At 38.2% G+C, this 72,089-nt stretch overlaps 4 protein-coding genes across 4 annotated transcripts; all 4 read left to right on the top strand.

Annotated features, from left to right (window-relative positions):
• The first annotated feature begins 29,013 nt into the window (after positions 1-29,013).
• On the top strand, positions 29,014-32,922 carry LOC131057907 (pentatricopeptide repeat-containing protein At2g03880, mitochondrial). Its single transcript, XM_057992037.2, has one exon. It carries the CDS (start codon positions 29,162-29,164, stop codon positions 31,973-31,975), a length of 2,814 nt encoding a protein of 937 aa, XP_057848020.2. The 5' UTR covers positions 29,014-29,161; the 3' UTR covers positions 31,976-32,922.
• A 4,350-nt stretch (positions 32,923-37,272) lies between these two features.
• On the top strand, positions 37,273-37,866 carry LOC131058137 (pentatricopeptide repeat-containing protein At3g29230). Its single transcript, XM_057992130.1, has one exon. The coding sequence runs from the start codon at positions 37,273-37,275 to the stop codon at positions 37,864-37,866; it is 594 nt and encodes a 197-aa protein (XP_057848113.1).
• Positions 37,867-38,115: 249 nt separating this feature from the next.
• On the top strand, positions 38,116-39,979 carry LOC131057896 (pentatricopeptide repeat-containing protein At2g33760-like). Its single transcript, XM_057992028.1, has 2 exons — positions 38,116-38,464; positions 38,556-39,979. The coding sequence occupies exons 1-2, from the start codon at positions 38,116-38,118 to the stop codon at positions 38,567-38,569; spliced, it is 363 nt and encodes a 120-aa protein (XP_057848011.1). The 3' UTR covers positions 38,570-39,979.
• A 15,888-nt stretch (positions 39,980-55,867) lies between these two features.
• On the top strand, positions 55,868-60,090 carry LOC131057883 (pentatricopeptide repeat-containing protein At3g26782, mitochondrial-like). The gene is made up of 3 exons (XM_057992023.2): positions 55,868-58,907; positions 59,104-59,402; positions 59,611-60,090. The coding sequence occupies exon 1, from the start codon at positions 56,175-56,177 to the stop codon at positions 58,836-58,838; it is 2,664 nt and encodes an 887-aa protein (XP_057848006.1). The 5' UTR covers positions 55,868-56,174; the 3' UTR covers positions 58,839-58,907; positions 59,104-59,402; positions 59,611-60,090.
• The last annotated feature ends 11,999 nt before the right edge of the window (positions 60,091-72,089 follow it).

The following is a 72,089-nucleotide window of genomic DNA, read 5'->3' on the forward strand; positions in this document are numbered from 1 at the left end:
TCTTCTTCAGAATAGATGTTATTCTCTCCTCTTTCTTCAAGAAATAATTTACAATATAGAGCAACAACAATTCTTACAATTTCAATGTTACAAACTAACTTGAAATGTGCAAATGAACAAATTACAAACAAATAAAGAAGCAAAGTTTCTATAAAGGCCCAAAGTCCTATGTTGCTTCTCTGGGGTAGGAAAGAGTACTTAATCTCAAAGTCTTAAAACTCATCGTTGGCCTATCAACCTTTTCACAAATACTTTTGTAACCCACGGTATGCACCATGATAACAAAGTAAAGCACAAAGTCTCTATCTTGATATCATGTTACAACTTTGATGATCTTTTTTTGAAAATAATAAAATGAAGCTCAAAGTCTTCAAATTACCACCTCCTTATCAATATGACAAAACAAAGCACAAAGTCTTTGAAATGTTATCTTATTATAATTCAGCTAACTATTATCTTGATAATACCAATATGAAGCTCAAAGTCTTCATAATGATATCACATTCACTGATTCCTAATTCTATTAACAAGAGCTGAAATATGACACAAAATTCACAAACCAATAATTATTTCTACTCTTTAACAATATTTCTTCAACAACACCTTTACTTGAGCAAAATAAGAATTTACAATAAGAATGACATAAGAACACTCTCACCATAAACCACAAATGAATCCAACACAAAGTTTGGATGTCAAAGCTTTCTTCTTATTTCATCAAGTTTGTCAAATCACAATAGAAACACAAAGTTTCACTTTTGCTCCACTTCGACAAAGATTTGGCATATAGATTAGTGATTCTAGATCCAAAAAGATAGATCCTTATTACAATAAAAATCCTCATATATATAGAGGAGAGGTGTAGCATGAAACTAGGAAAGTTACAACTAATTTGTGACCAAGTCAAAGGTAGAGTTTGATTTGACTTAGGACATGTGCAAGTTCTAGATGCAAAAACTTGAATAAAAAATGACACTTGACAATACACAATGACACTTGAGGTGTCAATTAAGATTACAAAATGACACTAGGCTAGAGATGCATAAAAATGACTAAGTGTTTAGGGCCTTGTCTTATTCATAATTGTCTCCATTTTTCTTCAAGAAACCTTCATATTGTTGCAAGGTAGCTTGTATTTCAGAGTTATCTAGTCTCAATGTGCTAAATTTGGCATCTGGAGTGGAGTTGCATAAATGGATTTGAAGAATTCCTAGAGTTGGACAAAAAAGACCAAAGATGTGGTTCATGAAGTGCATTTTAGACTTATAAGTTAGATTTGCATTTGGAAGGGTCAATAATCATATAGGTGCATATCAAACTTACAAGATCGAAATGCACTTATGCAAAAACAAAGGAAAAAAACTATCTTTGCTGCGAATCAAGGTTATAACCTTGATTTACACCTAAGAAAGAATCATGGTGCAAGTCAAGGTCACAACCCTGATTTGCATCAACACTTAGCAAAGTGAAAAGGAAATGGTGTATGTCAGGGTTACAGTCCCAACATGTATCGTTTTGAGAGGACTTGGTGTAGGTCGGGGTTATGGGCCCAATCTACACCAGAATGAGTGAACTTGGTGCAAGTTAGGGTTATAACCCCGTCTTGCACTAGCAAGGGAGAAATTGGTGTAAGTCGAGGTTGTAACTCCGACTTGCACCAAAAATGAGACTTGGTTATGAAGTGGCGTAAATCGGGGTTACAAATCCGATTTGCACCAAACTAAAATTTTTGAAGGAGAAGTATGATTCGGGTTTGTAACCCTAATTTACACCAAAACACAAAAACTAACGTAAAAGACCCAAAAAAGGACTAGAACCTTCAAATCAAGAATAGAGGGTCCTAAATCATGCATGAGGGAGAATAAAGACTACCTCGAAAAGCGTTCTTAGAGCACATGGACTACAATTTGGACAAAATTTGTAAGGGTTATCCTATTTTTTTGACATAGCCAAAAACAAGGACAACAACCACATTAATAAATTAATGGGGATGGTTAGAAATATCAACAATAACACTTAAGTAGAGACAAAAGAACCTTGTAGGATTTTGTTTGGTGAATAATTCAAAAACCCATTACCAAAACTTTTCTTTCCTTAAAATAAAACACTAATGGCAAAATTATTTACCAAATTTTGGGGTTGATGAAAATTCAAATGGTGTAGTTATCAGATGATGACTTTAATGTTGTGCTATACCTGAATAGAGATGAGAATAATGGTTTTTAAATTTGATATAGTCAAATGTCCATTGGAGTGAAATTAAGGGGGCTTCCTCCCAAATATCATGATCAATTACCTCTCTCATTATTTATAATTAAGATAAGATTTTCTCTATTCTCGAATTAAGGAAGTCGGCCATTTTTCCTACGCACTGTTGACCTACCTCAAAGGAAGAGGTGGGCTTGGCAAAGATGTTAGCTTCTCTATTAACTTTAATAATCTCACACACTTGGATCTTTACAAGAAGGCATCAAATATCAACCACTTGAAGAAGGTACATATATTAACTATTGCATGTTTAGACTTCTAATTCTTCTGGTTTTTACTAGAAAGAAGGGGAGAATCTTAATTTTGGGGGACTGTTTTGATATCATTCTAATGAGAATCATAAAGCAATAATTAAAAAATCAACAAAAATGTTCAACATTACATAGAAAAAAAAAACATTTTTTGAAAGACAATTCCACCAAAGAGATTTAGTTTCAGTACTTTACATAATTAAATAAAAAATTAAAAGTAATATGAAATAAATTATTATTAATAAATGTATGATTTTCTATCACGATAATAATTTTGAACTTTTAATATACCATTGTATGCTTTGACAACATTGTCTATGAAACATATCTCTTTTATAAAAAATGACTTAAGTTTAAGAAAAATAAATTTTATTTAATTATTTCCATTTAAGTATGACTTCCATCTCAAATGATTTAAATTACTTTTTAACATAGATATTACCTAAATTCACCTTATGAAATCTTGCATCATTTTTTTTTTTTATAATAAAGTGACAATCTACATATATGTTGATTTTTTTTTTGGTAAAATAATGTTTTTGATAATAAAGCAGCCAAAACAAGGGGGTTGACCCGGAATACACAACAAGCCTCAGAGAGAGCATAACCAACACACACATAGATGCCAAACGACAGTCAGCCAATCCCTATCTTAATCATCAAAAACATAAACCACCTGCAGCTATAAAATAACCCAAGATTGATAACAATCCCATCCATATAGCAACTTAAATAGAAGATAACCAAAAAGAAACTAACCTTAAACCATCTATCCTTAGAGGTAAGCATATTGTTCAGACTATAATAACTAAAGAAAGTAAAGAGAGTCTTAACAAGCCTCATAGGGCTGATAAGGAAATTAAACATAACAAGGATCTAGTCGATCCTGAAATGAAAACTAAAACAAAAAAGGAAAGCAACACCCATTAATCATTTTTCCAGCTCCCATGTGTTGGGAGAGTAGCAACTCGGTCCAATCTTCAGCAAGGAATTCAAACATTTCCTTCGTGGTGTCACCTTCCAACCCACCCTAGTTCACTTTTTCCTAGTGCAGTAGGCACATTGTAGTGGTCGAGGAGTGCATGACTTTAATGGAAAATTTTGCAATTTTGCTGACATGGGAATCCAGATAGTCCAGCTTCTTCTTCAAACCGTTCAGGTCCTCAGAGATAGCTTTACAACCCGCACAATGCACCACCTCCTCCTTCTCACCACCTTCAACAACAATCTGATCGCCCTCAGACTTCCTCCCATCCTCCTCAAAGATCTGATTATGAGGGGGGGAAGTGGCAGATGAAGGGGAGGTGTTCTTATTATCTTCCTTTACGGTCTCAGAGTCAGGGGCATTGGTATCTAGCTTAGAAGACTCTGAGCCCTCTGTGGCCTCCATATCATCCTCAACCTTATCACTTTCTTCCTTCTCAGAATCTTCCTCACCATCTTTGGCATAGTTCTTCCTCACAACAATTTGTTTCATACAGGGTTTACCAGCAAATTTGTTGGACCTCCGAGGGGTCACACCATCTTCCGTGTCAAACTCAACTAATAGGATCTTGGGTTCTTTCCTGGGTTTTTTGGAGGTAGCTTTGATAGCAAAAGGATTACATTTGTTTTTCTCAATTTTAGGGGAAATGAGAGGGGCATGGTCAGGGGATTGACATGGTGTATTAGGATTTTTTGAGGTCTTTTTATTTCCTTTTTTAGTACCAACATGGGGGCCATGGTAGGAGGGAGAGGGCTGGACAAAGATGGGTTTAGGTGAACATGCAACCTGGTGGAAATTATAGAGTCGAAACATTAAACCCTGGTGAAGAATGGTGAAATTGTTGTCCTGACTCATGCAATGACGAACCTCTTTAACAGTGGATTCCAAAGCATGAAGTAAAAAGAACGGAAAGGAAATAGTATAATGGTTACGAAAATAATTGAGCAATAGGAAGTGGTAGTAATAAAAAACCCCAAATCTTCCCTCAAGGGTAAAATATTTCATGATAATTTTACACACTTGGTCCCATGGATAAGGTAGGTATTCTCTGTTGAAACCCCCATGCAGGTTAACTGGCTCTTCACCCTTTTTGTAGAATCTGTTCATACTGGTCTCATACGTGACCCTACTGGTTTTCTTCCACTTCCTTCCCTCAGTAGATAGTCTCATAGCTTGGGCAATGGCATCTTTGTTAATTTCAAATGAAATATCCCCCATAACAACTCTCTTGTCTTTCCAACTGTTGACAAACTGCATGGAGAGGTTTTCATCAAACCCAGTCATGGCTTCCATGAATGAGATAATGCCCCCTTCCTTGACATACATCCAAACACATGGGTCATTGCGGAAGCAGTCATCAACAATGTCTAGCTCAACCCAGACTAAATCCCCCCATATCGGCTTCTTCTAGAGTGATGTTGGTAAGCAACGAGGAACTGGTAATGGTTATGCAGAGGGAGAAACCTGAGTGAAAGGTAAGAATGATCGACAAAATTTTAGCCAAAGGGTGGCGAAAACTACAATAATTATCTTTTATGGTGCTTCCCAAGGCATGCATCCGCCAGCTCCGATAAGCATGCAAAAGGACACCTCTTAACTCGTCCACCAACTTGCAAAGATCTTTATTATGGAAAAATATCAAGTTCCAGTTATAGCAATAAGTGTTGTACTTGCTATGGTCTATCAAGTTAATGATTAAAAGTTGAAGTTGCAATCCTTTGGTAACACAATTATAGCTGGCCGGACACGTCATTGCCAGATCATAGTGGTGGAGAAAATGGGGACCACCAATAGCCACCTTGGCATAACCTGCCCAATTCAAATTTGAATTTCCCTCCTGCATCTTGACATTGCAGAAGGGCCAAAACGTCCACCCGTAAGATAGGACATAGCGAATCATTGGTTAGTAATGAAATTTTGATCTCTCTCTATAAGGGATTTTTGTCTGTTAGAAAGTGATTCTAGGTGTCTCTAGCACCTCATACCTTTCATCTCAAGGCTTGTCGTAGCTAGGGAGTCTGCCACCGAATTTCCCTCTCTATAAATATGTTGAATTTGAAATTCCTCTAGCCAAACAATCATAGACCATATGTCCTTGAGTATGCTGCTAATCATCCAGCTAATCCCAGAAACACCTTTAGTCGCCTCAATAATCAACTTAGAATCCCCTTCAATGATTAGTCTTTTAGCATTAATATTGAAAGCTAATTTAAGCCCCTAGAAGAGCACTAAGGCTTCAGCCATGTTGCTCGAGGCAGAGCCAAAATTCTTAGCATAGGCCAGAATTAGGTTGCCCAAGCTATCCCTTATAATTCCACCTCCCGTCGCAACTCCACTACGAGCGGCACCATCAAAGTTAAGTTTGAGCCATGAGGGGGATGGGGTCGACCATTTAGTGTTGAGCCTCTCCATTTATAGTTGTCATATCAGAGGAAGTCATCAAGTATATTCCATGTCCTAACCCAATTGCAATCCATCTCCAAAGGGGCAGATTGTGGTTTTTTCCATGTATAGACCAAAGCGTTCTCCTTAAGGAGCTTTTCTGTTATGCCAACTACCATGTCAACAGAGATATTAGTATCCTAGAAGATCCAGTTGTTCCTTTCCTTCCAGATATTCCAAAATATATGAGGAGGGATGAGTTTCCAAAAATATCTAATTAGAGGGTGAGCAGAGGGGCACTTCCAATTGATGATAAATGGCTGCAAGTCTTCTAAGAAGGTCCATTTAATGTTGAATTTATGTAAGACTTTGTGCCAGACCATAGAAGCAAAGGGGCAATGAATAAAGAGATGATTTATGCTTTCCTCAAGACAATTACACAGAACACATTGATTGCCTAACAGGAAGCCTCTCATTTTAAGGTTATCAATGGCTAGGATCTTCCCATGCAGAGTCGTCCACCAGAAAAAGTTTATTTTAGGGATAAGATGAGAATTCCAAACTTCCCTCCAGCTATAGCAGTCATTCGCAGGAGCAAACAGGAGATTATAGGTCGACTTAACACTGAAAGACCTGAAGGGATTCTTAGCCCAAACAAACTTATCAACATGAGGGAATCGGGGAATCCTGACCTCCTCAAGAAGAGATTGTAATTGCCCCGCCAAATGGCCCCAATGAGTATTATCTACCAAACCATCAGCAAGCCTCAACCAACAGTGAGAGGGGGATATGTAATTCATCACTAGAGGACCAAGAAAGTCCTTGAGGGTTCCCATGAGGCAACTGAAGCAGGAAGAGGCTAGAGGTCTATCGCCAATCCAGTTTTCCTTCCAGAATCTAATCTTCTCACCATTGCCTTACTACCATTTTAGACCTCCCTTAAGGAGCTTCTAGTTTTTGACAATGTTGTTCCATATTTTTGATCCAGGAGGGAGCTCATGAGAAGATAGAAGGGAAGAGAAGGGGGTGCGATTGAATTACTTCCCGCATAATCTTGCACCAGTCAGCTCTATCCTTCACAGGATTCCATCCAATTTTAGTCAGCAAAGCCTTGTTCAGGTCTGAAATTTTTCTGATCCCTAGGCCTCCCATGTTTTTAGGTTTGCACACCACCTCCCAATTGACTAGGTCGAGTCTAGACTTTTCCTCCATCCTCGTCCACAGAGAAATTCTTTGGATTTTCTCAAGTTTCTTAGCAATAGCAATGAAGATCTTAAATAGCGATAGAAAATAGACCGGGACACCTTGAAGAGAGGCCGACAGAACCTGGAGTTTGCTAGCGCTACTCAGGGTTTTTCCAGTTCAGCCAACAAGTTTCCTTTGCATTCTTTCTAAGATAAACTCCCAGAATTGGAGGGTGACCTCCTTAATCATGAGGGGAAGTCCCAAGTAGGAATCGGGAAGATTAGCAGCACAACATCCAAGAATTTGAATAAGTTTACCTTGGAGATTCCTATCTGTGTTGAAAAAATAAACTTTGCTCTTATTATAATTAATAAGTTGTACTGAGGCCAAGACGTAATCCTCCAACAAGTGTTTCCATTCTTTAGCTTCAGTAAAAGACGACTGGCCAAACGGGAAGGTGTCATCAACAAATTGTTGCATAACCATCGGGGGAAGGGTAGAAGCCGCTTTCACCCCCGAGATTCTTCTATTCCTGATCAAGTGGGAGAAGTTACTGCTCAAAACTTCTGTCACCATAATAAACAAATAAGGTGAGAGAGGGTCCCCCTGCCTTAGGCCCTTCCCAGCCTTGAAGAATCCCCAAGGGGTGTTGTTGACAATCACTGAGTAGTGAACACTTTCCACCGCCACCTTGATAACAATGAGGAATCCTCCCCGAAATCCCATCTTGGATAGTACAACATACAGGAAATTCCAGTTAACTTTATCATAAGCCTTGGAGATGTCAAGTTTAAGAGCCATGTCTGAGTTGTGACTCTTCTCCATGGAGTGGATGACCTCATGGGTAGTTATGACTGCATTGAGGATCTGCCTGCCCGGAATAAAACCCCTTTGAGAGGGGCTAATACATCTATCAAGAAGGGGTTTGATTCTGTTGACAACAACTTTAGAGAAGATCTTGTAAATCGAATTACACAGGCTGATAGGGCGATAATCAATTATAAACTTAGGATCTGGAACTTTGGGAACCAATACCATAAAAGTATTATTTAATTTCTTCAGAAGGTTCCCAGTGCGAATGAAGTCCCTAGTAGCTTTGATTAAGTCATAATTCACAGTTTCCCAGAACACCTGAAAGAATGCCGGAGGGAAGTCGTCGCATCCTGGGGCCTTAAAGGAAGCCATCATAAAAACTACCACTTTAACTTCATCTTCAGACACTTGGCACATCAACAACTCATTGTTAGCATCATTCAAGACTTGAGGGATAAGATTGAGAAGCTTATCACTAACCTCAGTAGGTTCGCTCGCCCTGTCATTAGTGTAAGCATTAGTATAGAAAAGAGAAGCCCATTGCCCAATCTCGTTATTCCCCACCAATTCTTCATTTCTGTCATTGAAAATGGAATGGATAGTGTATATGGTGAAAATGGATAACAATAATAATGATATTGAAAGGCTAAATGAATTCAACCACAAAACCCTAGCCTAACAACAACAAAGATCCACAATAAAATATGAAGATTACCTAAGACAATGCAAATCAAACGAAATCACAAAGATTATACCATCACATGTCCAATAGGGTTTTGATCTCCATTCTTCCTATCTCCATTGATCTTGCTTGATATATTTGCTCTCAGATTTTATGTGCACAAGAGCTCAACAAAGAACGGAATGTGGTTGCAAGTAAGATCGTAGTGTAGTCAAGTCCTTAAGATGATTCATTAGGGTTTGATAATGAAGGAAACCTTTCCTTATATAGAAGACACTATATGAAATGGAGGGATAAGATTGAGAGGTGTAAAAGGAGGTCGGCTATGATTAGACGATAGGTAAAAGAAATAATAAAATAATGAAAGGGGTAGGTAGTATATGAATTAAGAGATGAATGACATGTGTCATGGGTAGAAAAGGTTAATGAATTAATTAAATAAATAAAGATTTATTTAATTAATAGAAGAAGTGGGATCAATTAAATAAATAAGATATTTATTTAATTTAGGAAAAGGATAATTTAAATAAATAAATATGTTTATTTAAATGAGAAATAAGGCTAGAAGACAATAAATGAATTAATTAAATAAATAAAGATTTATTTAATTAATAGAAGAATTAAGCTTAGATAATTAAATAAATAAAATATTTATTTAATTAGACTGGACAATTTTGGGTGTCTACATTTTGCCCCTCTTTGAGACAATGCGGCTTGTCGCATTGTTTCAAAGAGGATAAGATGAACTGATACAAAGTTGCCCCAGGATGGGAATGATATGCCCCCTCGTGAGATTGGATGAAAATGCCTGAAAAGATTGCAGAAAATCTCTCGATAAGAAAGAGAGGCTAGAATGGACTGACTGGATAAAGTGACAGAGTCACGAAATAATGAAGACTGACTCGGGAGACGAGGGCTAGGGGTAGTCTATAAGATAGACCACAGGGGAGAATACATCCTCATTGTCATCTACACATCCACGAGAGCAGAGTGCAGAGCGAAAATAGAGCAGCAACAGTCAGTAGCGATGGCCTTCGTTCATAGATTCAACCGCATTCGCCGATTCTAGAGGCCAGCAGAGGCAAGAGAGTCGGTAAGTACTACCAAACCTCCTCGTACTTCGATGCATTTATTGTTGTCATTAATGCATGGTAGATAGGGCAATAAATGTGCTTAGAATAGGGTCCAAAAAATGTCCAGGCGCATCTGCGTTGGTGCCAGACGCGTCTATGCTCGCAAGGCGCGTCTGTGTTTGTGCCAGGCGCGTCTGTGATGGAAACCGCGTTTGTGCCAAATGCGGCCGCGTTTGTTATGTGTAGGCGCGTCTGTGCCAATAAGGCACGTCTATGTTGCCCAGGCGCGTCTATGCAGAGCATAGGCACGTCTGTGTTTTTCAGGCATGTCTGTGCAGTCTTTAAATGTGTTTATGTCAGGTAAGCGCGTTTGTGTCCAAATGTGAATTTGTGTCATCTAGGTCAAATCGACAATTCTGTGATGAACATACGTTGTCGATTGGATAAGCTGCTGAGAGGATACACTCAAGCAGGTCCTCTAGGGAAGACTAGGATAGATCAAGGCACTTTGTGATGAACAGTGAGTACCAAGATAGAGTACTTTGTGATGAACAGGGAGTACCAAAATATGAGCAGCACTTTGTGATGAACAGGGATTGCCAATGTGAGCAACACTTTGTGATGAACAGGGAGTGCCACACACGTAGTACTTTGTGATGAACAGGGAGTACCACTAGGATAGAAGCAACACTTTGTGATGAACAGTGAGTGTCACTAGGGTAGAATGTCATATGCATTTAGATAAAAAGTAGCATTTTGTGATAAACAGGGAATGCCACGATGACTGACATGATTGATTTGCTTGACTATAGGAGTATTTGCCTATGTTGGAGTCACGGGAGAGATTCTCATCGACTCAGAGGTTGCGACCTGAGTTGACAGCTAAGGACCGAGCTGCGATCGAAGCTATGGGTCTGAGACATGTTCTGTATGTGCCTGAGTTTCAGGTGAACATGAGACTGTTGACTGCACTGGTGGAGAGATGGCACTACGAGACATGTACATTTCATTTGCCGATGGGTGAGATGACAGTCACCCTAGAGGATGTATACAGGATCTTGAGGATACCAATCGATGGGGAGTTGATTCCCTACGATCGAGATGGAGACAAAGAGGCCCTGAGACGAGTGTTCCAGGACCTAGGAGTGGAGATGAGGGCAGGGCACGTGGCTTGGGATACTATGACAGCTACAGGGCTAGCGCTGCTAGCAGTGATAGGAGGAGTGATCAGTGGGTTCCTGTGTCCGGATAGGGCGACACGGGGGTTGGCTATGGGCTAGGGAGGTGCACTGGAGACACTGGTGACACAACACACCAGATATGCCTGGGGGCCGTGTGTGCTAGCACACCTCTACTATGAGCTACATCAGTTTGTATACCACGGATCAGTGGGATTGGGTTGCGGGGTGACATTGTTACAGGTGTGGGCCTATGAGCATCTGCCAGTGGTGAGACCTATACACTTCAGAGGTAGAGGTCATAGATGTAGTTTTGTTCACTTATACGACATGGTCACGTCGTAGCCACGGATTGGCAGGCTAGAGCACTGGAGGCGGGTAATTGATGACATTGACATGGTCATATGGAGGCCATACTTGGGATGCGAGCAGTGCAAGGATGATGCGGTAGAGCTTCCCTACACCTTCCAGAGTAGGTACCTAATTGGGCAGATGCCCTATGTGCTGGAGAGGCAACTAGTGGATAGGGTTGGCAGGCAGTTTTGCAGGATTCAACGAATGCCACGGGGTTCAGGCATGTATGCACGGACTGTGAGAGATCAGGCGCAGTTTGGGCCCCTATTATCATATGATCAGGCTGTTACACATCTGGTAGAGATGATGCCCCTACCCTGGGACATGTGGCCAGAGATTGAGGATGCTGGCATGGATGTCGAGTACACAACATACTTGGTCGAGCATCCATTCCCACGCTTGATGGATCCGGGAGAGCTATTAGATGGAGATGGTGGTGGGGATGATGATGATGATGATGGAGCTAATGGGGGCAAAGGCCGATGGAGGAGGAGGGGAGCAGTTGGAGAGAGGAGGGTTGCACCACGGAGGGAGGGTGGAGAGGATAGGCAAGCTCGGGTGGTGAGGGGTCATGGTGGATTGCCGCTACAGGTGCCAGCAGCACAGGGTCCCAGATAGGTGCAGGTACAGGGACAGATACAGGGACAGGTACCAGTACAGGCACAGGAACAGGGGCAGGCACCTGTACAGGGGGAGCCACAGGGGGTTGAGGCAGAGGAGGATGAGCTGACGGAGCTGAGGGAGATTTGCCAGGGACATGCAGATGAGATCCAGGAGTTGGAGAGGGAGAGGGATAGGCTCAGGAGGAGGCTCAGAGATACTGAGTGGGAGCGGGATCAGGCCATTCAGCGCTACACAGAGGCTGAGACAGCATTAAGGGCTGGGAGGCAGGCAACAGAGGACATAAGGGCCAGATATGCCTATGTTCTGCGGGTTGGGGAGGAGATTTCCTACTGGCGGGATCTCTATTATGGTGCAGTGCCAGCGGAGCAGCGAGCAAGGAGCTTCCATAGACCATCGCGGACAGCGACAGCTACAGAAGGGAGCCGGAGGAAACAGGCATCTAGTGGTGGGGTTATGGGTCCTCTACCACCACCAGATAGAGGGGATAGGAGGGATGATCCTGGGGCGGGTCCTTCAGGGGCTCAGATTCCATCGAGGCCAGGTAGCTCCGAGGGAGGGAGTTCATCATAGCCATAGAGGGCTCCCTATGTATCAGTATTGTACCATTTTTGTATGATGATGTAGACACCTTCGGGTGATTGTAGCCATATGATTGTTTGACATCATTGTATCATGACACTTTATATATATATATGAGATGATTCATCTTTGCGGTAGCTATATGTATGCGTACCTATGTGATGCTTCTATATGTTTTATGATGTATGTTTTTATGTGATGCTTATGATATGGATGCAAATATGTACATGAGGAAATGCAATATTTTTGTTCTTTTATGTTTTATATGTGTATGCATGATGCAAATGTGAGTGTATGCAATGCAGATGAATATGATAATGTGAATGTAAATTGTGCTAACAGGTGTTGTGTGCAGGATGTGATGCAGTTGTGATATCTATATGTATGTATGAAATGCTTATATGTGGTAATGCAGGTGCAACTACATGAAATGCAAATGTTTTTGGTGTGTCATTATACTCAGTCATGTGATAGCAGGTTACGCAGACTCGAGAAGGACGATGGAAGTCAATCAAGAAAGGGGAATGAAAGATAGAAGATATGAAAGTGAAAGAGCTTCTTGTGCTTTATCATCATTGAGCTTTATTATGGCAAAATACGCTATGACAATCGAGGCATATGTTCGACCCAGAAAGTCATTGTACCTATTTGCATGGAGATAAGATAGTCACAAACAAGGAATGCCCCAGTTCACACTAGACTCACAGTGTCCTCATATCCTTGGACAAGTCATAACATTACTAAAAGACAATCCACAGACAGCAAATACAAATAGGTGATGATACCCCATCCTCGCCTTTCTAGTCAAAGACATCCTGGAGATAGAATCTCTAGTCAGAGACATCCCCGAAAAGCTAAAAGACACGTCACTAAAAAAGATGAAATCAAAAGAAAACCAAGACTCGACACCAACATCCACTGTAGTCCTCAAGTTTAGTGTCTCTTGTCACTTGTATAAGTCTTATTTGATTGTGGTCACAATGTTTACTTTCACAAAAAGGATAGATAGCACGGAACCATATGTTGTCTGAGTCTATTGAAAGATTTAATTTGTTGAAGCCCATTGTTGCTGTTGTGTCTCATCTAAAACTGACTGAATCCATGAAACTGATACTTTATTGTAGAGAAGATGAAACTTTATTCTGGATTGGCGATGCAGATGTTGCTTTATTGCGGATTGTGCGCGGATAGACTGAAGGAAGCTGGAAGAAACTATACTCCTCGAAACATGTGATGTTCTCAGTTCCACACCCATCACTAGACGTAGGATTTGTCTTAGCCACAGATAGGATCTGATTTATTATGGATGGAAAGGGAGGTGAAAAGGGAGTTATTATGAATGGCTAACCAATCTTGGGTAGATCAATAACAAGCCATGATGGGAATGGGTAAGTTTATTATGGATGAATAGGTTGTGAGTGTGTGCAAAGTGAAATGATGAAAGAGAATCCTGAAGGAGGGAGGAGCAATGTCTCTACACATGGCGCTGGTGACCCATTTTTCACCATGGTACTTGCCCAGGGTGCCACCGAAGTGGTTTTCATTGTTGGACGAAATTATTTCTCTTTACTTTTTTTTTTTTTTGATTTTTTCAATGTTTTTTGTGTCACAAGGCGCCTGTTTGCCAGGTTTTCACCAAGTAACAATTTTTTTTGTTTTATAATTTTATTTTATTTTTTGAATTTTTTGATTTTTTTGTATTTGTGAATTTTTTGATTTTTTTTGTATTTTTGAATTTAGGATATTCCGAAGAGCTATGTGTAGAACCTGCGAAGGTGCATGCTGTTGATAGGATCCTCCAAATTTTAGGATCCTCCAAATTTAATTTGTTGAAGCCCATTGTTGTTGTTGTGTCTCATCTAAAACTGACTGAATCCATGAAACTGATACTTTATTGCGGAGAAGATGAAACTTTATTGCGGAATGGTGATGCAGATGTTGCTTTATTGCGGATTGTGCACGGATAGACTGAAGGAAGCTGGAAGAAACTGTACTCCTCGAAACATGTGATGTTCTCAGTTCCACACCCATCACTAGACGTAGGATTTGCCTTAGCCACAGATAGGATCTGAATCCATGAAACTGATACTTTATTGCGGAGAAGATGAAACTTTATTGCGGATTGGCGATGCAGATGTTGCTTTATTGTGGATTGTGCACGGATAGACTGAAGGAAGTTGGAAGAAACTGTACTCCTCGAAACATGTGATGTTCTCAGTTCCACACCCATCACAAAATCGATTAGAGTTGTGCCTCTCACACAAGTCACGAGAAAACAGATTGCTACATTCATCCTCAACTATATCATTTGTCGATACGGTATTCCTGTTTCCATTATCACTGATAACAGGCGTCCCTTCAAAAATTAGGATGTTCGTGAACTCTATGACCGCTTCCATATTTCCCATTGTTTCTCCACGCCATATTACCCCCAAGGTAATGGTCAAGCTGAGGCGTCTAATAAAACAATCCTTAAAATCTTAAAGAAGACAGTCGATGAGGCTGGCCGTAATTGGCATATCCAACTTAATCCTGCACTTTGGGCTTACCGCACAAGTGTCTGCACACCTATAGGAGCTACACCCTATTCACTTGTCTATGGCGCTGAAGCCATCTTGCCTTCATGGGAATGTCTCTACACATGGCATCGGTGACCCAGTTTTCACCATGGTACTTGCCCAGGGCGCCATCGAAGTGGTTTTCACTGTTGGACGAAATTATTTCTCTTTACTGTTTTCGATTTTTCAATGTTTTTTTTTTTTGTTTTTTGTTTTTATGTTTTATAATTTTTTTGTATTTTTGAATTTTTTTGAATTTTTTTGTATTTTTTGAATTAGGATACTCTGAAGAGCTATGTGTAAAACCTGCGAAGGTGCATGCTGTTGATAGGATCCTCCAAAGGTTCACCTTCTGTAGTTGAGAGCTGATATGCCCCAGATCCATATGCTACTATAATAATGTAAGGACCAAGCCAATTTGGTTCAAACTTGCCCTTCTTCTCTCTGTCTTGTTGATTTTTAGGGTTTTCTCTTAGAACCAAATCACCTACCTCAAATGTGCGAGGCTTGACCTTGCGATTGTAGCTGCAACTCATTCATTGTTGGTAAGCCTTGAGATGATTAAAAGCAGTTTGTCTTCGTTCATCTAGTAGTTCCAGTTCTTGTAAGCGAGAGACCCTATAGTCTTCATCATTGATGATGTTTTGCAAAGAGACCCATAAAGAGGGTAGCTCGACCTCAATAGGCAAGATGGCTTCAGCGCCATAGACAAGTGAATAGGGTGTAGCTCCTATAGGTGTGCAGACACTTGTGCGGTAAGCCCAAAGTGCAGGATTAAGTTGGATATGCCAATTACAGCTAGCCTCATCGACTGTCTTCTTTAGGATTTTAAGGATTGTTTTATTAGACGCCTCAGCTTGACCATTACCTTGGGGGTAATATGGCGTGGAGAAATGATGGGAAATATGGAAGCGGTCACAGAGTTCACGAACATCTTGATTTTTGAAGGGACGCCTGTTATCAGTGATAATGGAAATAGGAATACCGTATCGACAAATGATATAGTTGAGGATGAATGTAGCAATCTGTTTTCCCGTGACTTGTGTGAGAGGCACAACTCTAATCCATTTTGTGAAATACTCTGTGGCAGTGATAATGAATTTATGACCATTGGAAGAAGGAGGGTGAATCTTGCCTATGAGATCGAGTCCCCGCTGACAAAAGGGCCAAGGAGACGCAATTGGTTGAAGTTCTTGTGCTGGTGCGTGTATGAGGTCTCCATGAATTTGACATTGCTTACATTTCTTGACAAACTGATATGAGTCTTTTTCCATATTGGGCCAATAATATCCAGTCCTGATGAGTTTCTTGGCCAAGGTAGGACCACTAGCATGTGGACCACATATCCCTTCATGTACTTCACATAACGCAATCTAAGCTTCGTCACTTTCTAAACATCTAAGAAGAGTGCCATCTAGACCTCGCCGGTATAGGATATCAGCTAAAATGACATATCGAGAGGATTGGCGAATGAAAGTGCGACATTGGTTATTTGATAGATCAGGAGGTAGGGTATTGTCATGAAGGTATGTGAAGATGGAACCGTATAACTAGGACTCAGGACCGACGACACATATCATCTTTGTAGGAATAATCTCATATGAAGGAACCAAAAGGTTATCCACCAAGAACTCATAGCGGGTCTCATTTGGAGGTAGATCGATCAGTGAAGCAATTGTAGCCATGGCATTTGTGGCGCGATTCTATTCTCTTGGTATCTGCTCAAAATCTATCTTTGTGAAGTGTTGTTTCAGGTCATCCACCATTTGTTTGTAAGGCATTAATTTTTCATCTTTTGTTTGGTAATCATCAGTTGCTTGACGGATGACAAGTTGAGAGTCCTCAAAAACACGAAGTTTTTGGATCTTCCACTGAACTACGATTCGTAATCCTGTTGTTAATGCCTCATATTCCGCTATATTGTTAGTGCAAGGAAATGATAAGCGGTATGATTTTGGTATAGAATCCCTTGAGGGGTTATAAAGAGGATGCCAGCTCCTGCCCCATGCTATGTGTATGAGCCGTCAAAGTACAGTTGCCATGGCTTTGCATGTGACATTGTCAAAATAGATTCATCTGGAAATTCTGAACTTAGAGGAACATCATCAATCATGGGAGCGTCTGCTAATTGATCTGCGATGGCTTGTCCTTTTATTGTTTTTCTGTCCACATACTCGATGTCGAATTCACTCAGGATCATTACCCATTTGGCCAATCGCCCAGTAAGTGTTGCTTTATTGAGAAGGTATTTCAATGGGTCTATCCTTGCAACCAACTTGGTCTTATGAGTGAGCATGTAATGTCATAATTTCTACGAAGTAAAGACCACGGCGAAACATGCACGCTCAATTGGTGTGTAATTTAGCTCATATCCTACCAATGTGTGACTGATATAGTATACTGCTTTTTCCTTGCCCTCAACAATTTGTTGTGCTAAGAGTGCCCCCAATGCTGTTGGAGTAGCTAATATGTATAGTAACAGAGGTTGATTTGGAACTGGTGGCATCAGAACTGGCGAATTTAGAAGATAATCTTTGAGCGTCTGGAAAGCCTATTGACAGTTATCATCCCATTTGAATTTGATGTTTTTATGTAGCAGGTACTGAAAAGGATTACACTTATCTGCAAGTTGTGCTATGAATCTTCGTATGGACTGGAGTCTGCCTTGTAAGGATCGAAGTTGATTGATATTTCTTAGTGGTTGCATCTCCAAGATGGCCTTGACTTTTGCTGGATCAGCTTCAATTCCCCTTTTGGATACAATGAATCTTAGAAGCTTCCCGGCGGTTACTCCAAAGACACATTTCTTGGGGTTTAATCTTACTTTGTATTTTTCCAACCGATCAAAGACGACTGAAAGTATGTCCAAATGTGTATTTCTGTCTATTGATTTTTCCAAGAGGTTGTTGACATAATCTTCCACGGTTACGTGCATGAGATCATGAAAGATAGTAGTCATGGCTCTTTGATATGTAGCACCTGCATTTTTTAGCCCGAAGGGCATGACATTCCAGCAGAAAGTTCTCCAAGGACAAGTGAATGATGTTTTGTGTTGATCATCGGGCGCGATCCTTATTTGATTATAACCAGAGAATCCATCCATTAATGATAACATTTCATGACCTGCTGTGAGATCAAAAATCAAGTCAATATTTGGTAATGGGAAGTCATCCTTTGGACAAGCTTTGTTGATGTCTTTGAAATTTGTACATATTCTGATGCTGCGATCTGGTTTACTAATAGGCACTAAGTTAGAGATCCATTCGGGATAATCAATTGGGCGTATGAATCCGACATCCAATAATTTCTCAAGTTCTGCTTTGACTAGTAATGCCACTTGTGGATGCATTTTTCTTAATTTCTGTTTCACTGGCTTTGCCCCCGGTTTGGCTGTCAAATGATGCATTACCAAATCCAGATCTAATCCAGGCATATCAACATATGACCATGCAAATTTGATTTGTCATTCTTTGAAGAAACTTATGAATTTTGACCTTTCAGACTCTGTCAACGATTGAGCCAAGAATATGTTGTGTGGAACCTCTTCTGTACCAATGTGTGTTTTAATATTCTCCTCTACCAACATGGATGACTTTTCCTCATATGATGCTGGGAGAATGTCGAGCCTTCCATCTTCGGGTGCCTCGGAGAGGTTTTCACCCTCAGATACGTCATTTCTTTTTACTTGTTTGGGGTCAGACAGCGCCATGGTGTGGTTTTCGCCATAAGACCCTTGGTTTGTTCTTATTTTCACATTTTTGCGACTGGAAGGTCCGACACCCTAACCAAAATATGCCACGCTATTGAGTTCTATACTGTATCCCGCTTTATGGTCCCCAAGGGGGAGATCGTCTCGTATGCCAAGATAGTCAATAAAAGCTTCATCATTTTGGAATGTGTCAAACTGTGCAGGTCCTTCATGATCCCAATCAATAAGTTGGTGGTGAACAAGGGGAAGGCCTTCAATGTCTTCAAAGTTAGCGGGGCTAAGAGTGAAGATGCAATTATATTCGGGTATGTCAAGGTAATTATCGAGGTCATCGATGGCACTCTCCTCATCAGTCCCGATCGCAAGCAAATCCAAATTATCATCACTAGTAGTGCATTCTGGGACAGGTGTTCTCATCCTATGTGATTTCAACCTAGAACCTTGAGACAAGGACTGTGTGGAATCCTCATGGGTTATTTCTTGACCAACTCTGAACTTGTTATAAAATTCCTCTTCTTCTGTGGGTTCATCTGGCTCTCTGAATGTCTCGGTGAGCTCGTAGTCACTGGAGGACTTATCTGAACCCCATTCCCATTCGTTGGAGTCTGTGGAATAGTGATCCTCTTGTTGAATTTTGGCAGCTTTGATTTGTAAGGCTTCTTCTGTCCTTTGAGTGTGGATCTTGGAAGTCAGGAAACCAAGTCCTTTCGAGCGTTCCTTTTTAAATGTCAATTCAGGTTGTAAAGGTTCAATGATGCCTTCCTTTCATAACCCAAGAGGGCTTTTTCCATCATACCCAAATTTTTGTAGAATTTTGAAGCCTTTACCATATTTCTCACATGGTAGACTGATGTGATCTTGTGTGTCATCTTCAATGTCTTTGTAAAGCATTTTGTATAGATCTTCCTCTTCTAGTTCGCCCCATCTTTGAAAGGTAGTAGGGTCCCATTTAAGTACCATGATGGATACTTGCTTGTTAGGATGTGGTCTTCCATATTCTTTTGGGGAACTCATGACTTGTCGTAGGTACATGGTCTGATTTAAAGTGTATTCCCCCATGCCTTTGTCTTGAAACTTGCCTTTAAGCTCACCTTGTTTTGATGTCGAAGGTTTTAATGACTCGGGATCAATGTATGCTGAGGAAGGAACAACTTCACGATTACTGGGAATGATGGTCTCAGTTTTTGATCTTAGGTTATTGCAGTATATGAACAGATTAGGATCACCGTTAACTGTTACCTCCACTCCATTGTGAGGAAACTTAATGCATTGGTGATATGTGGATGGGACTGCCCTCATTTCATGAATCCAAGGACGTCCTAGCAATATGTTATAAGTGAGATCTAGATCCAGGACTTGACAAACCACATCCTTCATAACTGACCCAACTCTGAGAGGTAAGGTGACTGTGCCCTTGGATGAACGCTCTTCGTCATCATATGCCTTGATGGTGATTTGATTTGTAGAATTCACAACTTTATCAGAATATCCCAATTGTTTAGTTATGCTCAATGTACAAATGTTTAGACCAGCTCCTCCATCTATCAGGACTCATTTTATTCGATGTTTGTGTATGAAGGCTTCAACGTGTAGCGGTGCATTATGTGGCTGACTTATGGAGGCGTCATCAGCTTCTGTGAATGTAAGAGAGTGTGGAATGGAAAGGTATCCCACCATGGCTTGAAACTGGTCCACGTTCAAATCAGTAGGAACGGCAGTATCTCTCAAGATTTTTGTCAAGAATGGGTTTTTGAGCGGGGGATATGCGTAATAGCTCAAAGATGGAGATGAGCGCGGGTGTCTTCCCTAACTGTTCTACAAGGTCATACTCAGGTTTGGTTGATGAGGAGGCGGTGTTCTTGGTTGGAGCACCTTGCAAAGTGAATTTACCTCACCGGGTTGTAACATTACATTCAGAGGTAGGTTCGGAAGAAGATCCAACACCTTTTAGGACAATCCTGGGTCTCCGGGTAGAATTCTTAGATGTTTTATCCTTGATGATAATGGTAGAGACATAGTTGTCCATCGAGATGTGATTGATAGTTGAATCATAGTTATAAGATGCTCTAGTATAGTTGGTTTGGTCATCTGTGGCTTTGGCTTTTCCCCTGTCATGCTTTGGGAATGGTTCCTTAAACATCTCATGTTCTTGATTGGATGAGTGCCCTTCAATCTTAATGTCACCCCTATCAATGAGATCTTGTATGATGTTCTTCAGTCGATGACAATTTCCTGTCTTATGACCCTTGCTCTCATGAAATTCACAATATTCGTCATCATTCCACCAATTTGGTTTGACCTTTGGCTCATATGGAGGAAAATCTGGAATAGTGATTATCTTGTTTGCCACTAGCTTTTTGAAAACTGACTCAAGTGGTTCTCCCAATGGGGTGTACTTCCTTCATGATCTGGAAGTTGTTTGAGTATTCACTTGATTGTTTGTAGAACTTGATCCCGAAAAAATGAATTTGGGTTGCACTGTGTTGGCATCAACAACACCATCATTGACTATGTTCTTGTTTTTGTTCAAAAATCTCGGCCTGTCTTTTCCCTTAAAGTCATCTTTGTTTTCCTTGAATATCTTAATGACTCCTTGTTCAATTAGGACCTTTTCTGTCGCTAGGCCTTTTTCAATAACGTCCTTGAAGGTGGACAAACAAGCTTTCCTTAGATCATAGCCAATGTCTTTTTTAACATTTTGGGTGAACATTTCTACCACTTGTTTTTGTGGAATTTCACAAGAGCATCTGCTGGCTAGATTTCTCCATCTTTGTAAAAATGATGAAAAGGACTCTCCATCCTTTTGCTTGGTGTTGCACAAAGTAGTGACTGATATGTCTGTCTCTATATTGTAGGAGAAATGTTGAATAAATGCCTCTGCTACATCACCCCATGACTTAATACCAGGTGGAAGTTGGGAGAACCATTCCATAGCTTGATCTCCTAAGCTTTGTGGGAATAATCTCATCAAATATGTCTCTTCTGCTGCTACCTCAATGCAAGCTGTGAAAAAATGTCTTATGTGTGCCTTAGGATCCCCTTTTCCTCTATACTTATCAAACTTAGGCGTCATAAAGTGTGTAGGAAATGGAGGCATTGGAATTCTCTTGTCAAATGGATAAGGACATATGTCTCTCATCGTGTATGTTGGCTTTGGTGTATTTATGTCCTCCATTTTCTTTTGTAAGTCCCTGATTTGTTGCTCCAAATTGCTCTTAGGTGGAGATCGACTTCTTGGACCATACCCCATGCTTGAGGCACCAATTGGAGGAGAAGCATGTTGCATATATGGATGATATTGATCATACACATGTTCATATGGAGGAGGTCTATAGTGATGCTGCATATATGGACCACTTGGTATAGATTCATGTTGAGGAACGAAATATCTATTTTGTCCATTTATACCATACTCTACAGGCATGTCATGTTCTAATGTGTTGCCCCCAAATTTGACACGGGGTTTCCTTGTGTCCAAATTTTGAGCATTCCTTTGAATATCCAATTGCTTTGGTGGTTGATCCTTAGCATTGATATGTGATTGAGCATATTTCTCTACATGAGACTTCCATAATGGTTTGCGAAGGTGAGTATCATATGCTTGACCATGTGTATGTGGGACCTCTAGTTTTTGAAACAAAGATGATGGTGATTCAGGCACCATATGTGGTCCTCTATTGCCTCCACTATTAGGTCTCGTTTGATCCATGTTGGAGTGAGGTTGTTGCAAAGGTCGATTTTCCATTATTTGAGACATGTCAAAATCATGAGGTATCTTGGCTCCACTTTGTGCCATCATTTGTAAGAAGTATTGTCTATCCCTCCTCATTATTTCCTCAACCAATCGATTGAAATGGGGATTCATAATGGATTCTTCCACATCTGCTGAATGTACAGAAAAGTTATCCATATTGTCATTATGTGTAGCATTATTGTTTGTAGTGTCCATGTTCTCAACATTTGGAATGTTTCTATAGGTATCCATGTCAGGTAATGTAGTATGATCAGAATTGAAAAAGACATCATTGTCATACTCATAGACACTCATGTTTGCGGACTCTTGAGCCTCTTTAGTTTCTCTCCTAGATTTTTGAAGGCGGGTTTCAACCATGAACTAGATATTGACCAAGATGTGTGAGACTAGATGAAAATGGAAAAAGTACGGAAGACCAAGAGTTGGATGGAATGTAAATGAATCTGAGGTGTACTTGCAATATCCAAAATGTAAGACCAAGTATGTATGTAGTAGAGTAGGTGTGACTTCCAAAGAGAGGATAGTTTCTCTTGATGAGGTAAGTTGACCTTGACTCTAAGTAAGACCAAATGAGACCCAAAGGTAAGAAACCTTGATGAGGGACCACTTAGCAAAGTGTTGTTGTATGTAGTGTGTTGACAAAGTATAGTGAGGACAAGCAAGTGATCGTTTGATTCAAGTTTAGACAATTGTGAATGTAAAGTGAGATGTGAAGCAATGATGGACTTTGTGAGACCCAAAGACAGGTTGAATGCTAAATGAAACCCTGGAGAAATGACCTAGGAAGCTCAAGAATTCTGAAACTGACTGTGTTTGTTTGCTGGACTGTAATAGTTTTTCAATTCTGAACACAGACGCGCCTGTATACTTCACAGATGCATTTTCCTGACACAGACGTGGCTCTATTCAACACAGACGCGCTTCTAAGATTTTTTTGCAGTGTAATGTTGATTCTGTAAATACAGACACGTTTCTGCCCTTCACATACGTGGTTATACAACACAGATGCTACTATGTCAGACACAGACGCGTTTCTGCAAAATTTGTGCAATCTTTTCCAATCTGTGAAGTCATTTTGTTGTAACCAAATCTGACTGTTTGACTGTTTTTCGTGACAAGAGGACACAGTGTTGATGAAAACCTAATGTTTGCAAGTGTCTAGACTCCAAAATGACTCCAATAAAAAGTGTGTTGTTTGATGTAAAATTGTTTTGCATACACTTGAAGACACAAAAGACACAATGTTTTGTTGTTTGGTTTTGAATGTTTTGAATGTTTAAAATAAGTCAAGCATAATTCTTATGGCTGGCCAAGACAATAGTTGTTGATCCCACATGGGGTTTTACCCCCGAGGCTACGCTATTCAGAGCGGATATTTAGATGCTTGACCTCACTGGCTCCACCCTTGGCACTCACTTCTCGGGTCAACCAAGCATCAGTCCCCACGAAAACTCCCCGTGGTGAACTTTGTATCTCTACTAAGAACCGTATGTGTGTGGGCCGCTACCAGAGGTCCGACCTCCTGCCCCAACAACTAGAAGGATTTGGGCTTCTAAAACAAAAAAGGCGCTAGTAAGGGCATCTGCTCATGTGGCCATACATGCGGCACTTTCAGCTCTGTAAATACAGAAGGCTCCCAGCCGGTAGGGGTTACGCCCTACAACTGATCAAATAAATTTGATCAAACGGATTTATGGGGAGAAATATTGTCAGTATGAACTAATTAGCACATGTTATCCATAGTTTTCACCATGAATACAGTTGTTTATAGTGGTTCGGAAGAGGTGGGTTTTCCTCGCTACCACTTGGGTCGCTCTCTTCTCACTAGTAGTCTTAATGACCACACGAGAAGACAAGCCCTCTAAAGATTAAAAAAGAGCCTATTGCTCAAGACACAAAAGACAATGATTCAATTTTAGTGCACCAATTGAAGTGTTTGCTAGTCTATGAAAACAAGGCACACAATAAAAATCCAAAAACCCTTGCCAAGGACCTGCAACAAAGATTTATTAGTAGTTTGGATTGTTTCAAATAATCACCCCTTCCTGCAAGCATACAAGTTAGGTAAATTTTAAATCCAAAAGACTTTGTGAAAATAGGGGCCTTCAACCAAACGATTTTGCTTTCAAGACAAGCTGCACCAATTTCGTTAGCTAGATCTGAAAATGTTAGCTCAAAATAAACCAGATCTGAAACTTTAAATGCAAAATCCAAAAATTGAATCAATAAACCCAAAATTTGAAACCAGTGAACACAAACGCGATTACCTTCAACACAGATGCGACTTCTTGTCGCAGACGCAGTTCTGTGAGACACAGACGTGGCTCCAGAATGCAGACGCGACCTTTGGACACAGACGCGGCTAAAAACACCGTAGATGCGACTTAATAACACAAACGCGATTCTCGGAACCTGCAAAATAAAATACTGCCAATAACACAGACGTGATTCCACATGTCGCAGACGCGCCAGAAAATCAAAAACGCGATCTGAAAGTGCGCAGACGCGGGAATATCAAAATGCTGTCTAAAACATCAAATCTGCAACTTCAAAACACAAGATCTGCAACAAAAATGTTAAATACAAAAGGGACAAGAGTCCCACCGGGCGTGCCAAAATGTATATGGTGAAAATGGATAACAATAATAATGATATTGAAAGGCTAAATGAATTCAACCACAAAACCCTAGCCTAACAATAACAAAGATCCACCATAACATATGAAGATTACCTAAGACAATGCAAATCAAACAAAATCACAAAGATTATACCATCACATGTCCAATAGGGTTTTGATCTCCAATCTTCCTATCTCCATTGATCTTGCTTGATATATTTGCTCTCAGATTTTATGTGCACAAGAGCTCAACAAAGACCGGAATGTGGTTGCAAGTAAGATCGTAGTGTAGTCAAGTCCTTAAGATGATTCATTAGGGTTTGATAATGAAGGAAGCCTCTCCTTATATAGAAGACACTATATGAAATGGAGGGATAAGATTGAGAGGTGTAAAAGGAGGTCGGCTATGATTAGAAGGTAGGTAAAAGAAATAATAAAATAATGAAAGGGGTAGGTAGTGTATGAATTAAGAGATGAATGACATGTGTCATGGGTAGAAAAGGTTAATGAATTAATTAAATAAATAAAGATTTATTTAATTAATAGAAGAAGTGGGATCAATTAAATAAATAAGATATTTATTTAATTTAGGAAAAGGATAATTTAAATAAATAAATATGTTTATTTAAATGAGAAATAAGGCTAGAAGAGGATAAATGAATTAATTAAATAAATAAAGATTTATTTAATTAATAGAAGAATTAAGCTTAGATAATTAAATAAATAAAATATTTATTTAATTAGACTGGACAATTTTGGGTGTCTATAAATAGTGTTTCTCCTTTTGTGCTTTGAAGCAAACCTATGAAAGAAGGAGGTGTTCCTATCCCCCTTAGTTAACCATTGGATTCTAGATCTTTGCTTCCAATAGATCTCTTCAAGGTTCATGATTTCTTTCCTTTTTTGTCTCCAACATTCCTCCTCTTTGTGGATATCCATTGAGGTGATCCCCTTCACAATGGTTCTCTGGAGGTGGTCCAATTTGGTTTCAACCTCCTTCTTTCTCTTAAAGATATCACCAAAGGAAGATTTATTCCAGGCTCTAACCTCCCTTTTGATTTTCTCCAACTTTTTAGAGATTCTAAACATAGCAGAACCTTGATCAAGGGAATTCAACCAATTTTGTATACAGTGTTTGAAGTCTGGGTGAGAGTGCCACATAATCTCATACCTAAAGGGTATGGGGCCCGAGATCGACCTATCAACCCAAGAAAGGAGGATCGGGGAATGGTCAGAGATATTATGAGGGAGATTCAAGAGAGAGGAATTGTTGCCAAGGTCCCACTTAGTAGAGATCAGAAACATATCCAACCTGACCTGAATTAGATTAGAGCCTTTTATGTTGTTAGACCAGGTGAAAGGATTCCCTTGAAGGTCTAGATCAAATAGCTCATTTTTTCTAATGAAGTCAGCAAAGTCAAGCATGCTATCACTGTAATCAGTTAGACCACCTAACTTTTTGGAGGGAAAAAGAGGGGTGCTAAAGTCACCAACTAACATGAACATTGCCTTCTTATTATTAGCCATGAAGATAGAGATTTCCTCCCAGACCAAAGCCCGACCATTTCTAGTATTAGGAGCATATATGTTGAAAAATTACCATGAGAAGTTATTCATAGTGAGCCTGGTAGCAAGAAAGCTATGAGAAAGGCCAACAGCGTGCCCATCCAACTTGCTCCTATTCTAGAGAGTCGCAATTCCACCTGAAGCTCCTTCCACCTCTATAATAAAAGGAAGCACCAGGCCATATATTGTCCACAAGAGAAGCAAAATTTTGATAGGTCATTTTCACCTCCTGGATAAGAATAATATCAACCTTATTGGTTACTATGCATTGCTAAAGAGCATACTACTTCTGGGGGTTGTTTAAGCCCTTTTTGAGATGTCTCCAGAGTTAATTATCGTCAACTAGCAATTTCTTTGGCCATTACCTTAGTTCCGAGGGTCCTCTCAGAGGGTTTGGCTAGTTTAGAGTCATTTCCAACATCTGCCTTCTTATTTCCTCTAGTTTTTCTTTTTGGTTCTTGTCATTCCTCTTTCACATTATCCACAGGTGAAGACGGGGCAGATCGACTGCCTTAAGAGAGAAAGGTCACAATGATCTCCCTAGTAGATCTAGTAGCTGTAGAAGAGGAGGTAAGATCCAGACGTTCACTATGGGAGGTGTGGGGCCAACCCCTATACACCATATGCTCCTCTCGTTTTCCCCCATAGTATTGGGATTCAACTGTTTGAGCACATTCGAAGTAGTCTCATTGTACCCTTTCTTCTCTCTGAAGTACTCTTCAACTTTCAATCCTTCTTGTTCTACCTTCCTCTAGGAGATCTCTCCCTCTTCTAAGGTTGGGTCCAAGCAGCTCCCTGAGGAGGGAGGTGTCGCCTTGGGGTAAGGGGTCTTCATCATATTAAAAATACCTTCCAAGAAGGGGTAGCCCTCCTCAATAGAAACTTGAGAATCGTCCCTTTCCTTTGAGTCCTTGACCTGATCCCAATATTGGCAGTAACTGGAGGATTGGGGGGGGGGGATACATTCTAAGTCGCCTCCTCATTGACAATTCCCGGGGAGGACAACTTCTCCTTCTTTTTTTCCTCCGGAGGCGGAGGGGTCGGACAGTCAGCTATCACATGACCATGTTTTCCACACCTTTGACAATAAAGGGAGGTGTTTTCGCAGACAATAGCTTGCATCCATTTACCCCATTTAGATTTGAGAGCTATGAAGTTAGGGAGGGGGTTGTTAACAACCACATTCACACATAGGCGAGCATAAATGAGTTTGGACTTCTATATCCTCACATTGTCAGCAGCAACGAACTAACCAAAAGAGTTGCCAATCCATCTAAAAATGGTGTCGTCCCAAAATTCCAAAGGGAAGCCAAGGAATCTGATCCAGACCGGTGCAAGTCTGAGGAGGTATGCACTAGGGTCAAACCCCGACTTCCACTTAGAGAGGGCCAAACAGTGTTTGTTGTAAGACCATGAACCAACCAATGTAAATAAAGTCTTCTTCAATAGTGAATCTGAATAAAAAGAGCCCACCCGACATAGCAGAGACAAAGACACTACCTTTTAGTTTCCATCTCAAACTAACCCATCTTCTGACCATGTCTATTATGGGTCTGAAGGCCAAGAATCTCCCCACTAAGAAGAGGTGTAGGGAGGAGGCAATATTATCCATAATACCGTTGGGGAGACAAATCTCAGGACCATCCTCACCAGCGGTAACCTTTGGCAGCAGAATTGACGACCTCGACTTAGTATGTCCAACAAGAGCACCTTTCCATGTGCTCGCTTGAACCTCCCCAGGAAAAGGCCCTACACCATTAGTCTTGGGAACCTTGCTAAGAGAATCCAAGTTAGAAGTCTCATGTGGAATCTTCACATGGGAGGGAACCTCGTGCAAAGCCGTATTACAAGCCTCCACGATAGAATCACCAACCAAGGGAGCCCACCCAACACTCTGAGAGCGCAACACGAGTGCCAGATCCGAACACAGCTGCAAGTTAGCAAGGGGGGGTCAGGTTCCAAGGAGGATGGGCCCTCCCCTACCGAAACGACAACCATTGCAGAAATTCAAAATTGCGGTGAGCGGGAAAGTTGCAGAGCCAATTTCACAAATGAGATAACACTAAGATTGGAAATAATGTTTCATAAATGAAATATCTATATTTTTTATATTTGGATATTATCTCATTTCGATTATTAAAAATTTCCTTTCAAATTTATTATAGTAAAACTCATTATTATTATTTATGAAAATTATATACTTTCAAATTTGATATCTCTCGCTTGTATTGAATTTTTTTTTAAATATTATTTAAGGAATAAAATATCTGTATATATAATCTCATTTTCATTATTAAAAATTTTGCTTCAAACTTATTACAATAAATGTCATTTTCCTTAATGATACGCCTTAAATAATTTAAAATTTTATGCTTAAAATATTTTCAAATGCACATTTATTACTGTCGAATCTTTGGTCTTGCGGGTTGCCCGCTTTAAGTAGGTAGTAAGCAACGTTTTCACAGATTTCTTTCCATTTATTTTTTTGGTGGGGTTGATTCAGGTTTTGCAAATGGAGAAGTTTCGCAAAAAAAATCTCTACTCTAAATCTAACTCTAATTAAAGATACCCATAAACAATACAATGTCTGCCATTGCCAATCTCAATCTCAGGGCACTCTGTAAAGAGGGTCGTTTGAAGGAGGTTCTACACACTCTGCTTTCTACACCCAACAGTCCGCTAGAGCCTTCTACATATTTTCAACTACTCCAGACCTGCATTGATAAGAATGCACTTTCAGAGGGTAAGCAAATCCTCTCTCACATCAATAATGGTGGACATCCATTTGCAACAAACATTTCCTTACAGAATAAAGCCATCAACATGTATGACAAGTGCGGAAGTGTGGTAGATGCTCGCAAAACTTTTGACCAGATGACTGAACGAGATGTCTTCTCATGGAATATGATAATTGCAGCTCAAAGAAGACATGGGTTTTGTCAAGAAGTATTCACACTTTTGCGCCAAATGCAACAAACGGGTGTGGAACCCAATCAGTTTACCTTTGCCAGCGTCCTCCCCGCTTGTGCCAAATTGGGAGCTTTGGAACAGGGCATGGAAACCCATCAAAGAATAATTGAAAGTGGGTTTCTGTCGGATGTTGTAGTTTCAAATGCCCTGGTAGACATGTATGCAAAATGTGGAAACATACGCAAGGCACGCGAATTGTTCGACAAAATACCTCAACCGAATGTAGTTTCGTGGAATGCTATGGTTACTGGGTATGCACAAAATGGTCTTCTACATGAGGCTTCAAGGCTTTTTAGAGAAATGCCTCAGAAAAATGTAGCCTCTTGGAATACAATTCTTGTGGGATATGCTCAAATTGGTGATCTTGATGAGGCTTTAAGGCTTTTTCACGATATGCCTCAACCCAATGTGGTCTCATGGACTGCAATCATTTCGGGACATGCACAACACGGACTTGTTGAAAAAGCTTTAGAGTTTTTTGAGCAAATGCAGTTGGCTGGTGTAAAGCCGAACTCAGCAACATTTGCCAGCATCATTCCAACGTGCTCAAAGATGGGATCTTTGGAACTTGGTATGGAGATCCATCAAATAATAACGGAAAGAGGATTTTTGTCTGACACAATGGTTGCAAATGCCTTGATAGATATGTATGCAAAATGCGGAAGAGTACTTAAGGCACGCAAATTATTTGAGAAAATGATTAATCCAAATGTTATTTCATGGACTACAATGCTTACAGGGTATGTACAAAATGGGGTTCTTGACGAGGCTTTAAGGATTTTCAAGATAATGCCTGAACGAAACGAGGTTTCATGGAATGCTATGATTGTAGGATATGCTCAAAATGGTGTTATTGAGGAGGCTTTAAGGCTTTTCAAAGAAATGCCACAACCAAATGTGGTGTCATGGACTGCTATCATTGCTGGGTATGCACATGATGGGCTTGTTGAAAAAGCCTCAGATATTTTTAAGCAAATGCAAATGGCAGGTGTAAACCCAAATTCAGCTACCTTTACCAGCCTGCTACCAGCATGTGCCAAGATGGGAGCGTTGGAGCAGGGTATGGAACTCCATCAAAAAATAATTGAAGGCGGACTTTTGTCGGATGTTGTGCTTTTGACTGCATTGTTAGACATGTACGCCAAATGTGGAAGCATACAAAATGCAAGCAAATTGTTTGATAGAATGTCTTTTCGAGATGCAGTCTTATGGAATGCAATCATTTCAGGATGTGCACAAAATGGGCGTTTTGAGAAGGCCTTGGAGATTTTTAAGCGAATGGCATTGGCAGATGTAAAGCCAAACAAAACAACATTTGTGAGCATCCTGCCAGCTTGTGCTAAACTTGGAGCTTTGGAACAGGGTATGGAGATTCATCAAAAAATAATTGCAAGCGGATTTTTGTCAGATTTTGTACTTGCAAATGCACTCATAGACATGTATGCGAAATGTGGAAGTGTACAGAAGGCAGATGAACTATTTCATAATATGCAGCATCCAAATGTGGTGTCGTGGACTACGATAATTGCAGGATATGCAATGCACGGCTATAGCAAGGATGCCCTCAGGCTCTTTGAACTAATGAAGCTCTCTGGAACCAATCCCAATCATGTAACCTTTCTTTGTGTTTTATTTGCCTGCAGCCATGCAGGTCTAGTTGATGATGGTTGTAACTACTTCAAATGCATGAGTGACTCTTATTGCATTATGCCTACAATGGATCATTTTGTATGCATGGCTGATCTTCTTGGCCGTGCTGGCTATCTTCAGGAAGCCCTTAGCTTTGTAATCAAAATGTCAACAAAACCTGATCTGTCTGTGTGGATTTGTTTGCTTGGCGCTTGTAGATCACATAAGAATGCAGGCTTAGGAGGATATGTGGCAACACTTCTTTTTGAGCTAGAACCTAATAATGCTGCACCTTATGTTCTTCTGTCAAATATTTATGCAGAAGTTGGCGAGTGGGGTGAAATTCAAAAGATAAGAAAATTGATGATAGATAGAGGAATAAAAAAGGTACCTGGATGTAGTTGGATTGAAATCCATAAAACTGTGCATGCTTTTTGTGTAGGAGACATGTTACACCCACAAACACAGGAGATCTACGCAAAGTTGGACGAACTATCTTCGGAGATGATGGCAGCTGGATACATTCCAGATACAAAACCTATAAGAAATGATGTGGAGGAGGAGGAGAAGGAATCTCTTCTCAGCCACCACAGTGAGAAGTTGGCAATTGTGTTTGGGTTATTAAACACACCCCCAGGAACAACTATTAGAGTTGTCAAGAACCTTCGAGTATGTGGTGACTGCCACACTGCAACCAAGTTCATTTCCAAGATTGTCTCTAGAGAAATTGTTGTGAGAGATGCAAAAAGGTTTCATCATTTCAGGGATGGACGTTGTTCTTGTGGAGATTATTGGTGATGCTATGTGAAGCAAGCTATAAATTAACCACCTCTCCCAATTGTAGCATCGTGGATAAAACTACTTGGAGACAATTTGACATTCTTTGGAGGATCCAAAGAGGATAAATGACAACCACAAACTGCCAGCAAAGAAAATAACAAATCAAAGAGGACAGCAGACCATTTTTGAGAAAAACATGCCCCGAGATCACTCAAACTGTCATCTGGGGTGAAAAATAAGGAATGAATTGAATGACGCAGGGATGAGACTATTTAGTGAGGTAAAACGCAAAAATCCAGCAGGCAGCAGAAAAGGGAACTTGTTCTAGAGAGCCCTGAAAAACAGGGAAAATTTGAAAATGCTCATAATGAAAATCTGAAAGAGGTTTTTGTTCATCTAAGTATGCTAATGGAAACCTCTCTCTGTTCTTGTACAGCAGTAATCGCTAGAAAGGTCTAACCATTTGAAGGCTGCCAAAAGCTTCATTTTGACAGAGCTCCTTTTTTATGTGCTCTAGAATGAGTGACTATTGGCTTATTCTTTAAAACTTTTTTTTGCTTCAAAATAACTGGGCTGAGGGTTTATTTATATGGAAGTTAAAAAAAGGCCCCTTCTTGTTGTCTACGGAGTTATGCAGTTTCTAGAGGCAGAGGTGTTGTGTAACCTAGCTCTGAACATTTCTGGGAAAGGTGACCACTAGAGAGCTTTGCTAAATATTGTTCTAGACTTCTAGTTGTTAGCAAATTGAAAAGAGATTGAAGTGGTATTTGTAGATACTGTAGCACAATATTTTCAATGACTCCAGAGCAAAAACTGCACAATAACAATAAATCTCTAAGGTGTTTTGAATGAGAGACGAACTCTGAATTTATAGACTCAAAAGAGAGACCAACGGTCAAGATCAATTAGCAATGAGTGGATGAGATTATTCAATAAAAAGCACATTTTAGGATAATTGAAATAATTGGGAGATCAATATAAAGTTAATCTTGAGATAGATTCCAATTACAGCTTGATTGAACGCATTCAGATTATAAGTTCGAGTTTGAATTGGAGATAAATTTTAGTTGATTTCATGCACTTCAGATAAAAATAAGTGATTCCACGCACTTTTCTTTCAATTTGTTCAAGATTTTTATTTAGAAAAAGTCTTTTCAATATAACTGAACTTCTTTCCTCAAAAGCTTTGAGTTTTAATTTTAGAGAAAATGATTAATTCAATTTAATTGTTTTTCTGATTTCTCAAGTTATCTCAATTTTAGAAAAAGATATATCTTAAGTTTGATATCTTCACTCAATTTAATTCTTTTCTTTTGTTTTCAATTTAACTCTTTCTTTTGCAGATTAATTCCTCTTTTTGTGATTAATCTTTTTTTAAAATTAATTCCTTTTTTTTAAATTAATTCCCCTTTTTATGATTAAATGACAAATTTATTTCTTAATTAAATATGCTATGATATTTAATTAAATAAATAGGATAATTGATCAAAATGATTTACTTGGAATGATTTAATTAATTAAATAAATATTTAATTAATATAAAGTGATTAACTTGCCATCTAACATTAATGATTAAAGAATTAATTAATTAGGTGCTCAAGGCTGATTTAATTGCCTTTGGTTAGGACCTTGGTGATATTGTCAAGATTAGGGGCCCATGGTTTAGGTGACCATTTTTAGGGTATTACACTATCTACATGTCATAAGAAAAATATGAGCATTGGTGCAAGTATGTTATTAGCTGGAGAACATGTTGCATTTAATATTATTATATATTATTACAAAAATAGAAATGAAAACTCCCCTTTGGATGATCATACAAGCGATTGCTAGCACTAGAAAGTAATACTTGATTCATAAATTATGATATGTGCTCTACAAAGTCACTCCCCCATCTCAATCATCATTGTTATTGTTTGTTGTGACTAGTGTTATAGTTTTCCAACATTAGTGCAACCACATGCCATGTAGCCCTCCACTAAAAGAGATAAATCTTCTTGATAGGCAAGCATTGTCAACATTTAAGAGAACATTCATTTCATTCAATACATTATAATTGATTACATGAGTTTCATCAAACTTAGTTGCTAGCTTACATTGACATCAATTTCATGGAGCATTTGTTTTTTTACAATCAAGTTCCTTTTGATAGTCACTCCATTATCCTTGTTGGTAATTTGGGTTAGTTAACCCCTATCAAAGATATTTGTGTGTATCATTGGGCTTTGTATGGCACAACACTATTGTGTGACTCTAATGTATTATATATATATTAAATGATAGCTTCCATCAACATGGTGGTGAAAAGTTGCAACTTCAACTTTGTAGCTTTCTTGCCAACATTAGCAATATGGAGCCATTTTTACTAGTAGCTAATTATGTCACATGTTGCTCCTTTCTTTGGCAATGATGTTTAGGTTGTATTCCAATCCTCTACACATTTATTTCCAATGAATAAATTGTTTTGTATGTATAATAAACATATGCTCAAGTCCTTAGGGATGCTAATTGGATGGTGTAATCATTGTAATACAAAATAGATGAGAGCCCATATTGACTTTATATTTCAAGGATGGACAATTTTGTGTCCTATAGTTCTCTTGTACATTAGCAAACATGTTAGCAAACATGTTACATTCACTATCAATTTATGTGTTGCTATAAATTTCATTAATGGAGCATTTGGGAAAGTTGCATCTATTATCTACAAAAGTTCTAGCAAACCACTCAATTTGTCAAAATTTGTTGTTGTTAAGTTTGATCATTATGTTAGCTTTCCTGTGATTTGGGTGACCCTCATCTTGTGTCATTCTAGTTGCTTGCGGTTCTCACCACTAATTCTTCACTCAAGATGGAATGGGATTCAACAATCCATAAATCCCAAGGTCTTTCACTTGACAAAGTGTTGATAGACATAACAAACATTGATAATCAAGGTTTATTGTTCACTACATTCTTTTAGGTGTAGTACTTGATAGATTTATGCATCTCCTTAACCTTTGGCTACCAACAATATACCAATATGCAAGAATATCTACATGCATTACTTAGGAGAAGGGAGGAAGATCTCCCTACAACATTAACAACCTCATTTTCCTAAGAATTATAGCCAACAATATACTTTAACCCCTTGTTTTGAGTCCTTTATATGATACATTACATTTTTTTAAAAGTAAAAAGAAAAATGTTTCTTTGAAATTTCATAATTGCTTATAGCACAACACTAAATACAAATACTTATCAACATACCTATTGCACAAGAAGTGGAATTACTACTTTGGTATAACATAAGTCAATCTAAAATATTGATACAAAAAAATATGCACAATTCAATCTAGAAGAATTCTATACAAACTTCATGGATTGTAGAAAAATTATGCAAATAAGAATACAAAAATGGTGATAATGTCAAAGCATCCCAATACCCAAAGGAAATCTAAATCAAAAAAAGAGTTTTTTTTTATTCTTTGTGTTTTGTCTATAATTATTTGATATGAAACAAAAATTTCCAAGTTGAAGTTTTTGTATTAAATAAATGATGTAATAAATTATATTTGGATGTCTAATCTCAAAGTACACTTCTTATTGGAGAACCGTTGAAGCAAATTAGATTTTCTTTTATTCTTTATGAATGCAAGAAGGTTCCAAGTAATGCAAATAGGGCCTATAAAAAAGAAAGATAATAGTGCGAACGAAGAAAAACATAACTTCTTGCAAATAACAGATTAGCCTTTCCCAAGTCTTCAAGAAGGATCAATAGAAGTGTAGACTACCTACATAATTGATCAATAAGAGTTCCTTACTAGTGTTGTGAGTCACAACATTGTTGTGAAATAAGATTATTGGATTTGCTTTCCAAATTGGTTAATATAACTACCTATGTGGCTGAACGTTCCTTGTATAGATGAATACTACTTATTTTTGGGTTAAGGCACAATCTTGACTTGGCATAGATACTAGAGCTATTAGAAGATTTTGGCATAGATGCATTTATAATTGGAAGAATTTAATAAATAATGAGTTTCTATTTTTGTTCAATTGTTTTCAAGATTATGTTCTATAAAAATGTTTTGTAGTGCTTGGAGTTTGTTGGGTTTTCCAACCCAATCTAGCTATTGCATTAGGTGACATTAATGGAACCCTTATATTGTTATCTATTTATCAAAACATATAAATTTGAGTTGAAATTCATCGTGTATGTATCCATATCATGCCCGATGGATTAAAAAAATATCAAAATATTATTTACTTTCAAGTAAATATGAGTCATTATGCTACAATTAAAAGCATTGTGCCCAGACAACATAATTGATTGACATGTCGACCAATAAAATGTAGGTCATGAATTTGAATCATGACTTATTTATATTATTGCACAATATTTTACACCATTTCAATATGTACTAAATAATTTTCAAAGCCTATATATATATATACATTTCAAAAATATTCCAATTATTTTTTTAATTAGATATAAACTAAGTCCTAGCATGACTATAGATACAATTTGTATGGAACTCAGTCCTCACCATGCAGTTTATACAATGACAGTATCTAATTAAAAGAAAAAACCAATCTCCCAGTGAAAATTGAGCCTTATGGTTCTGTAGCTTCTCGTATTCCACCGAATGCCAACATGAAACACTGGCAGACATCTCAATGGAGAGTTGTCACGGTAGCAGCAGAAAAGAAATTGCAGACCAAAACCAGTGGTAATCGCTAGCTAAGAAGCCTTGAAATAAACCCATCGAAATCATACTATGTCATCCATTGCCAATCTCAATATCAATCACATTCTCAGAAACCTGTGTAGAGAGGGCCGCTTGAAAGAAGCACTGGACATTCTCCTTACTACCCACAACCTTCCAGTAGATTCTTGTACATACCTTCAACTATTGCAGACCTGCATAACAAAGACTGCACTTTCAGAGGGTAAACAAATCCACTCTCACATTAATGACAGGGGTTTCACATCTGCTCGGGACACTAGTTTACAAAATAAACTTATCAATATGTATGCCAAGTGTGGTAGTTTGGCGGATACTCGCGAAGCTTTCGATCATATGATCGACCGAGATGTCTTCTCATGGAATGTGACTATTGCAGCTTACAGAAGACATGGGTTTCCTCAAGAAGCATTGGCACTGTTTCACCACATGCAGTTAACGGGCACCCAACCCACTCAGTTCACCTTTACCAGTATGCTGCCTGTGTGTGCTAAAATTGGAGCTTAAGACCAGGGTTTGGAAATCCATCGGAAAATAATTGAAGACGGATTTTTGGTGGATGTCGTAGTTGGGAATTCCCTGATAGATATGTATGCGAAATGTGGAAGTATACAGAAGGCACGCGAGTTGTTTGACAAAAATCCTCAACGAAGCGTAGTCTCATGGAATGCGATGATTTCAGGTTATGCACACTATGGTGCTTTTGACAAGGCTTTAAGGCTTTTCCAAGAAATGCCGGAGCGAAGCGTGGTATCCTGGAATGCAATGATTGTAGGATATGCACAAAAGGGTGTTCTCGATGAGGCTGTAAGGGTTTTCAATGAAATGCCTCAACCAAATGTTATTTCATGGACTGCAATCATTGCTGGATATACACAAAATGGATTTGTTGAAAAAGCTTTGGATTTTTTTCAACAGATGAAATTGAATGGTGTAAAGCCAAACTCAGCAACCTTTGCCAGCATCCTCCCAGTATGTGCTAAAATGGGAGCTTCTGAACTGGGCATGCAAATCCATCAGAAACTAATGGAAAGCAATTTAGCATCAGATGTTAAAGTTGCAAATGCCCTGCTAGACATGTATCCAAAATGTGGAAACATACACATGGCCGAGAAATTGTTTGACAAAATGCCTCAACGAGATGCCATCTCATGGAACTCAATGATTGCTGGTTATTCATAAAACAAACTAGTTCAAAAAGCTATGGAGAGTTTTAAGCAAATGGAGCTGGCAGGTGTAAAGCTAAATTCAGAGGCCTTTTCCAGCACCCTCCGGGCTTGCGCCAAACTTGGAGTTTTGGAACAGTGTACTGAAATTCATAAAAAAATAATTGAAGCGGCTTTTTATCAGATGTCGTACTTGTGACTTCCCTGATTGACATGTACACAAAAGGCACAAAAATTGTTTGACAAAATACCTATCCACGACGTCATGTCATGGAATGCAGTCATTGCTGGTTATGCACAAAATGGGTTAGTGGAGAACGCCTTAAAGTTTTTCAAGGAAATGCAATTGGCAGGTGTAAATCCAAACCTGGCAACCTTTGCCAGTATCCTCCCTGCTTGTGCCAGACTTGGTGCTTTGGAAGAGGGTCTTGAGATTCATCAAAAGATAAATGAAAGTAGATTTTCATCAGATGTTGTAATTGCAAATTCTCTGATACACATGTATGCAAAATGTGGAAAAATACAGAAAGCGCGTGAATTGTTTGACAAAATACATAATCCAAATGTGATTTCATGGACAGCGATGATTGCAGGATATGCAATAAATGACTATGGTAAGGATGCCCTCCAATTTTTTGAACTGATGACACAATCTGGAATGAAGCCCAACCATATAAGCTTTGTCTGTATTTTGTTTGCATGCAGCCATGCAGGTCTAGTGGATGAGGGTTGTAAATATTTCAGTGAACTGAGTGACTCTTACTGCATTATGCGTTTAGTGGATCACTATGTATGCATGGTTGACATTCTTGGCCGCGCTAGCTTTCTTCTGGAGACCATAAACTTCATCATCAAAATCCTATAAAACCTGAGGTAGTTGTGTGGATGTGTTTTCTCGGCGCTTGTAGATCATACAAGAGCATAGGGCTCGGAGAATTTGTAGCAACACTTCTTTTTGAGTTGGATCCTAAAGATACCGCCCCTTATGTTCTCATGTCTAACATTTACGCAGAAATAGGCAGGTGGGATGACATTCAAAAGGTAGAGGAATCAGAAAGATACCTGGATCTAGCTGGATCGAAGTCAATAAAATGGTACACACTTTTAGTGTGGGAGAAAGATCCCACCCACAAACACAGGAAATCTATGCGAAGTTGGACAAACTATCTGGGGAGAACAAAGCAGCAAAGAATATTTCAGATACAAAACCTGTCATGAATGATGTGGAAGAGGAGAAACAATCGCTTCTCTGACACCTTAGTGAGAAGTTGGCAATTGCATTTGGCTTGTTAAAAACCTCCCCTGGAACAACTATTACAGTTGTCAAGAACCTCCATGTTTGTGGTGACAGTCACACTGCAACCAAGTTTCTAGCCAAGATTGTTTATAAAGAAATAATTGTGAGAGATGCGAACCAATCCCACCATTTCAAACTCGGCCAATGTTCTTGTGGAGATTTTTGGTGATGTATAGTGAATAAAGCAAGAAACAGAAGCTTTGACTAAAACAGGGTGCATGGTATCAGACTTCATGTTGCAAGAAGGAACTCGGATTTTATTTTCAGTTTGTGGAATTTTTGTTGCTCAACGTTTGAAGAGCTAGAACAGGCTGTGGACTCAATGAGATCTTATTATATATTCTACATCCCTGCCTAGATATATTGATGAGACATTTCTTAAGGCCCTGTTATATAATACGACAGAGTCACAACTTTGAACGGTTTTCCAGGTGTTCTATACAGTTCTAGGCTGAAAAGCTAGAAGAGGCAGAAGAATGGAAAAATGAAAGGAGAGGAATGCTTGAAGGAAATTGAAAGCTGCTAAGCTAGCAAGAATTGTGATGGAAGAGATTACGAGGCAAAAGAATGGGAAATATGGAAAGAGAGGAATGCATAAAAGGAAATTGTTATCTGCTCGACCAGCAGGGAACGTGCCAGAAGAGATTACGATGAATCCAATCCTTGGTTATGATGCTGACAGCATCTCTTGACAAATCTTTGTTCCTACATATGTCATTTTGAAAGGTTCCTCCGTCTAGATTAGTTCTATCATCTTGTGCCTGTGTCAGGTGTGCCACTTCGAGGGCATAAATTATGTACCAATTCATATATGCAAGTTTATATTTATACATGGAGATAGTGTTGTTCATGGTCATGCAATCTCAAGGAAATGCAGCCACCTTTGGTCTTATAGCTGGTCTGCGTCTAAACTCTATAATAAAAATACCCTGGAATGACAGGACTTACATCTTCCAAAAGGACAGAGCATAAACTGAAAATGAATAGATAACAAAATCTAAACATATCATAAACTTATCAATTCAGATATTGTAATAATTGAAAGGAACAAAATGTCATTTTAAAAACTCAACAATTCAGAAAACTCTCAGATCTCGTTCTCTATTGTTCCATTATTTGAAGAGTGTAATCTATATCCAATATTTGTTTAGCTCAACAAATAACCACTTTATGATTTTGTGGTGATTATTTAGCTCCTCGTGAAGATCATTGGTCTTGATGACTAGCAAATCAATTAAATAGAATTAACATCATGTAGAGTCAAAGATAGGTAGTGGGATACTTCAATAAGTTGTCATTTTTTTCTCTATGCACTATCAATTAAGTCACACATCTCATGTTCAAGCTTGGCCTTTGTAAGGAATGTCACTATATAACCCATTGTTGTATTTTCTTTAATCTTATGTTTTCAATTTGTACTTTGGAAATCCAACATGCATTTGTTTTCTTTCTTGCTTGTTGTGATCTCTTATTTTTATTTACCCATTGTTGTATCTTCTTCAATCTCATGTTTTCAATTTGTACTTTGGAAACTCAACATGTGTTTGTTTTCTTCCTTGCTTGTTGTGATCTCTTATTTTTATTGCTTTAGTTATGTTGTCTTGTTAAGTTAAAACTACTTCTCTTTGTATCTTCTTTAATCTCATGTTTTCAATTTGTACTTTGGAAACCCCACATGTGTTTGTTTTCTTCCTTGCTTGTTGTGATCTCTTATTTTTATTTCTTTTGTTATGTCATCTTGTTAAATTAAAACTACTTCTCTTTTTTCTATTTTGCACATCATCTTTTTCTTTCCCATCATTTATAGTTGCATTAACTTATCTTCAGCTACATATTTTCACACATGAAGGGTATAATAGTCTTTTGTTTTAGTGCTTGTGTGAAGTAAAATCTAGAAGAGAAACAAGGAAAATGCACACAAACAAGATTTCACTTTATATCAAAGAAAAACACCTCTAATAGAGTAAAGTGTTAGTCCCGACTGATACTGAGAGGGAAGGGGTGAATCAGTACATTACCGGTTCTCTCCAATTGAAACGTTACTTTAAGCTTGAACTAATTAACCATTCACCGATGTAAACATTTACTATCGAGAATTAAGCATACATGAAAAGATACACAAAGAGACACAGATTTATCTTGTGGAAACCCAATAGGGAGAAAACCACGGTGTGAGTAGGAACTCACAAAATTTGCACTCTTCTGAAGTACACCTGGTTAAGAGCCATCCTTGTTAGGAGATTACAAAGACACTATTAGGTGCCACCCGATTAAGGGATTTTGAACAAGGCCGGTTAGTGTCTTTACCCTGTTAAAGGTAGCCTGGTTAGAGGACTTAGAACATCAGTTAAGATGTCACCCGGTTAAGAGATTTTACAATAAGGACCTGTTAAAGTCCACCCGGTTAAGGGATTTATGTTGCAGTTGTTAGAAAGCAACAGGTGGATGATCTGCTAAAACTGCTACTCATTAGCCTGATCAGATCACACTGAAGCATCACTCTAGATCTGCAATGGTTGTGTCTGTTCTACACAACTCTGATCTCCTGAATGCACTATCAACTCTTCCTTCTGTCGATTTCATGATAATTTAATATCACACTGTCGGTCCTCTGTCACTTGAGTTACCACTGTGAAACTCCACTCTACCTGTCTTTTGTCATTCGGCTCTGCACTCTCTTAAAACCCCCCCTATGTCCACTTTCACATTATCTTAATTTACCTTGACAACAACCATCTCAAGAATGAGATATGTGTATTTATAGACCCTTTAGTCTATCGCCAACTTTCCCCCCAAAACATACATTTCAAAATTCTATTGTCAGGCCTTAAATTATGCCTCTAGAATCATGCAGGAATCTCTATCAATATAGTTGAACATGCCAATAAGTCCGTCGGTTGACTGAGATAAGACTCTCGATTTAACTGGTTGTAACTTAACATTACCAGTCCATCGGTAACTGACTCTTCTGGTGTACCGATTAAAACCCGACTAGCCGATTTCCTCTTGTATACTGGTTTGTTCTTTGCTTAGACGGTGAACCTCTTCTGTGCCGATCTACTCACCGCTACCCGATCTTCTTACTGTTTGTCAGTCTACTCATTGCTTGTCAGTCTACTCACTGCCGATGGACTATGAAGACTAAGGAAATGATGTTGCCAACAATGACAACCATACCATTTACCAGTCATACAAAACAGTATCAGAATGCCAACAAACTCCCCCTTTGGCATTGGTGGCAAATACTACAAACTGCTACAAAACTGTGCCAGCTCTGGCCCCTATTCCTAACAAGATTCCAAAATTCCCCCTTTTGCCATCAATGGCAAAGACTATCCACAAGAAAATTTGTCAATATAAAGCAAAAATCTCTTTAAAGTTTTCTTGAGCCACTTTCAAGGAAGATTCCCATGAAGATTGAATTTGTTTCATGGTGATGAAGTGGCCATGTAAGACTGCAATGAAGACCTCCATATCATCAACTGTCTTACAGTCAGGCGCATGTATTAGGTGGTCGGCTTCCTTAATGTTCAGTTGCATGAAATCAATAATTGGCGCTAAATAGCACTGGAGCTCTAACAAACTAAGAATTCTTTTGTCTTCTTCATCTTTCAACCTTTTGATTTTATGATTGAGCATTTTGACTTTTTCTAGTAAAGGTTGATGTTGAACTGCTAAGGGGATCAAACAAGCTTACCAGATCTTGAATCTCCTTTTGAATCTGATTTCTTTTATCTTCTAAGTCTTTGATTAAAGCGGGAAAGTTTGAAGATTTCATTAGTAGTTGACCAACTTGCTGCAGTATGGTTTTAACTTCTTCTATTATGGTGGAAAGAGCAACTTTTCCAACTGTTATCTACTCCATTAGGTTATCTCCTCGCTTTGTTTCATATTGCCTTACTGCAACCTTCTCTAGATCGGTTGTCTCTGAATTGATTGCTTTAACCAGAGTATCCAACTGATCAATAATGGGTGCAGTATCATCAACTGTAATGTCCGGGATGAGATTAGAGAATTGTTTTGGCAGAAGTGAGGATTCTTGCCTTCTTTTTCTTTTCTCTCATTTTTACCTTTTCAGCTTGGATTCTCAGTTTTTCTGAGACTTTCATCAACTGTTTGGGGGTCATTTTCTTTATATCAATGACTGAGCAACCTTCTTCTTCCTCCTTTGTTCCTTCTTCCATTTCTAAATTCTCAACTTCTGAGCTAGTTGTTGTGAGGATTCTTACCTTTTTCTTTTCACTTTCATTATCTAAGTCTAACTTCCTCTTTGTCGGAGGGGTATCCATCACTACTGTGTTATCCTTTATTTTCTTCTCTTCCTCTTTTCCTTCCTCTGCTTTCTTCTCTTCCTCTTTTCCTTCCTCTAATTTCTTCTCTTCCTCATTTCCTTCCTCTGTTCTCTTCTCTTCCTCTATCTTCTTTTCTTCCTCTTTTCCTTCTTGAGAGAGATTAGGATTTGGTGTCAATAAGGTTTTGTGAGGTGTATCCTCATAAGGAATGTCTTCAACTAACACTTCATCTTGATCAGAAAGTATAGTTTTGTCAACTTCCTTCATCAGTGAAGTATGAACCGGTTGTTTGATACCCTTTGTCAGATTGGGGATGTTTGACACAACATTTTCTATTATATCCTCAACTACGAAAGTATCAAATTCTTCAGTGGATTCTTTTTCCTTAGCTTTTCCTTTGACAAGGACAATTGCACCTTTGTCCTGTTTTGTTTCTTTTTCAATTTCTTCTTCAGTTTTCTTTTGTTGCTTCATAATTTCCTTCCACAAGGCAACACCTTCAAGATGTACTCCTCCCACTTCTCCTACTACCACTCTCCCAGTTCTATTCCTTATTTTGAAATGTTGAATGCATGCTTCAGCCACCAATGAAGCTTGTTCAAGGTCTAAGTCATGTTGCACTTCCATGAGTGCTTTTATTCTAAGTTCCTTTTAAGTAGCTAGAGTTGTCTTCCATCTTCCTTCAATGTGATCTAGTAGGTCTAATGGGATAATCCCATATAATTCACTCGGAGTCCTACAAAAATTGTGCAAGTTCCAAATCAGTGCATCCTCAATTTTCCTTTTGTCTTCTTTGTTACTGATGTAATATCTCCTTCCAACACTGCCCAGACCTCCAAACTCTTTGATCCCATGCACCAACTCATCAATTGTTAGAACTTTGTTCCTCCCACTTCTTCTAACCTCCTTTATTTCCACATCTGATAAGGTGTCAGTGATATCACCTTCTTTCTCATCCTTTTTAAGCTTTGGATCACTCTTTTTATTTCTGGTGTAGGTCACTCCTACCGGTCTATCTTTACTTGGTGAAGATACTGGAGTACTTAGATCCTTTTCCTTTGAGTATGTTGCAAGCTTGGTTGCTGCGACCCCCTTAGATTTTGTCTTTATCGCTTTCTTCTTTCCACTTTTTGATTCTTCATCTTTATCAGGTGTGACCCCTGTTTGCACACTCACACTGGTGGAGGTAGTGGCACCAGATGCTTCACCTCCATATTTCTTATCAAGGGTATCAATCATTTTCTTTACTTTTCTTTTTATGATAGGCACCTGAAGTTCATGTTTAATTTTAGAGCTTGCCTCCTCATATGTTCCAAACCTCTTTGCCTTCGAGTCTACCGGTTTAGACAGAAGCATATTGATATGAATTTTAACAAGATCTGCTGCAACCTCATAGCCCATAGGTGGAACCCAAAAAGTTCTAGGTTGAACTGCTTGAATAATACAACAATTTGTGTCTACAAGAAAACAACTGTTGTCTTTGTATTTCTACACTACTTTGGTTGGAATTCTTTCTCTCTTGTGCATCCTAATTTGGAATTCCTTAAAATATCCCCACACTGCTTCCCCAAATTTATTTCCCAAATCCCTAGTCATTTCACCTATTTGAACCATGATAGGCTTCTCCTGTGACCATACTACACTACCCTTACCAGGAAAATATTTTTGCACATAGAAAAATATACGTACCAGTAGAGAGCCATATTTGAAAGACTGCTTCTTATCCTTCTTTATTCTTTCCATGTTCACCATGAATTGACTTTGAATCATCTCACATATATCATATGTTGCATCTTCTTTGATAATTCGGTATCCAGCATGGATGGCACCGCTCGACACACTATTCATTCGACTTGATTGATAAACCCTGTATCCCAACACTACGAAGGCAAATCTTACTTCGACATCCTCAATATGGGTGATTGTCATTGCTCTACTGACACACCGAGATTTGGTTAACCGGGTAAGTTCAATTGATGAAATCGTTCCTAGGGTTAATGCTTCACCGGTTGCAATGAACCCTATCACTCTTCGAATCACCTCCTTTGTGATCTTGATCAGTGCATTACCTTCCAGCCATAGAAATTGATCATGAACCCTGCTCAGTACATATCTAACCTAGTCACCATGAAATTGATCAGGAAAGTCAACAACATTAGCCAAACCCTTTGTCTTCAGAGGTATAAATTTTGCTTTCAATTTATTATTGTCATAGAACCCATCAAACTCATTTCGAATGAACTTATCTCTAATTTCTTCGAGCTTGCAATGAATGAAGGAGCAAATATCTTCTACCAACAATACACCAGAGGGCACGGATGATAAAGCACCGGTCTTGTTGATTTCACCGGCTTTCATCAGGTGCAGCTTGCACTCGGGTTGGGGTTCCTTGATAGATTGAACCAACATAGGAGTCGATAGTGGCGCTGCCATGATGAACTTCAAACAAGCTTTTCTCAGACACGGTTGAAAACCCTTCCCTAGGGAATACCAAGCACCATTATCGCTCTGCTTGAATTTTCTGCACAAACAAATCTTGGCAAATTTCAAATCGCCTTTGATCGCACAGGAGCTCAAGAAAGTTCACAAGAAGTTAGTGTAAATGAAAATGTGCTAACATTTCCTTATTTATCTGTGGAGATTTATTGGTGCTAGTATCCAACGGCCAAATTTGAAACTCACAACTTAAAGTACACCGATTTGACTTTACCGGTTATTTGTTACCGATACCGATACACAAATAAATAACTCATAGGATAAAACTTCAATTAAGAACTTTTAGACCAACTTTAATGCATCACCACTATGTAGATAAACACATCCTTATATTTGTTGAGGGGATTCAAGAATAATCTTACCATATGTGCTCCCCTTGGGCATCAGTATGCCTAGTTAGAAGAGGAATTGTCATCATCGATGGATGATGACTTGGTTTCAGAATGTCCTTGTCCTTCTTTTCCTTCATCCTTCTTGATCCATGTATTTTTCATCTCATTTCTTGTTTCTTTAGTTGTCTTCTTTCCTTTCAGGTCATTTTGCTCTTTCTTCTTGCTAAGCCGATTCTTGTCTACAGACTAGTTGTAGGATCGACTCCTGCATTCTCTAGCTAAATGGCCAAACTTATGGCAATTAAAGCATGCCATACCAATTGTCCTCCATGGTCCTGAATTGTTTCTCTGACCCATTTTCATTTTGTAGTTTCCTGCAACATGACCAATATTCCCACATGAAAAACAGGTGGCATTCAATTGATTACTCCTTTTGTTAGGATTGACTGGTTTCAATGATGATCTTGATACATTTGTCTTGAATTTGCATTCTTCAGATCCGTGTCCAAACTTATTGCATGTGAAGCAATGTCCAGTAAATCTTCTTCCATTTGACATACTGCTAGATTGAGATCTGCACTCATAAGAAGGGCAGCCATACTTATGATAATTATGGCAATAACCATCAAAGGTGAAAGTCTTCTTTTGACTAACCGGTTTGTTTCTACAGTCATTGAACTTATGACCCGACTTACCACAATGATTACAAGAGATTTGGAAGACTTCACACCTTTTGCTTCTGGATGGTTTCTTTTTTCATCCTTCATCTTTTTGGATTTAGATGATTCTCCAGTTTCCATAGGACCTGAACCGGGGTAACCAAGGCCAGTTGTATCATTTGTTCTTCTTTGAGCTTTCAACTGTTTATATACCTTCTCAGAGATTTCATTGAACTTTCTCAGCTTCTCATTTCTCTCATTCTCAGTTTTCAACTCACTCTTGAGTTGTTCAATCTCTTTCATCAACTTCTCATTTTCTTCTGCATTGTCATTCAGATGTTTGTGTATATATTCATTCTCTTGAGTTATAATTCGGATTTCTTCATCTTTCTCAATCATGATTGCATCATTTTCTCTGAGAGCGTCTTCAACAAGCATCCTGGATCTTTCAGCTTTTGACAGTTCTTCTTCTGCCTCCCTTTTTCTTTCATCAACACTTCTGTTGGCTTCCATTATCTCAATCATTCTCAAGGCTTGACCTTCTTGTTCTCTTTTGAGATGAGTAATTTTTTCAGTCAACTTCTTGTTCTTTTCCATGAGTTCTAAGAGTGCTTCTTTAGCTTCTTCAGATCCACTCTGTTCAGAGAGTTGATTTATGATATCCTGACTCTCATTTAGCTATTGAGCCAATTCCTTCCTTTTTGCAAGAGATTTTCTTAGTCTCTCTTTCAGTTGAGCAATGATTTCATTGGCTTCATCAATCTGCTTCTGGTACCGGTACTCTTCCATGATCTTTATCCTCAAGCTGTCAAGCTTCACTTCAGAGGAACTGAGCTCTGATACCAATTGTTAGTCCCAACCGGTACTGAGAGGGTAGGGGTGAATCAGTAAATTACCGGTTCTCTCCAATTGAAACTTTACTTTAAGCTTGAACTAATTAACCATTCCCCAATGTAAACATTTACTGTAGAAAATTAAGCATACATGAAAAGATACACAAAGACACACATATTTATCTCGTGGAAACCCAATAGGGAGAAAACCGCAGTGTGAGTAGGAACTCACAAAATTTGCACTCTTCTGAAGTACACTTGGTTAAGAGCCATCCTTGTTAGGAGATTACAAAGACATTGTTAGGTGCCACCCAGTTAAGGGATTTTGAACAAGGCCGATTAGTGCCTTTACCCTGTTAAAGGTAGCCTGGTTAGAGAACTTAGAACATCAATTAGGATGTCACCTGGTTAAGGGATTTTACAATAGGGACTCATTAAAGTCCACCCGGTTAAGGGATTTATGTTGCAGTTGTTAGAAAGCAATAGATGGATGATTTGCTAAAACTGCTACTCATTAGCCTGGTCAGATCACACTGAAGCATCACTCTAGATCTGCATCGGTTGTGTCTGTTCTACACAACTCTAATCTCCTGAATGCACTATCAACTCTTCCTTCTGCCGATTTGTTGATCCTTTAATATCACACTGCCAGTCCTATGTCACTTGAGTTACCACTCTATGAAACTCCACTCTACCGATCTTTTGTCGTTCAGCTCCGTAGTCTCTTAAAACTCCCCCTGTGTCCACTTTCACATTATCTTAATTCACCTTGACAACAACCATCTCAAGAATGAGATATGTGTATTTATAGACCCTTTAGTCTATTGCCAACTTTCCCTCCAAAACATACATTTCAAAATTCTGTTGTCAGGCCTTAAATTACGCCTCTGAAATCATGTAGGAATCTCTGTCAATATAGTTGAACATGCCGATAAGTTCATCCGTTGACTGAGAAGACTCCCGATTTAATTGGTTGTAACTGAACGTTACTAGTCTATCGGTTACCAACTCTTCCGGTGTACCAATCAAAACCTGACTAGCCGATTTCCTCTTGTATACCGGTCTATTCTTTGCTTAGTCGGTGAACCTCTTATGTGTCGATCTACTCACCGCTACCTGATCTTCTTACTGTTTGCCGGTCTACTCACTGCTTGCCAATCTACTCACTATCGATGGACTGTGAAGACTAAGGAGATGATGTTGCCAACAATGACAACCATACCATTTACCGGTCATACAAAACAATATTAAAATGCCAACATAAAGAAGACAAATTAATGCAAAGAAAATCAAACATTAGACCTCCTTGATGCTTGGATGAGTTCATAGATGTGGATGAAAGTTTGATAGGTATAAGATTTTGGTTTCTCGTTGAGAGATTCCCAATGTAGTAGCATGTACCTATGATCTTTGAAGCACCTCTACATGTGGAAAGTGTCATTGAAATGAGGGTTAATATATGTAACATGCTAAAAACTATTCACTTAAGAAAGTATAAAGTAATTTACTTTAATTTACTTTTAACATGGTAAAAACCCAAAAAATAAGATAATTTCATGAAAAAAAAATAAATTTTAAATAAACATTTCTATAACATTGAATTAATGAAGTTTCCACACTCCATAGTGATTTGTTTGGTATTCTTCTAGATTTGACTATGTAGATTTTTACGTTGCCAACGTTCTGGATCAAACACCATGATCCATCATTAGGGAAAAATTAATAAAATCATATACATATGCACCATATGAAACATAACTAAAGAAAAAAAATCATTTCTTCTTCATTAAACAAGAAATATCAGTGTTATCCACATTCAGATTTTGTATCTGTCTCGCAAGCCTCGGCTAGTCAATTGCAAGAGTATCAACCGAGTGCTTTACCTCCAATTTCAGACCAACAGTCCTCCATGCACCTTCCTATCGGAAGTAGCCCTACCCTTCATGAAGAATATAGACAATAGGAACCTATGTTGAGCCCTTTGAGTCTGAGTGTCATGTTTCTCATAATCTATCTAACCATACTACTATAGTCAACCTTTTAAGTATGACCATATTGGAGGAATTATGAATTTGAAACACACATGAACTAACTTGATGCATGCAGTGAGTTATGCATCACTTTGGCCAAATGTTTAAAAAAAATAAAACAATCGAGTGTTTGCACACATTTGTCTCGGATTGGAAACTACAAACATCCTATGGTATAGACAATGTCGACTCTCTATTCAAGTCATAATAATAGTATCTAACAAGAGATAATATTTCAATAGAGTTCATTCATCTATACTGGACTCCCTCTTTGTTATTTGCAATCTGGGTTCCGAGTTTTTCCATCCTTAGTTCATGCAATCAAATTTATAAGTATTCATAATAACGTGAAAAAATAACATCTAATATTTGTAACATAACTCATTGTTTGGTTTTCTCACTAAACCCACATTCTAAAGAGTTTGATTCCATGAAGGGTTGTCATGCCTAGAACCCCTTCAACCAAATGTTCTTTATTAGACTACATGAGCAACTTCTATGCAATATCATGCAACTTGAATTCTAGAAATTGACTCTTGAAATACACGTGCACACACACACACATGATATTTATCCAATGAACAACAATAAATAAATATATATATATATATATATATATATATATATATATATATATATATATATAAACAAATATATATCGAAAATCAAATCAAGTTTTTCATAATATTATTCTAAAAATATATTTATATTAAAATATGCATTTCCTTAGCATATTATGTGCATCTTCATTGCATTCTATGTGCTACAATGCAACTTACTATTCATCTTCTTGAAATACTATAAGCAAAATGACAAAGCAACTTCATAATGGATGAATCTCATGCTTGATTAATGCTTGACAAAGTCAAGTTGAGAGAAGACATGAGCCATCCAATCCTTCCAAACAAAACTCTTGCAATGTCCTTCCTAATCTCCCCAAGTAGAAAAGATGAAATGTATAAAGATTTTATTCTGTCCAATTCTTCCAAACAAACCTTCTACAATGTCTTCCTAATCTCACCGAGTAGAAAAGACGAAATTTATAAGGACTCTATTTTCTATCCCTTCCCACGTATGAGAACATAAAAGAATATAACTTCCCTTCCCAAAACAAGACTAACTTTGGATTCCAAAATACAAGTGCCTAACACTTCTCAAAAACCTCGAATTTATATGCAAGAAAAAAATAAAAATTTGTTGAATGATTAACCACTCACTTCCTCCACAAAAGAAGGCATTAACTTCTATCATATATCCCAAAACAAAACCTGAGAAATGAAATAATCAAGGTTTCTTAAAAAAAAAAAAACTAAAAAAACTTACCCATAAACATCCTTGCAAGGGGTACCTAACTCCACTACAAACGAGGTGTACATACCTTACCTCCTTTGTGGGATTTGAACTTGTGACCTGAGAAATGAAATAATCAAGGTTTCTTAAAAAAAATAAAAAATGAAAATAAAAATAATAAAAAAGCTTATCCATAAACATCCTTGCAAGAGGTACCTAACTACACTACAAATGAGGTGCACATACCTTATCTCCTTTGTGAGATTTGAACTTGTGACCTCTCTTTCAAGAGTACAAATTCTCCACCACTAAACCAACTCAAAGCATACTTATCGTTTTAAAAGCCCACCAACAAACTTGTTTTAATGCCCATGACAAAATGGATCAACTAATACAAAGACCACATACTCTATTAATCAAGGCGTTACATATGGTAAAAAAAAAACATAGTCACTTTTGGAGTAGGTTGTGACACCTTTTATGGTGGTCACCCCCTCCCAGCTACCACTGCGTGGTATGCATATACATGCTAACTTTATCACTTACCACTACATGGTATTCATGCCTTCCTTTAATTTAAACCTTACACCACTACGTGGTGTTTTATTATGACTTTTCAAAGCCATTAAAATAAGATCATAAAAGCCATGATTTCCATTTTAAATAAATGAAAACACACACATCATTACAAATCCCATACATTTCGTATATATATATATATATATATACGTGTGTGTGTGCGCGCTTGTAACATATATTCAAATTGATTTATATATACATATTTCTTTACATACACAAAGAAATATGTCTCTCTCTCTCTATATATATATATGTGTGTGTGTGTGTGTGTGTGTGTGTGTGTGTGTGTGTGTGTGTGTGTGTGTGTGTGTGTGTGTGTGTGTGTGTGTGTGTGTGTCTTTACTCTCAAAACATATATATATATGTAAAAGAAATATTTTATCAAAAAGGTGATAAAATCTCTATAGTTATTTGTCATAACGAAGGAGAGATTTAATGGAAAGCAAAAGATTGACTCAAGGTCAAATGCTAGGGTTTAACGATGACAACATACAAAACTAAATCGACACATTTTCCCTTTGTCTATACTCCTCTCCGAGATGATACTCTCCCTACTCATCTTTGGTAGGGTGAACTCAACAACTTCCTTTTGGGATGACACTTGGACAACCAATGACGTAGTTAGTCCACTTACATTCAAAACATCAATATCCATGATAAGAACTTCTAATATTTACATTTGCATTTCAATTTCAACACATAAATAACTTTATAATTCATATCTTTCCACCCAAGCATCTAAATCACATTTCATAATATACTAACTTCATAAACGATGGTTCATCCAACTTCATAGTAATTCTCTCTCTTTAACATAAAAGTTAAAAGTAAATACTAATCAGAATTAGAATGAAATACTACAAAAAATTTGGGATGTAACATTATAGGTTTTTAGCTAAAGGTATGGATGGTTGAGATCCCATCTTAGATTGGATGGCTAGGATGAATTTGCATGTAGGGCAACCTAAGTTTAATGCAAGTGGAAGGATAGGATTGAATTAAGTGGATGGAGGGCTGGGATTGCCTTCATTTGCATGTAAAGATGAGATGTAATCAGGTGGAGGCTTGGGGTGAATGAAGTGGGTGAAGGAGATTGAACTTGAATGAAGGGTCAAGATGCAAGAGGTAAATTTTGACCTTTGGTGGTGAGGTGGAAATAACTTATTTATTTATTTTTTAAATGATATGAGAGGAGGAATGTGCATTAGTATAGTTAATTAAATAGGTATTTATTTAATTAGATAGTGATGGAATAAGGTTAGTGTAATAAATCAAATAAATATGATTTATTAATTAAGAGAGGAAATATGACTTATTAAAGAAATTAGTGAAGAAATGATGGAGGATTAATGGTGGTGAAATTTAGAGAGAAGTTAAGTTAAAATGTGGAAGTGAAATTTAAGTGTTTATGGTTGCAATATAGTGATTTTTTTGTTGTCTTTCTATATTCTCCTCTACTACTATTTCAACTCCAAATCCTTTATTAAGTTTCTTGTTGATGTCAAAACATTATACCTTTTGGTTTTCTTTACCACTACTCTTTCTATAGTTCTCTAGTAGCATTTTTTGGCTTTTCACAATTGCTTTTTTTTCTAGTTTCTTTTCAAGTTCAATTTTGCTACTTTTGCCTTAGGGTGCCCTATATGAATGCCCAATTCCTACCAAAATTATTGAACTTCTTCTCTACTTTGCTCCACATTGAGATCATTTGCTTTCCTTGCTCATCTTGAACTCGTCCTGCTAAATGGTTGCTTTCTTTGTTGACTTGGAGACTCCAACTTTTACTTACTTTTGATCCTCTATCTTGTCCTATCAAATTACTCCACCTTGACAATCCACTCAGTGATCTAAGGTTCACAGGAATCACAAATTCATATCCACAACTTTTAGGAGAGAGATCTTGTCAATAAAATCTCTTTTATTCAATTCCAAGCAACATTCTTTCTGCCTATCCATACATATCATCTTATTACACACAAGATTTTGCATGCTTTACCTTCTTTCCAAGAAGTCTATTATTCTAAGATCAAAGATTCATTACTTGCCTTAAAAGATTCTTCAATCAAGATGTTTTTCTTAAAATAAAACCAAGTTTCTTTTGATTCTAGAAAATCCCTATTTTAGTGCTTCTTGCTTTATTTTCCTTGCCTCCTATGTTTTTGAAAGCTACTTGTATTCTTCTCTAAGAATTAATGACCAAAAAAACCTACATTTAGATGCTCATGCATCTTTCTCCCCTAGTTGATAGAAAATCAAGTAATATTTCTTCTTCAAGATTCGCCACCATGCTCTTATTTCATTCTCCCTCGGACAGACCAAAATTTGAAACCTCTTGGTTCAAAGGAAATGTATATATGGATTTCGTTTGCTTTCTATATTGATGAAATCATATCTCTTCTTGTTTCAACTCACTTACATTTGTAGAACAACATTGGCCTTTTTTGAGTCCTCATATTTTTCAGCCACATTGAAAATGGCATACCCACACTGCTTTAGGTTCACTGTAACCTGCCATATCAAACAATGACACTATCTTCATTCTTTACATTCACAATACTCACATTGACTTCAATGTTTTCTGACACAAGTTCAGTGTGGTGAACAAAACTGCTTGCATGTGGCATTCTCACTTCAATCATTAAGGAAATGATTCTTTTCCTCGCTTCCTTCTTTTAAACACTTCTTATTCAGCTTGGAATACTTGTCTTCAACAATAATTGGAGTCTATGAGTACTCGATTAAAAACTATGAAATCTGTGTAAATGCTCCTCTTGATACATTTCCTTGAAAGAATTCATTACTACCAAAGTTCTTTTGCTTCCATACCTGAATTTCACAAATCAAAAGTAGGTTTCCCTTGACTGTGCTGTTGTAAGAAGATGTATCTGCTGTTCTAAAGGTTGGTGATGACTTTTAGTTATCAACAATTTTACTCATGAGAGACAGATTAACTTTCATCTCCTTTGAAAACTGTTATGCATTTTCATCTTCTATATTCTTCTCACACTCGTCCTAATGTTCCATGGAAGCAATCTTTGCTACAACATTCAAATCAACATCATCTTCTGTTTCACCTTCATGTATGGAACTGTTTACAGGTGTATCTTCCTCTTTGCCATCAATCTTCAAGGGAGTATTGACTGTTTTGGCCTACACAATTCTCTACTTCTACTAGGGCTATGTGCAATAATAAAACCTTCTTCAAAGGGTTTAACTGTTTCCTTTGCCTTTGCTTGTAACCCTTAACAACTCATTCACCTTGAACTATTCTGCTTAAGGCTCAGCCAGCTTCTCTATACACATGCACAAATTTAACTCACTCTGCTTATAAATCAACACGCTTCTTCAACTTTCTTCAAGTTGCTGCAATTTATTTCTTGTGCTGCAGTACTATAATAAATAATTGCCCTTCTTGAAACCAATTCTCCTTGATCACTTGAATTGCTCAACTTCTCCACACTAGGTAGGAACTTCTCCATTCTGATCCCGGTCAACGCAACCAAAAAGCACAAGAACACAAAATAAAATGCTCAACAATCTAAATCCCACATGCAACTGAGAAGGGCAAGAACACAAAAGAAAATGCACATCAATTTAAAGCACACGGGGAACACAATTTCATATCCATGAGCTTTTAAGATTCAGAATTTGCCTGATAACTTTTCTTTTTAAAATGTCAGTGAAAACTCTTTTTTGCCTATTAGACAATTGCATCTCATCTTCTTATATAGAGGATTTTACATGCTTTACTTGATTTCCAAGGAATTTTTGGTATTAATGTTCCATGGTCCATTAGATTAAGATGCACAAACTTCTGGTTTGAGCAAAACAAACATACACAGTTCAAACCAGAAGCTTGTCCATCTTGTTCCAAGGAATCTATTTTTCTTAAGAATGGAGCTGCTCTACTTGCTTTCAAGAATTCTTCACCCTATAGCTGTTCTCCTAGAATTGAATCTACATTTCCCTAATTCCACATATTCGAAAGCTTGATTTCCTGCTTTTCAAGAAATAATCCGTTTTAAAACTATATTTGGTGCCTCCTAAGAACTGTGTTCAAAAGGTACTCTTATTTTCTCTAAACAATCCTTAAAAAAACCCTCCTTTTCTCTTGTATCACGGGCTATATGTTTCCTTAAATTTTCATGAAAGATGAGCAATAGTCTGTCTATTTATAATCAATTCTTGGACTTGTTGGGTATGAAAGCTATGATTTTTCTCTGCAGCGGCTTGTGGTCAGCTATCGGGTATGGTTCTTCACCACCATTCTGTTTTAATAGCTTAAGTTTTATTTGATATAATCGAATAAAAGGCTATTTTAAAAATCTACGAAGCCTAAGAAATAAGTAGTCCGTCATTTAAAACGAGAGTCTTTATCAGTGGATTACTGTTACAAAGAAGCCATATATGGCTTAGAAGTCCTTCAGGAATATTTTCCTCTACAAAAAGAACATAAATATGTTCTTAATGGAGTTTCAGTGCTTTTTTAACTTGAGGAATTAAACAATAGTCACCAATGAAGGGATATCTCAAGTCTCAAGCATGTGGGAGATCTGTTTACGAGCTAATTTTCGTAAAAAGAAAAATGGCCATTATACAAAGTTCAATAAATCACAGTCTAAGAAGGAACCAGTATTACCCGCGTTTCAATCGTACAATTTCACCCAATATCCACATCAGGGAATTCTGTAGAGACAGTCGCTTGAATGAAGGCATACACATTCTATTTAGTGCGCACAACCCTTTAATAAACTCTTCCAGATATCTTTTGAAAACCGGCATTGCCAACAACGCGCTTTCTGAGGGTAAGCGAATCCATTTACACATCAATAACAGGGGATTTACATTTGCGGCAGACACATTTTTGCAAAACACACTTATAAACATGTATGACAAGTGCGGAAGTTTGGCTGATGCTTTCAAAGTTTTTGATCAATTCACTGAACAAGACGTCTTCTCATGGAATATGATAATTGCAGCTTACCGAAGGCACGGATTTCTTCAAGAGGCGTTCACATTGTTTCGCCAAATGCAAAGAACAAGTGTTCAACCCAATCAATTTACCTTTGCCAATATCCTCCCAGCATGTACCAAAATGGGAGCTTTGAAACAGGGTATGGAGATTCATGAAAGGATAATAGAAAGAGGGTTTTTGACAGAAGATGTACTTGTGACCTCCATGGTAGACATGTACGCAAAATGTGGAAGCATACACAAGGCACGCGAATTGTTTGACAGAATGCGCAATTCAAACGTGATCTCGTGGACCGCTATGGTTGCAGGATACGCACAAAATGGTGTTCTTGACGAGGCTCTGAGGCTTTTCAAACAAATGCCGCAAAGAAACGTAGTTTCGTGGACTGCTATCATTGCTGGATATGCACAAAATGGACCAGTTGAAAAGGCATTGGAAATTTTTAAGCAAATGCAATTTTCAGGTGTAAAGCCAAACTCAGCAACCTTTTCCAGTATCCTTCCAGTGTGTGCCAAAATGGGCTATCTGGAACAGGGTATGGAAATCCATCAAAAAGTAAATGAAAGTGGATTTTTGTCAGATGTTGTACTTGTAACTTCATTGATTGACATATATGGAAAATGTGGAAGGATACAGAAGGCACGCAAATTGTTCGACAAATTGCCTCTGAGAGATGCAGTCTCCTGGAATGCAATCATTGCTGGATATGCACAAAATGGTCCAATTGAAATGGTCTTCAATATATTTAAACAAATGCAATTGGCAGATGTAAATCCAAACTCATCAACCTACACTAGCATCTTACAAGTGTGTGCAAAAATGGGAAATTTAGAACAGGGTATAGGAATCCATCAAAAAGTAATTGAAAGAAGTTTTTTGTCAGATGTTGTACTTGCAACTGCCCTAATAGATATGTATGCAAAATGTGGAAACATACAGATGGCTTGTAAATTGTTTGACAACATACCTGAACGAAATATGGTATCATGGACTGCAATCATCACTGGGTGTGCCCAAAATGGGCTCGTTGAAAAAGCCTTGGACCTTTTTAAGCAAATGCAATTGGAAGGAATAAAAGCAGACTCGTCAACTTTTGCCAGCATCCTTCCAGCTTGTGGCAAACTTGGGGTGTTAGAAAATGGTACTGAGATCCATCAGAAAATAATTGAAATTGGATTTCTGTCAGATATTGTAGTTGTGAATTCCCTAATAGATATGTATGCAAAATGTGGAAACATACAGAAGGCTCGTCAAGTGTTCGACAACATGCATCAGTCAAATGTGGTCTCATGGACTGCGATGATTGCAGGATATGCAATGCATGGATATAGCATGGATGCCCTCAAACTGTTTGAACTAATGAAGCACTCAGGAACCAATCCCAACCATATCAGCTTCATTGCTGTTTTATTTGCATGCAGCCATGCAGGTCTAGTGGATGTTGGCTGTAAATACTTTAATGAAATTAGTGAGTCTTGTTGCATTACACCTACAATGGATCATTATGCATGCATGGTTGACCTTCTTGGCCGTGCTGGCTATGTAAAAGAAACCTTAAACTTTATAATCAAAATACCAATAAAACCTGATGTGGTTGTATGGATGTGTTTGCTTGGTACTTGTAGAACACAAAAGAATATAGGGTTAGGAGAATTTGTGGCAACAATCCTTTTTGAGCTGGATCCTAAAAATACTTCACCATATGTTCTGCTATCAAACATGTATGCAGAAATAGGCAGGTGGGTTGACAATCAGAAGGTGAGAAAATTTATGAAAGAGAAAAGTATTAAAAAAATCCCTGGCTGTAGTTGGATTGAGGTTGATAAAATGGTACATGCTTTTTGTGTGGGAGACAGATCACATCCACAAACGCACAATATCTATGCAAAGTTGGAGGAACTGTCTTGGGAGATGAAGACAGCAGGGTATATTCCAGATACAATACCTATATTAAATCATGTGGAGAAGGAGGAGAAGGAATTACTTCCCTGCCACCATAGTGAGAAGTTGGCAATTGCATTTGGGTTGTTAAACACAGCCCCTGGAACAACTATTAGAGTTTTCAAGAACCTTCGAGTATGCAATGACTGCCATAATGCAACCAAGTATATATCTTTGATTGTTGCAAGAGAAATTATTGTTAGAGATGCAAACCGGTTCCATCATTTCAAACATGGAAAATGTTCCTGTGGAGATTTTTGGTGATGCTAAGCAAAGCAATCGATTAGCACAGGATGGCACAATGCCAAAGTGTATGGTGTCCAAGTTGCAGAGGTAAGAAGGAACTAGGTTTTATTTTCAGTTTCTGCACAATACTTGTGTCTAAATATTTGAGGTATAGGCTCTGGTGTTTACATCATTAACTTGTATTGTTTATTATTCATCATTCCATAGAATACTGATTTTGTATTTGTTAAAGCTGTGTTTGATAAGCCATGGAGGATTCATGATATTTTAAGTGCTTTTCCAGGAAGCCTGTACATCTGTGTATTGAAAGCTGCAGAAGGTGGAGGGAGAATGGGGAATGTGACAGTAGAAGCATGCTTTTAAGGAAGTGAAAAGCTGATCAGTCAGCAGGAAATGTGAATGAAAGGTTTACAGTCAAGTCTTTCTCCAGAAATGTTGCAGGAGAAATTGTGGTGAGAGTTGTGGACCGATCCCATATTTCAAACATGGAGAATGTTCTTGTAGAGATTACTGCTGGTGCTAGGTGAAGCAAGCTATAAACGAAGGCTTCCTAACAAGATGCCTGGTGTCTGACTTGCAATGGTAAGGAGGAACCAATTTTTACTTCCATTTCCTTAAAAAGGGTTCTTTCTTAATGCTTGGAGATATATACTGTGCTTCTGACTTGGTGTAATCATGGTGTAGTATGCATCACTGCCAACATATACTTATTCTGTATTTATCAAAACCCTGTTTTATAATACAATGAAAGATTCGTCAGATTGAATTTTTTTTCTGGAAACCTGTACAGTTGTGGACTGAAAAGCTCTAGAAGGTGAAGGAATGAGAAATGTGGAAGGAAAAAAATGCTTGAAGGAAATGGAAATATGCTCAATCAACAAGAATTGTCAGAGAACAGATTTCAATCAATCAATTGCTTTGATATCATGAGGAGAGCATTTCTTGATTCTCCTTTACAGTATCTTTGTCATTTTGTACGTGATCTTACTGTCTGTTATTTTTTTTATAGATTAATGAGGATAATTAGCAGAGCCCACGGCCAATGGGAAACAAGCCTGCAAAGAGTGCACTTTCAAGACTAGTATCCAAACCCACGAGCATGGAGGCCTAGTGTACGGGATTGAATCATTGCAGTATGGCATCAACATTGTCTTTCTTTATGTATTAATTCCGCCATTGTTTTCTCATTCCGATTCTGCCATTTGTCCTAAATTATATATAACAAACTACTTATGCACGATTTAACTTTTCCGTGTCCATCTTGTATTTCCTAAAGTCATTGAATAGCATATATTTCTTGGATCAAATAAGAAGTTCTAAAATCTATCATTCAATTTGCCACCCAGACACATAAAAGATCATGTTTCAGACCAAAGAAATTGTACATGAAGATCTAATTATGAAACGCGTACAATTTTATTTAAGGGTAAAAGGAGGGTTTTTGAGATGGCCCTAATGCTTTTATACGAAGTTAGAATGATAGGTCAATTCAATCTGCAAGCAATCAGAATCACACCATAATGGGGCTGAAAACAAAAAAGTAAAGGGCCTAAAGCTCATGTAACACAAAAGATCAGCCTTATCATGGTGGTTTGAAACCAAAATGTTCCAAGGAGCACTAAACAACCCCTTTGAATAAATCCTTAAACAAGTTTTCTCCTTAGCAAGAATAGGCTCCTTAGAGGCAGAAAGGAGCAAAGGGCTAAGATTTTCTCTTGAACTGGGTGAACTCTGCATAGCAGTAACCTGGGTATCCTCAACAACCCTACATATCACAATTTCTCTTTCCTATAGACTTCCATTGGCAACTCATTCATGGCCCTACTAACCTCATTAATAGGAGGTTGAGAAGGAATCATGTGTTCTTTCTTTTGTATTACTTATCAGATAATTACAACAACAATCAGCCATAACATGATAATGAACCATATGAATGAATCAAATTAAAGTATCTTAATACTGTTTATCTCATAATGAAGTCTTAATATAAATTAATTAGAACTTCATCATACATTAAAAACAATGTTTTTTTACAATTGATTGAATGATAAAGAATAATTTGTAACATCAACTGTATACATGAGGTAATCGGCTTCGGCCCATTACTGATAAAAAAAAAAACTGTATACATGAATACAAAGGAGTAATCCATCCATGACAACTTTCATTTTAACAATAGCCAATATTTCCATTGAAATCACTTGGGCAATTTCCAACAAGGACTTAACCTTTACCACAACAATTCTTGTTTGCAATTAAAAAAATAGAACATATTTGTTGTAAGAACCTCAAAAGGCCCTCAACTCTGACAACTGAAGTTTAGTTGAACCTCTTGCATTTTAAGTTTGTTCTTTGCAATTTTTTGAACAACAAATATAACTTTGACTATTACAAGCTCAAAAAGCAACCATGGGAAATTGCTAGAAATCAATTATAATTCGATAGTAAACTGACCAAACCTTTATTACATTTATTCAACCTTTATTTAACCTCAAAACATAAACAAACAATACTAGAGAGGAAACTGATAAATACTAAGAAATTCTGAAACCCCTTATTTCCTTCTTGCTGGTCATACACAGTCCATTATGACAGCATGCTGTAATTTATTCCGGACTGGCCCGAACAACTTGCATGATAGCTTAATGGAAGAGTCCAGGCTAGGCACACCTTCTGCTTATTTTTAATGTATTTTTTTGCAACCCTCCAACATGCAGATCGCAGCCTCCTTCAGGTGATTGGTGCAACTCCCAAGCAGTCGTACAACCACCAAATAATATCCCCTTTGTGTATCTCTGTTTCCCTCTCGCTGCTGCAACAAAACACTGAAGACTGGCGGTGACTCTCTAATTAAATGAAACCAACTAAATAAGCAAGATCAATTGATATTTCACAGCCTCTGATGTTGTTGTACAAGAATCTCACGTTTTTCTACACCGATACCTCCGATCACTACAGAAGAATCTTTTGTTGAAACCCTTGGCCAAAAACTCCTCTCACAGCTCAAATCCAAAATATCAAAACTCAGCATGATGAAAAGAAGACCTAAAATATTCTTTAATCTTCTCCACTTAGGGTTTGGCAGGATTCCCAAGAAAGGTGTGATTTGACATTTAATGATGTTTTAACTTTTATTATTTATTTTTGACTATTAAAGTGTCAAAAATAAATAACTTTCCGTTTAATATAAAAATTGGCCCCATCTGATGAGAAATAGACCCTCACTTAAGTTATAACTTAAAGTGACTTTTAAAACATTAAAACATTAAAGTTCGCCCATTTAATATTTAATTAAAATAATTAAATATTAATATCTCTCTAAGTATTCATCAGAATTGCCTGTTGTCTAAACTGGAGACTACCAAACCATACTCTTCCCCCGCCCAACCCACTAACTATAAATAGCAGGATTGCTAAAAATAGAAAGTATCTCAAACAGAGTCCTGGAGACCTCAAACGAAAATCAGTCCTGGAGTGCTCACTCTGAAGATGACGAATCAAACTCCGGAGGACCCTCTAACCAACCTCATTAGCCTACGAGGGTTAGTGATAGGATAATCTACTCAGCTGACAGATGTCAACTAGAAGGGGACATCACAATTTGCCCCTCCTGAAATTGCTTGTCCTCAAGCAATCTCAACTCTGAATGCTGTAAAATCTCCTCGCTCTCCCAAGTAGCATCCTCTACCGGCAAATCCTTCCATTTCACCAGGTACTCTGTGATAGTACGTCTCCGGAAATTCCTCTCCCTGAACTCAATGATAGCCTCAGGTACGAGTATCAACTTCCCCTCATCATCCAGGGGTGGTAAGACCGTGGAAGGAACAATACAGTGTCCCAACGCCTTTTTGAGATGTGATACGTGAAACACATTGTGTACTCTGCTATCTGCCGGTAAATCCAACTCATAAGCCACCTCACCTATACGCCTGGTTACTCTGAAAGGGCCATAATATCGTGGCTTGAGCTTCTCTACTCCACTCCTCCTGAGAGTAGACTGTCGATAAGGCTGCAACATCAAATACACCATGTCTCCTACCTCAAATGACCACTCTGTCCTTTTCTGATCAACATATTGTTTTTGCTGATTTTGTGCCTTGGCTATATTTTCCTTAAGAGTCTTCATAATGTCCCGGCTCTCCTGTATCATGTCTCCCGCACTAGGCACCCTACTGTCACTCAACAATAAGTCAATGAAACTAGGAGGCTCATACCCGTACAGTGCTGTAAATGGTGTCATCTGAATGGACATGTGGTGAGTGGTATTGTAACAGTACTCATAGAGGTAAATCCACTTCACCCACGCCTTTTGTTGCCCTGAAATATAGTTCCTGAGGTATCCCTCCACCCATTTGTTAACTATCTCAGCCTAGCCATCAGTTTGAGGGTGGTAACTGGTGCTCAGTGTAAGCTCGGTCCCACAGAGTCTGAAAAGCTCCTGTCAAAAGTGGCTCAAAAACCGAGTGTCCCTATCACTGACAATAGTCTGAGGCAAGCCATGTAATCTGAATACCTCTCTGAAGAACAACTCTGCTACCTGAATAGCTGAATAAGTGGTGGTGATCGGATAGAAGTGAGCATACTTCGTCAAACGATCCACAACCACAAATATGCAATCACGTCCCTATGCTCTCGGCAACCCTGTGATGAAATCCATAGCCAAACATTCCCACTTCCTATCAAGAATTGGAAGTGGCTGAAGTAAACTAGCAGGGTATGTATGCTCCCGTTTATTCTGTTGACAAACAAGGCACTCTCTAACATACTGTAAAACATCCGCCTTGAACCCTTTCCACATGAAGCGCTCATGAACCTGTCTGTGGGTTTTGAAAAACCTGGGATGTCCCGCCATCGGTTCATCATGGAAAAACCGCAGTACCCTACTCCTCAACTCTAATCCTGGGATCAAGTACACCCTCCCCTTGTAGATGATCAATTCATTTACAACTGTATACCTGATGTCCACTACTGACCCCTCTATCACACCTGCAGCCTAGCTATCTTTGGCATACTCTGCCACTATAATATGCTGCCAATCCTCTGCTATTTGGACGATAGAATTCAGGTGGGGACGACGTGACAAGGAATCTGCAACTACATTCTGTGTGCCTTTGATATAGGAAATATCAAAGTTGTAAGCCTGAAGTTTGCTGACCCACTTTTGTTGCCTATCATTTAAGTCGCGCTGCCCAAGGAAATGTCTCAAACTATTGTGGTCAGTCTTAATGCAGAACTTGCTGCCCACTAAGTACTGTCTAAACTTGGCTAGTGCATGCATTATGGCCAACATTTCCTTATCATAAATGCTATAAATTTTCTCAGGTCCACGAAGTTTCCTACTCTCATAAGCAATAGGGTGCTTGTCTTGCATAAGCACCGCCCCAATGCCCTCACCAGAGGCATCGCATTGTAACTCAAATGACTTCGAGAAGTCAGGTGTAGCAAGTACTGGACATGAAGTCATGAGCTCCTTGAACCTCTCAAAACACTAAAAACATTAAAGTTCGCCCATTTAATATTTAATTAAAATAATTAAATATTATTATCTCTCTAAGTATTCATCAGAATTGCCTGCCGTCTGAACTGGAGACTGCCAAACCATACTCTACCCCTGCCCAACCCACTGGCTATAAATAGCAGGACTGCTAAAAATAGAAAGTATCTCAAACGGAGTTCTGGAGACCTCAAATGAAAACTAGTCCTGGAGTGCTTGCTCTGAAGATGACGAATCAAACTCCAAAGGACCCTCTAACCAACCTCATCAGCCTACGAGGGTCAGTGATAGGCTAATCTACTCAACTGACAGATGTCAACTAGAAGGGGATATCACATTTGCAATGTGACCTGATCTTCACAAATGAAATTTTTTTCTGGAACATCTTCCTTCACAATCTCAAAAGAGAGAGAATCACTGGAATGATTTTCCACCCTACCACTAAGCAAGAAACTTCCTTGTGCTATTCCACAAGAGAAGCTGATTGTAGCTAACATGCATGAATATTTGTGGTATTTGATGTTACTAACATAATGCATTCATATATGATTCTTTAACAAGCAAACATGTATCCAAATACACTATCCTTTAACATAATGTGCGGCACATAAAATTCAAACAATTAACTATGTAATGGTTCAAATAAAAAGGTTTGGCCAAAGAATTTTCTTTAGTGACCATAATAGCACCTATTTATGCACTTAGTAGCTTTATAATTAAATTGTAAACTTTTGGAAATCTACATCATAATATTCCAAGTAAAATGACTATATTTGAAAGCGTGACATAGTGATGTACATATATAAAGAGTGTTTGTAATTGAGTTTACCCATTTTAAAAAATAATATTAATGTTTTTAGCCCTTGTGGTCATTGCATTCTAACTTTTGTAAATGTTAGTAATGGAGGTTAAGACATAATATAGTTCTCATAAGTTTTGTAGGTTATGGGTGTGAAGATGAGGAATCAACAATAGAGTATGTATGAATGCAAGCAAGAATGGATGAATAAAAACAATATTACCACCTTCAAGCAAACATAATGTTGACTTCCATTGTTGTTTTCAATTTTCATGTAATAGTATAGTGTTGGTCTCAGCACTATATTGTAGCACTATTTTGCACTTGTGTTTGCACAAAAGCTCAAAGACTGTGGTTGTAACAAATACTGAATGAAAATTGTTTTTATGGATTTATGTTATCAATCAATGGTGGTGATCTGATAAGAAGAATTGATGATCAATAGATGAGATTTGATGAGATGCTATGATTAGAAGATAACTAATTGTGTGATGGAGATAGACAAACGATTGATCAATAGAACTCGAAGTGAGTGGGAGTTGAAAGGTGGAACTCAAGTTAAATAATGATGGAAGAGGGAAATTTGATTTAGAAGAATGGTGTTGGTTTAATTAAACAATAAAATTATTTAATTAATTTAGAGGAAAAAATAATAAAAATGTTATTCCCAGGCGTTGGACAATTTTTAGTGTCTACTTTTTGCCTATCTTTGAGACAATGCATTTTCAACCCCAATGAGCTTTGACAACAACAAAATAATGTGGTGCCCCCTTAGGAAATTGGTTGAAAAGTCTAGAATTTGAGGCCAATTTGTTGACAGGCAGATTTTGTATATAGAATTGCTAGATGATGAAATATAATGCCCTTAGGTCAATTTAGGTTCATGCAACAATGCAGTAACCAGTACAAAAGGGTGCTAGGGGAGTTCACTAGGTCAACAAGGCTCTATATGTAGCCCATTTGGGGCCTAAACTCCTCATTCACACTCATTTGGTTTAGAAAATTTGGAAGAGAGGAGTGATGTCGAGGAGCACTAATATGAAGTTATGGCGGGAATTCTGGAGGGAGATCATCGAACAGTGCGTGTGTGAACTTACACATGGCCTGTTAGAGAAGGTCCTTCCACGATATGTACCCCATTCTTTCTTTGTTGTTTTGTCATTTTTCTTTTGCTACTTTTAGGGCCTAAAAATTAGGGTAACAATTGCAATGCAAAAATCTGTGCTGCAACTATAGTTGTGTTCGCTATGTGTTGGTGATGCGATGCGATTGTCAGTTGCACAATGCAATCAAAAGTTTTAGCAATGCAATTTCTTATTTGACATTGCATTTGTAGGTTTAGGTGATGCTAGAGTTTTAGTAGATGCAGTTGTCGACATAGGGAGTTGCAGGTGTATTCTGCACCACATTTGTAAATTTTAGCAACGCATATGTAATTTGCGATACAATTGATTAGCAAAATAAAAAATGTTTGTATGTCATAAATTTTAGTGTACGATTTGGTCAACTACGAAGAGCAGTAGGTGATATTAAAATGGTATGCTAATTGGACATAGGTGGCATTGTTGCCCTTATATACTCATAAGAGTTGCCCTACTTCTTTAGTGTTGCGACATCATTTGGATGAGATTGAGTGAGCAACTTTTGGCGACTTTTGGGTTATACCATATTACATTCATGCTCAAGGTTATGGCATATTAGAGCTTGATTACTGCACTTGCGGAGACATAGTACTTGGAGATGAGTTCCTTTCATTTACTGATCAGGGAGGCTTCTATCACACTCGAGGATGTGTGGCACATTCTTTGGATCCCTATTCAAGGACAAAGGATTGTTTATGAGCCTGATTCTAGTGTGGTCACACTAGTGAGATTGTTTGAGACTGCCAATCTTGGCATCGAAGATTATGAGATTCATTTTGACACCTTGGTAGACTCATATGAGTGACTGATCATGGTCATATGCTCCATGATCGTGGGAGTCGTCCTTCTAGATAGATGTGGCCAAGGGTTTCCTATAGGTTCGGGTACTTTTTTGGAGGATATATAGACATATAACATAGTGTATGTATGGGGTCCTTGTGTTCAGGTTATGTTATATTTGCAGTTTCATGATTTTGCGTACATAGGTGTGTGTTCAATTGGTCTTGGACTTACACTGCCATAGGTTTGGGCTTGGGAGCATATGGTAGTTTGTAGACCTATTCATGATAGGTACTTGGAGTAGGGCTTATCATTATGAAGATGTAGTTACTCAAAGACATTTGGGACATGTGGAGTATTGGTGGCATGTTTTGGATCTATTGGTTAAGTTCACATGGAGGCCCTACAAGTAGTGTCAACCTTGGGAGGATGACAAAGACCATTTGACATACTACCGACAAACTAGGTACCTAATTGGTTGCACAATATAAAGGCAACATATTATTAAGCAACAACTATCTGATAGGGTATTAGGGCATTTAGTAGAGAGGTAGGATGTTCTGATTGGTGAAGTTCACTTCGTCTAATCAATGCGAGAGATAGGGAATGGGAGACCTATGATTAGCCCTCTTACTGCGATCTAGGAGTTTAAGGAGTTAGAGCCTAGACAGTGGGGAGTTGATTTGGATGTTGCAGATACGAGCACCACACTTGAGTATGATACTTGGTTTGCTACTCATAAACCTACAACATTGATCGATCCAACTTTGTCCATCCCACAAAAGAGATAGGGTCAAGGTATAAGGAGACTCCAAGGTCGAGGATGAGGTAGAGGGAGGGATGGAGGCAAAGCCAAGGATGATGGTGGCAACAACGATGATGGTGGTAATGGAGGTGGCAAAGGTAGAGGGTGAGGATTTCCAATAGCACCATTGGTTACTTAGGTGATAAAGGTACAAGCATAGGTGCAAGCTGACATTGGAGAGGAGGAGCTAGAGAAGGAGGAGATGATGTATATAGGATGGGGTGGTGAGGATGTAGGAGGTGGTGGGGATGGGTAGGGCAGTGCCATATTGCAACATGATAGGCTCAAGTATATGCATTATAGGTATTTGGTGACTCAGCTTACTACAAAAAGGGACACTACCATAACTATCATGTATATTGCAGTTGTCAGGGAACAAAGCATAGACCAGGCACCAACTAGATTCATTGAGACTATGGATGGGCCAACGATAGATTTTTCTTGATAGTTATATCGGGCTAGATGGAAAACAAATATTAAGGGGACCTCTATGAGAGTGTGGTGCCACCTGATCAGAGGGCAACTAGTTATACAACTAGCAAGTCTTTGTCTTGGACTCATTCACAATGGACAACCAATGTTGGAGGAGTAGAGAGCTCGATGAGGCCACCATGATGATCACAATCAGAGTAAGGGGATGTAGGACCATCTAGGGCCTATCAAGAAAGACCATCATGCTCTAAAGGTGGTTGGAGTACAGGTTAGATGCAACACTGATGTATTTTACACTTATTTATTTTGATCGAGCCTGGGAGCTCCATTTTTTATAGTCACTTTGATTTTGTATTTTCACACAATTTTTTGATATATTCACAAGACATTGTTTTGGCAACAATTATATGATGTCTACATGATTCTATATGCATGTTCTATGATGTTTGTTTTCTATTTGATGTTTATGTTATGTCACTATGGTGTATGTGATGTATCTATGATGCAACAACTCTATTATGAATGCAATGATTATATACATGAATGCCTAATGACTACATGGATACTATGATGTGATTTAATGCCATGGATATGATGTTATGTTTATGTGTATGGATGGCTAATGAATGCATGGATGATAATGACACTAAGATGCCTATGTATGCAGGATGTTATGACCAATGTTTCCTAATGCATTTATGTAATGAGACTGTGGTATGTGATGCAATGTTATGATAATGATTCTATGGGATGACTATGATTTAACAAGTATTTGTGGGATGTGATTATGCAATGATTATGCATATGATATGATACCTATATGTTTTCAATGTCCTAACATGTGTATTGATGTAGGATGATGCACTTGATGCATTTGTTTTGTGCATCATAGCACTCAACCAAAATGAATACGAGGGAAAATAGAAGAATCGTTAGTGAGAAGAAAAGTCAGTGAGAGGTGAAGAATGTTAGTTGACTATAGACAAGGGTTGATCGATATTAGATAGAGATATGCTTGATTGATTAGATGGGATAGATTTCTTGATTGATTGATTGATTGAGATTATGATCGATTGATTGATAGACTAGAAGTTGAGCTTTCATTGTACTTTCACTATTGTATAAAAATCATCATGAGCAATTTTATTTTGTAAATGGATATATTTGTACCAAGGTATGGAAATACCAAGGTGATGATGATATCCCTTTATGTAGACAGTGTTGGCATTTGCATGAGGATTGCATTAATGAAATGCTATGTTGTCATTGATGTCAATTAACCGGAAATAATGTTGTTATAATGTTGTTTTGTAACCGATAGGAAGAGCTAGTGAAGGGAACTGCAACCGCTAGGTGAGTTTATGGAGGAAACTGGTATTGCTAAGAAGAAGTGAGATCAACCGGTAAACCCTACATGTTGATATGATAAACCCTAACCGATGAAGTTTGGTGAATTGGTTGTATTGGTTTATGATCTGAGGATGAGCGGTAATGATTATAACACGTATGCATGTTGTATGAGAAGAGTTTCAAATGATTTTTGGCGCATTGAGATAGCAGTTTTTATCTTGGGAATGAGCAAGTATATTGCATGTAATGCAAACCACATGATGAGTTACAAAGTTTGATGAAGCGGTGATCAAGGAGCGGTCGAGGCTCTTGAATGATGTGCAGAGATTATTATGTAATCCAACGGTCATACTTGAACCAATTTGTTTGTAATCTCCATGAGAGAATTAGGTTTCTGTTGTGTTACCAACCTATTGATTTGTTTATAAGGTCGATGAGTTGTTTTGTTTTAGAGTTGGCAATTTGTAGTTGAGAGTGAGGGTGTGGTTGCCGAACCGAATGGTGTATCTGCAGTTTGTGTTAAGGTAAATAGGAGCATGAAAAGGATCTGAACAAGCAAGTGTAGGGCTATTCAAACAGATCAGCAAACCCCTGTTGTTTTCTAACCATTACAATAGTTAAAATCCCCTAACCGGGTAAGCTCTAACAAGCTTACTGTTATTCAAATCCTCTAACCAGGTGGTCCATTAGCTTGTATTTCAAATCCTCTACCGAGGTTACTCCTCATAGGGTATTTCTTCTAATAAGGCATTATAGTCAATCCCTTAACCTGGTGGTCCCTAACAGGATATGTTTTTAACAAGACTTTTTGTAAAGATTTAACAGGCTTGGCTCCTAACAGGGCGAACTTCAGAAGAGTTCAGAATACTTGTGGGTATTCATTCCCACCGTGGTTTTTCCCATTTGGGTTTCCATGTCAAAAATATTGTGTCAAGTGGTGAATGTTTTTGTGGTTATGTTTACTATGGTTGAATTGCTTAACTACTAAATCCACTTTGATATATTATGTTAACTGACAACAATCTGAAATGAGGTTTTACTTATGTCAGTAAAGTATTTGGATGTTTGTGAGTTTCAATTTGTTTTATTGTTAGTCTGTTATAACAGTTAAATGGTTTAACTTGAGAGTGATATTGCATTTGTAGTTCAGTGGTTTAACTTGTTAGTTTAGAGTTTGCTTTGAGAGGTTGATTTTGAGATTGGTAAAAGTTTATATCAGTTTTCTATGTACTGATTCACCCCCCCCCTCTCAGTAGTTGACCGAATCCTTAATCTTTTATCATACCATCAATTGGTATCAGAGCTTCTCAGGTCCTCTAAGGTCTAAGCCTAACAACTTGAGGTAAAGATCTTGTAGAACATGATGAAGGCAGTCTGAAGTTTAATAGAGAGAACTACAAGATATGGAGTGATAGAATGAAAATTTATATCAAGAGTTTAGGAAGTCAATATTGGGAACATGTTGGTACTCAATATGTTGCACCTAGTGGGATTATGACTGATGATCAGAAGAAAGAGCAACAAGAAAACAATCAAGCACTGGAGGCTATTATCCGTTCTTTGTCTGATGCAAAATATGTAGATGTCCATGGTTTGGAGACCGCTTATGAGGTATGGAAGAAACTTGAAGAGATTTATAGCGGTGATGAACATGTGAAGATTGCCAAAGAAGAGAGTCTAAGAGGAAAATGTGATGACATAAGGATGGCTGAAGGTGAGAATATTCAACAGTATGGTCAGAAGATAAAAGAGATAGTTGGTGAGATCAAGAGTGCTGGTGGTAAAGTGGAAGATGCCACAGTGGTTAGCAAGGTGTTGAGAACCCTTCTATCGGTCTATGCTATCTGAGTTGCAACCATTCAGGAGATAAAGTCAATTGACAAAACTAAGCTAACCCTTGACTCCATCATTGGTCAGCTTACTGCTTTTGAATTGAATGGTTATAATGGTAGTGTTCAAAAATTTGAATATGCATTTAGAGCTTCAGTTTCTAACCCATCTATGAGGAAAAGTAGAGATGTCAATCATAGTTATGAATCTAAATCCAACAGAGAAGTTGATGATGAAGACAGTTTGGTTGAGATTGAAGCATTGTTGGCCGAGAGGTTGCCTAGAGGTACTGTAAATATAGAGGTAAATTACCTTTGAAATACTTTGCATGCAACAAGATTGGACACATTGCAACTAACTATCCTAATGGTGACAATGAGCACAAGTGAGAGAAGTTCAAGAAGTACAAAGAAAAAGGCAAGAGAGATTTTCTTATTGCAGTTGATGGTGGTATCACTGATGAGGAATCTGAGGGTAATGCTAATGAAGACATTGTTTTTGTAGCCATTAAAGAAGAGACATCTGATCAGAAAGCATTAGTTTCTTGCATGGATAATTATGATGATTGGATCATTGATAGTGGTTGTTCACATCACATGACTAGTGATCGGAGCAAATTTCTTTCTTTGAAGGAATT

Source organism: Cryptomeria japonica, chromosome 9 (assembly GCF_030272615.1).
Source record: "Cryptomeria japonica chromosome 9, Sugi_1.0, whole genome shotgun sequence".
NCBI classification, from domain to species: Eukaryota; Viridiplantae; Streptophyta; class Pinopsida; order Cupressales; family Cupressaceae; genus Cryptomeria; species Cryptomeria japonica.

Bases quoted from the DNA above. Each gene is read 5' to 3' on its own strand.
- LOC131057907 (XM_057992037.2), top strand. From the start codon at position 29,162: ATGTCTGCCATTGCCAATCTCAATCTCAGGGCACTCTGTAAAGAGGGT.
- LOC131058137 (XM_057992130.1), top strand. From the start codon at position 37,273: ATGTATGCGAAATGTGGAAGTATACAGAAGGCACGCGAGTTGTTTGAC.
- LOC131057896 (XM_057992028.1), top strand. From the start codon at position 38,116: ATGTCATGGAATGCAGTCATTGCTGGTTATGCACAAAATGGGTTAGTG.
- LOC131057883 (XM_057992023.2), top strand. From the start codon at position 56,175: ATGAAGGGATATCTCAAGTCTCAAGCATGTGGGAGATCTGTTTACGAG.